The following is a 72,089-nucleotide window of genomic DNA, read 5'->3' as shown; positions in this document are numbered from 1 at the left end:
CTGTGATGACTGACTTGGAATCAGTTTTGATAGATTGCTTTTTTACCCTGAGTATAAGTCAGTTTCCATATCTTTGGATCATATAAAATATTGGAAAATTGGACAATATGGATAAGATGTAGTACTGACTCATATTCTGTTATCCTCTTCAAAGGATTCTCAGTTTTTTGTTCTGACAGTCTTTGACATCCTAGCTTCAACCTATAAACTATTTTTCTTCCACTGTGTGTAGTAGTTGATATCTGGTCAGTTCTCATCTGTTCTTGCTCTAGCCTCTTGCAGTTTCACTGTGGACTTCTAGAATTCTCCTCTGTAGCTGCAGAGTTTGGTGTTCAACTAAGTATTTGGATAGAGTCAATGCACAGTCTTTGGGGCTTATCCTTTCTTTGGTCTCTTTGTTTCTATGCAATGCCTCATAAAGTCTTATCTACTTGTCTTCTCGGTATGTCATCTCATACATCAAAGAATAAAAGACTAGCTTCCTGCTGCTAAAGATCTGCATAGACTGGAAGTACATTCACTTAAAAAACAAACAAATTACAACAGACTCAAAAATCTCAAAGTGAAGCTTTGTCTAGCTGGTATACATTCTTCTCTAATTCCTGATTATGGAAGTAGGTCTTCGTAGTTGGTAATGAAAATACTTCAAGCCTATAGTTACATGACAGGGTGATCTCTCTATCAAATATAAAGTTAGCTAAATAACATGTTCAGACATTGTATTTCTTAAAAAATGTCCTTCATATGCACCATACCTTAGAAAGCTATTGGAAGAAAAGCTCTCTGCAAATGAGGAAGAAAAATCAGGAAAAACATAAAAACAGGATCTATTTCAAGAAAGTGGCAGGATAACTGCCACCCCATTCGGATGATAATGAAGGAAGAGACTACACTATTTGTTGTGGCCAAGAAGGTATATCTTTAAAATAGAAATAATCATGGAGTGCTTGAGGCATGTGAAAAAATTGAGATTTAGGCTAATAAGGAAAGTTTGGCTGTAAATTAGGTTTAAAATCTACACAAAGTTACAAAGAAAAAAATAAAAGAAAACAAAATAGTGTGCAAGAGAGTTTACAATAAACTTTGCAAATATGTCTCTTTTTTTTTCAAATATATGTCATTTGCAAATACACTTTTCAAGTTGTATCCTCAATAAATGATGATCTCATTAAATTTTTATATACTGATAATTGAAAAGATTTTGGAGGGACAGGACTACTAAATAAAATAAGGATACACAGTTAAATATGAATTTTTAGTAAACAATTTTGTTTAATGTTTAAGTAACACAATGGGGTTGCGGATTTGGAGATGACTTACTTTTTTTTTTCAACAGCGTTTTTTTTTTTTTAATTTAAATTTATTTATTTTAATTGGAGGCTAATTACTTTACAATATTGTATTGGTTTTGCCATACATCAACATGAATCTGCCACGGGTGTACACGTGTTCCCCATCCTGAGCCCTGCTTCCACCTCCCTTCTCGTACCACCCTTCTGGTTCATCCCAGTGTGTCAGCCCCAAGCATCCTGTATCGAACCTGGACTGGTGATTCGTTTCTTGTATGATATTATACATGTTTCAATGCCATTCTCCCAAATCATCCCATCCTCTCCCTTTCCCACAGAGTCCAAAAGACTGTTCTATACATCTGTGTCTCTTTTGTTCTCTTGCATACAGGGTTATCGTTACCATCTTTCTAAATTCCATATATATGCATTAGTATACTGCATTGGTGTTTTTCTTTCTTGCTTACTTCAGTCTGCATAATAGGCTCCAGTTTCATCCACCTCATTAGAACTGATTCAAATGTATTCTTTTTAATGGCCGAGTAATACTCCATTATTATATATGTACCACTGCTTTCTTATCCATTCATTTGCTGATGGACCTCTAGGTTGCTTCCATGTCCTGGCTATTATAAACAGTGCTGCGATGAACATTGGGGTACATGTGTCTCTTTCAACTCTGGTTTCCTCTGTGTGTATGCCCAGCAGTGGAACTGCTGGGTCATAAGGCAGTTTTATTTCCAGTTTTCTAAGGAATCTCCACACTGTTCTCCATAGTGGCTGTACTAGTTTGCATTCCCACCAACAGTGTAGGAGGGTTCCCTTTTCTCCACACCCTCTCCAGCATTTATTGCTTGTAGACTTTTGGATTGCAGCCATTCTGACTGGCATGAAATGGTACCTCACTGTGGTTTTGATTTGCATTTCTCTAATAATGAGTGATGTTGAGCATCTTTTCATGTGTTTGTTAGCCATCTGTATGTCTTCTTTGGAGAAATGTCTGTTTAATTCTTTGGCCCATGTTTTTATTGGGCCGTTTATTTGTCTGGAATTGAGCTGCAGGAGTTGCTTATATATTTTTAAGATTAGTTATTTGTCAGTTGCTTCATTTGCTATTATTTTCTCCCATTCTGAAGGATGTCTTTTCACCTTGCTTATAGTTTCCTTTGTTGTGCAGAAGCTTTTAATTTTAATTAGATCCCTTTTTAAATTTTTATTTTTGCTTTTATTTCCAATATTTTGGGAAGTGGGCCATAGAGGATCCTGCTGTGATTTGTGTCAGAGGGTGTTTTGCCTATGTTCTCCTCTAGGAGTTTTATAGTTTCTGGTCTTACATTTAGATCTTTAATCCATTTTGAGTTTATTTTTGTGTATGGTGTTAGAAAGTGTTCCAGTTTCATTCTTTTACAAGCGGTTGACCAGTTTTCCCAGCACCACTTGTTAAAGAGATTTTTTTCTCCATTATATATTCTTGCCACCTTTGTCAAAGATAAGGTGTCCATAGGTGCGTGGATTTATCTCTGGGCTTTCTATTTTGTTCCATTGATCTATATTTCTGTCTTTGTGCCAGTACCATACTGTCTTGATGACTGTGGCTTTGTAGTAGAGCTTGAAGTCAGGCAGGTTGATTCCTCCAGTTCCATTCTTATTTCTCAAGATTGCTTTGGCTATTCGAGTTTCTTTTTAATTTCCATACAAATTGTGAAATTATTTCTTCTAGCTCTGTGAAAAATACCGTTGGTAGCTTGATAGGGATTGCACTGAATCTATAGATAGCTTTGGGTAGTATACTCATTTTCACTATATTGATTCTTCTGATCCTTGAACATGGTATATTTCTCCATCTATAAGTATCCTCTTTGATTTCTTTCATCAGTGTTTTATAATTTTCTATATATAGGTCTTTAGTCTCTTTAGGTAGATATGTTCCTAGGTATTTTATTCTGTTCATTGCAATGGTGAATGGAATTGTTTCCTTAATTTCTCTTTCTATTTTCTCATTATTAGTGTATAGGAATGCAAGGGATTTCTGTGTGTTGATTTTATATCTTGAAACTTTACTATATTCACTGATTAGTTCAGTTCAGTACAGTTCAGTCACTGAGTCATGTCCGACTCTTTGCAGCCCATGAATTGCAGCATGCCAGGCCTCCCTGTCCATCACCAACTCCCGGAGTTCACTCAGACTCATGTCCATCGAGTTGGTGATGCCATCCAGCCATCTCATCCTCGGTCACCCCCTTCTCCTCCTGCCCCCAATCCTTCCCAGCATCAGAGTCTTTTCCAATGAGTCAACTCTTCGCATGAGGTGGCCAAAGTACTGGAGTTTCAGCTTTAGCATCAGTCCTTCCAAAGAAATCCCAGGGTTGATCTCCTTCAGAATGGACTCGTTGGATCTCCTTGCAGTCCAAGGGACTCTCAAGAGTCTTCTCCAACACCACAGTTCAAAAGCATCAATTCTTTGGCACTCAGCCTTCTTCACAGTCCAACTCTCACATGCATACGTGACCACTGGAAAACCATAGCCTTGACTAGATGGACCTTAGTTGGCAAAGTAATGTCTGTGCTTTGAATATGCTGTCTAGGTTGGTCATAACCTTTCTTCCAAGGAGTAAGCGTCTTTTAGTTTCATGGCTTCAATCACCATCTGCAGTGATTTTGGGGCCCCCCAAAATAAAGTCTGACACTGTTTCCACTGTTTCCAGTCTATTTCCCATGAAGTGATGGGACCAGATGCCATGACCTTCGTTTTCTGAATGTTGATATTTAAGCCAACTTTTTCACTCTCCTCTTTCACTTTCATCAAGAGGCTCTTTAGTTCTTCACTTTCTGTCATAAGGGTGGTGTCATCTGCATATCTGAGGTTATTGATATTTCACCCGGCAATCTTGATTCCAGCTTGTGTTTCTTCCAGTCCAGTGTTTTTCATGATGTACTGTGCATAGAAGTTAAATAAGCAGGGTGACAATATACAGCCTTGACGTACTCCTTTTCCTATTTGGAACCAGTCTGTTGTTCCATGTCCAGTTCTAACCGTTGCTTCCTGACCTGCATGTAGATTTCTCAAGAGGCAGGTCAGGTGGTCTGGTATTCCCATCTCTTGAAGAATTTTCCACAGTTTATTGTGATCCACACAGTCAAAGTCTTTGGCATAGTCAAGAAAGCAGTAATAGATGTTTTTCTGGAACTCTCTTGCTTCTTCGATGATCCAGCAGATGTTGGCAATTTGATCTCTGGTTCCTCTGCCTTTTCTAAAACCAGCTCGAACATCTGGAAGTTAATGGTTCACATATTGTTGAAGCCTGGCTTGGAGAATTTTGAACATTACTTTATTAGCATGTGAGATGAGTGCAATTGTGCGGTAGTTTGAGCATTCTTTGGCATTGCCTTTTTGGGGATTGGAATGAAAACTGACCTTTTCCAATCCTGTGGCCACTGCTGAGTTTTCCAAATTGGCTGGCATATTGAGTGCAGAACTTTCACAGCATCACCTTTCAGGATTTGAAATAGCTCGACTGGAATGCCATCACCTCCACTAGCTTTGTTCGTAGTGATGCTTTCTAAGGCCCACTTGACTTCACATTCCAGGATGTCTGGCTCTAGATGAGTGATCACACCATCGTGTTTATCCAGGTCTTGAAGATCTTTGCTGTACAGTTCTTCTGTGTATTCTTGCCATCTCTTCTTAATATCTTCTGCTTCTGTTAGGTCCATACCACTTCCGTCCTTTATCGAGCCCATTTTTGCATGAAATATTCCCTTGGTATCTCTAATTTTCTTGAAGAGATCTCTAGTCTTTCCCATTCTGCTTTCTTCTATTTCTTTGCATTGATCGCTGAAGAAGGCTTTCTTATCTCTTCTTGCTATTCTTTGGAACTCTGCATTCAGATGCTTGTATCTTTCCTTTTCTAGGGTTTTCTATGTAGAGGATCATATCATCTGCAAACAGTGAGAGTTTTACTTCTTTTCCTGTTTGGATTCCTTTTATTTATTTTTCTGCTCTGATTGCTGTTGCCAAAACTTCCAAAACTATGTTGAATAGTAGTGGTGAAAGTGGGCACCCTTGTCTTGTTCCTGATTTTAGGGGAAATACTTTCAATTTTTCACCATTGAGGATAATGTTTGCTATGGGTTTGTCATATATAGCTTTTATTATGTTGAGGTATGTTTCTTCTATTCCTGCTTTCTGGAGAGTTTTTATCATAAATTGATGTTGACTTTTGTCAAATGTTTTCTCTGCATCTATTGAGATAATCTTATGGCTCTTGTTTTTCAGTTTGTTAATGTGGTGTATTACATTGACTGATTTGCGGATATTGAAGAATCCTTGCATCCCTGGGATAAAGCCCACTTGGTTGTGGTGTATAAGCTTTTTAATGTGTTGTTGGATTCTGACTGCTAGAATTTTGTTAAGGATTTTTGCATCTATGTTCTTCAGTGATATTGGCCTGTAATTTTCTTTTTTTGTGGCATCTTTGTCAGGTTTTGGTATTAGGGTGATGGTGGCCTCATAGAATGAGTTTGGAAGTTTACCTTCCTCTGCAATTTTCTGGAAGAGTTTGAGTAGGATAGGTGTTAGCTCTTCTCGAAATTTTTGGTAGAATTCAGCTGTGAAGCCATCTGAACCTGGGCTTTTGTTTGCTGGAAGATTTCTGATTTCAGTTTCAATTTCCATGCTTGTGATGTGTCTGTTAAGATTTTCTATTTCTTCCTGGTTCAGTTTCGGAAAGTTGTACTTTTCTAAGAATTTGTCCATTTCTTCCATGTTGTCCATTTTATTGGCATATAACTGCTGATAGTAGTCTCTTATGATCCTTTGTATTTCTGTGTTGTCTGTTGTGATCTCTCCATTTTCATTCCTAATTTTATTAATTTGATTTTTCTCCCTTTGTTTCTTGATGAGTCTGGCTAATGGTTTGTCGATTTTATTTATCCTTTCAAAGAACCAACCTTTGGCTTTGTTGATTTTTGCTATGGTCTCTTTTGTTTCTTTTGCATTTATTTCTGCCCTAATTTTTAAGATTTCTTTCCTCTACTAACCCTGCGGTTCTTCATTTTTTCCTTTTCTAGTGGCTTTAGGTGTAGAGTTAGGTTATTTATTTGACTTTTTTTCTTGTTTCTTGAGGTATGCCTGTATTGCTATGAACTTTCCCCTTAGCACTGCTTTTACAGTGTCCCACAGGTTTTGGGTTGTTGCATTTTCATTTTCATTCATTTCTATGCATATTTTAATTTCTTTTTTGATTTTTTCTGTGATTTGTTGGTTATTCAGCAGTGTGTTGTTCAGCCTCCATATGTTGGAATTTTTAATAGTTTTTCTCCTGTAATTGAGACCTAATCTTACTGCATTGTGGTCAGAAAAGATGCTTGGGACGATTTCAAGTTTTTTTGAATTTACCAAGGCTAGATTTATGGCCCAGGGTGTGATCTATCCTGGAGAAGCTTCCATGAGCCCTTGAAAAAGGTGAAATTCATTGTTTTGGGATAAAATGTCCTATAGATATCAGTTAGGTCTAACTGGTCTATTGTATCATTTAAAGTTTGTGTTTCCTTGTTAATTTTCTGTTTAGTTGATCTATCCAAGGGTGTGAGTGGGGTGTTAAAGTCTCCCACTATTATTGTGTTATTGTTAATTTCCCCTTTCATACTTGTTAGCATTTGTCTTACATATTGCAGTGCTCCTATGTTGGGTGCATATATATTTATAATTGTTATATCTTCTTCTTGGATTGATCCTTGGATCATTATATAGTGTCCTTCTATGTCTCTTTTCACAGCCTTTGTTTGAAAGTCTATTTTATCTGATATGAGTATTGCTACTCCTGCTTTCTTTTGGTCTCTATTTGCATGAAATAACTTTTCTAGCCCTTCACTTTCAGTCTGTGTGTGTCCCCTGTTTTGAAGAGGGTCTCTTGTAGACAACATATGTAGGGGTCTTGTTTTTGTATCCAATTAGCCAGTTGGTCTTTTGGTTGGGGCATTCAACCCATTTACATTTAAGGTAATTATGGATAAGTATGATACCATTGCCATTTACTTTATTGTTTTGGGTTCGAGTTTATACACCCTTTTGTGTTTCCTGTCTAGAGAATATCCTTTAGCATTTGTTGGAGAACTGGTTTGGTGGTGCTGAATTCTCTCAGCTTTTGCTTGTCTGTAAAGCTTTTGATTTCTCCTTCATATTTGAATGAGATCCTTGCTGGGTACAGTAATCTGTGCTATAGGTTATTTTCTTTCATCACTCTAAGTATATCTTGCCATTCCCTCCTGGCCTGAAGAGTTTCTATTGAAAGATCAACTGTTATCCTTATGGGAATCCCCTTGTGTATTGTTTGTTGTTTTTCCCTTGCTGCTTTTAATATTTGTTTTTTGTGTTTGATCTTTGTTAATTTGATTAATGTGTATCTTGGGATGTTTTTCCTTGGGTTTATCCTGTTTGGGACTCTCTGGGTTTCTTGGAGTTGGGTGATTATTTCCTTCTGCATTTTAGGGAAGTTTTCAACTCCTCAAGTATTTTCTCATGGTCTTTCTTTTTGTCTTCTTCTTCTGAGACTCCTATGATTTGAATGCTGAGGCATTTAGTATTGTCCTGGAGATCTCTGAGATTGTCCTCATTTCTTTTAATTTGTTTTTCTTTTTTCCTCTCTGATTCATTTATTTCTACCATTCTATGTTCTATTTCACTAATCTTATCTTCTTCCTCCATTATTCTACTATTTGTTGCCTCCAGGGTGTTTTTTATCTCATTTATTGCATTATTCATTATATATTGACTCTTTTTTATTTCTTCTAGGTCCTTGTTAAACCTTTCTTGTATCTTCTCCATCCTTGTCTCCAGGCTATTTATCTGTGATTCCATTCTGATTTCAAGATTTTGGATCATTTTCACTATCATTATTTGGAATTCTTTATCAAGTAGGTTCCCTATCGCTTCCTCTTTTGTCTGGTTTGGTGGACATTAATCCTGTTCCTTTACCTGCTGGGTATTCCTCTGTCTCTTCATCTTGTTTATATTCCTGAGTTTGGGGTGGCCTTTCTGTATTCTGACAGTTTGTGGAGTTCTCTTTATTGTGGGGTTTCCTTGCTGTGGATGGGGTTGTACAGGTGGCTTGTCAAGGTTTCTTGGTTAGGGAAGCTTGTGTCAATGTTCTGGTGGGTGGAGCTGGATTTCTTCTCTCTGGAGTGCAATGAAGTGTCCAGTAATGAGTTATGATGTCAATAGGTTTGGAGTAACTTTGGGCAGCCTGTATGTTGTAGCTCAGGGCTGTGTTCCTGTGTTGTTGGAGAATTTGCATGCTCTGGAACTTGTTGGCCCTTGGGTGGTGCTTGCTCTGGAACTTGTTGGCCCTTGGGTGGTGCTTGGTTTTAGTGTAGGTATGGAGGCATTTGATGAGCTCCTGTTGATTAATGTTCCCTGGAGTCAGGAGTTCTCTGGTGTTCTCAGGATTTGGACTTAAGCCCCCTGCTTCTGGTTTTCAGTCTTATTTTTACAGTAGTCTCAAGACATTTCCTTCTATACAGCACCATTGATAGAACATCTAGGTTAAAGATAAAAGGTTTCTCCACAGTGAGGGACACCCATTGAGGTTCACAGAGTTACATACAAAGAGAAGAGGGAGGAGGGAATTAGAGGTGACCCGAATGAGATGAGGTGGAATCAAAAGAGGAGAGAGCAAGCTAGCCAGTAATCACTTCCTTATGTGCTCTCCACAGTCTGGACCACTCAGAGATGTTCACGGAGTTATACAGAGAAGAGAAGAGGGAGGAAGGAGACAAAAGTGGCCAGGAGGATAAAAGGGGGGAATCAAAAGGAGAGAGACATTTCCAGCCAGTAATCAGTTCCCTAAGTGTTCTCCACCGTCTGAAACACACAGAAATTCACAGAGTTGGGTAGAGAAGAGAAGGGGGAGGGAGGAGACAGAGGCGACCTGGTGGAGAAAAAGGTGAGTCCAAAGGGGGAGAGAACAGTCAATCCAGTATCTCACTCCCAAGTAAAAATTGGTACTGAAGATTGGGTTCTTAAAGGTACAAAATTGATAACAACAACCAAAAAGCAAAGATTGAAAATCTAGAGTAGAGGTTGGATTTTCAAAAATACAATACTAAAGAAGAAAAAAAAAGTCACAAAATTATATACATATATATATATATAAAGTTTGCTTTAAAAAAGATAGAGTCTTTTTTTTTTTTTTTGCAAAGTAATAGTAGATGGTGACTGCAGTCATGAAATTAAAAGACACTTTCTACTTGGAAGAAAAGTTATGACCAACCTAGATAGCATATTCAAAAGCAGAGGCATTACTTTGCCAACAAAGGTTCGTCTAGTCAAGGCTATGGTTTTTCCAGTGGTCACGTATGGGTGTGAGAGTTGGACTGTGAAGAAGGCTGAGCGCCGAAGAATTGATGCTTTTGAACTGTGGTGTTGGAGAAGACTCTTGAGAGTCCCTTGGACTGCAAGGAGATCCAACGAGTCCATTCTGAAGGAGATCAACCCTGGGATTTCTTTGGAAGGACTGATGCTAAAGCTGAAACTCCAGTACTTTGGCCACCTCATGCGAAGAGTTGACTCATTGGAAAAGACTCTGATGCTGGGAGGGATTGGGGGCAGGAGGAGAAGGGGATGACAGAAGATGAGATGGCTGGATGGCATGACTGACTCGATGGACGTGAGTCTGAGTGTACTCCGGGGGTTGGTGATGGACAGGGAGGCCTGGTATGCTGCAATTCATGGGGTCGCAAAGAGTCGGACACGACTGAGTGACTGAACTAAACTGACTGAATTGTAGGTTATAAAAATGAAAATTAAAAGAGTAATAGAGGGCTTAAAATTAAAAAAAAGAAAAAGGAAAAAAAGAAAACAATGATTATAAAAACAGTAAAAATATATCTAGGACTTTCTCTGGTGGTGTTGTGGGCAGTGTGGTGTCAGTTCATTTTCATGTTCCTTGGTCCGGCTTATATTTCTCAAGATCTCTAGGCCCCTTCCTATGTAGTCAATACTAACCATAGGGTTTTAATCTATTGCACCTGTCATCCAAGGTGGTTCCCTCTGTTTCAGCTTCTTCTGTTTGCTGGTCTTTTCAGTGTCTGATTTCTGCCCTAACACAAGAGGGGCGGTGGTAAACCCTTTTTTTAGGCTCACTTGTTCAGTTGCATTGTGGGGAGGGAGGGACGCTGCAAACAAATAACACTGGCATGTGCTTGCAGTGTCTCAGCCATAGTGGGCCTGCCCCCGCTCACGGTGCATGTGCCCTCCCTGCACTGCTCAGGTTCTAGGTTGCTCGCAGGGAACCGTCCAAGGCCGGCCCTAGGCTGCCGGCACCTCCCAGGTCTAAGCTACTCAGGTTCAGGCACTCGGGTAGTCCTCAGATGTGCAGACTCAGTTGGGCCTGCGTTTTGTGCACTTCCCAGATCCGAGCAGCTCAGGTGATGAGGTGTTTGGCCAGCGCGGTTGCTGCAACTTCTCGCCTCCCCGAGCCCTGCCGCTCGGTTTTCTGGGTGTACAACCAGCGCACCTTCTGAGGCAGGTTCTGTCCAGAACCTGAAGAAGTCTTAGTTAGCAAAGAAGCCTGCTTGCAGTTTGGTAGATAATGTCTCTCTGCGGGTGGGATTGCCCCCTTCCAGCTCTGGCTGCCTGTCACCAGAGGGGGATTGTCTGCAGCCGGCTGTCTCAGTTCAGTCATTTGTTCTGTGCATGGGCAGGGCAGTGTCTTAGGTTAGGGCAGGCTTTTCGTGTGGTAGCTATCCCACAGTGTAGTTTGCTAGCCCAAGTTAGTTCGCTCAGATTGTCCTCAGGGCATTCAGGCCTGGTCCTTACTCTAAGCAATGCAGCCCATGCCTCCCTGCCCAGCCCTCGCTTGCTAGTGGCCCGTACAGGCATCTATGCTGCTTCTCCGCTGAGGGAGTTACCACTGGGCTTGTAATCTGTGGGTTTTAATTATTTATTTATTTTTCCTCCCTGTTATGTTGCCCTCTGTGCTTCCAAGGCTCGCCACAGACTCGGCAGTGAGAGTGTTTCCTGGTGTTTGGAAACTTCTCTCTCTTTAAGACTCCCTTTCCAGGATGAAGCTCCGTCCCTACCTCTTTTGTCTCCTTTTTCATCTTTTATATTTTTTCCTACCTCCTTTTGAAGACAATGGTCTGCTTTTCTGGGTGCCTGATGTCCTGTGCCAACAATCAGAAGTTGTTTTGCGGAATTCACTCAGTGTTTAAGTGTTCTTTTGATGAATTTGTTGGGGAGAAAGTGGTCTCCCCATCCTATTCCTCCGCCATCTTAGGACCACCCCTGGGGATGACTTACTGACTGAACAAAATCAACAATGAAAAAAATCAAGATTTTTTAGACTTATAGAATTCTCACACAAATTCTATTAAATAGGTTTCATTTTGCTCCTTTAATAGATTGAAAAACAAAGTCAAAGGATTTAAGTATCCCTAAGTTAAGCAACAGAAGCAGAAGATATTAAGAAGAGGTGGCAAGAATACACAGAAGAACTGTACAAAAAAGAGCTTCATGACCCAGATAATCATGATGGTGTGATCACTCACCTAGAGCCAGACATCCTTGAATGTGAAGTCAATTGGGCCTTAGAAAGCATCACTACGAACAAAGCTAGTGGAGGTGATGGAATTCCAGTTGAGCTATTTCAATCCTAAAAGATGATGCTGTGAAAGTGCTGCACTCAATATGCCAGCAAGTTTGGAAAACTCAGCAGTGGCCACAGGACTGGAAAAGGTCAGTTTTCATTCCAATCCCAAAGAAAAGCAAGGCCAAAGAATGATCAAACTACTGCACAATTGCACTCATCTCACACACTAGTAAAGTAATGCTCAAAATTCTCAAGCCAGGCTTCAGCAATATATGAACCGTGAACTTCCAGATGTTCAAGCTCATTTTAAGAAAGGCAGAAGAACCAGAGATCAAATTGCCAACATCTACTGGATCATCAAAAAAGCAAGAGAGCTCCAGAAAAATATTTATTTCTGCTTTATTGACTATGCCAAAGCCTTTGACTGTGTGGATCACAATAAACTATGGAAGATTCTGAAGGAGACGGAAATACCAGATCATCTGACCTGCATCTTAAGAAATCTGTGTGCAGGTCAGGAAGCAACAGTTAGAATTGGACGTGGAAAAACAGACTGGTTCCAAATAGGAAAAGGAGTGTGTCAAGTCTGTATATTGTCACCCTGCTTATTTAACTTCTATGCAGAGTACATCATGAGAAACGCTGGGCTGGAAGAAGCACAAGCTGGAATCAAGATTACCGGGAGAAATATCAATAACCACAGATAGGCAGATGACATCACTCATGGCAGAAAGTGAAGAGGAACTAAAAAGCCCCTTGGTGAAAGTGAAAGAGGAGAGTGAAAAAGTTGGCTTAAAGATCAACATTCATAAAACGAAGATCATGGCATCTTATCCCATCACTTCATGGGAAATAGATGGGAAACAGTGGAAACAGTGTCAGACTTTATTTTTGGGGGCTCCAAAATCACTGCAGATGGTGATTGAAGCCATGAAATTAAAAGACGCTTACTCCTTGGAAGAAAAGTTATGACCAACCTAGATAGCATATTCAAAAGCAGAGACATTATTTTGCCAACTAAGGTCCGTCTAGTCAAGGCTATGGTTTTTCCAGTGGTCACATATGTATGTGAGAGTTAGACTGTGAAGAAGGCTGAGCACCGAAGAATTCATGCTTTTGAGCTGTGGTGTTGGAGAAGACTCTTGAAAGTCCCTTGGACTGTAAGGAGATCCAAGATGTCCATCCTAAAGGAGATCAGTCCTGGGTGTTCACTGGAATGACTGATGCTAAAGCTGAAACTCCAGTACTTTGGCCACCTCATGCGAAGAGTTGACTCATTGGAAAAGACCCTGATGCTGAGAGGGATTGGGGGCAGGAGGAGAAGGGAATGACAGAGGATGAGATGGCTGGATGGCGTCACTGACTCGATGGACGTGAGTTTGAGTGAACCCTGGGACTTGGTGATGGACAGGGAGGCCTGGTGTGCTGCAATTCATGGAGATGAAAGAGTCGGATACGACTGAGCAACTGAACTGAACTGAAGTTAACTAATCTATAAGAATCAAACATCTAGTCAGACAGAAAGTTTCAAAAGTGTCTTTCTTCAACAACCTAATAAAGCTAGGTTGTTCCATCTGTTCTATTAAGGTTGGTTGCTTTCGATTCAATTGCACATCTCTAATGATACTGGGAAAGACTGAAGGCAGAAAAAGGGGATGACAAGGATGAGATTGTTGAATGGCATCATCAACTCGATGGACATGAGTTTGAACAAGCTCCGGGAGTTTGTGATGGACAAGAAAGCCTGGAATGCTGCAGTCCATAGGGTCTCAAAGAGTCAGACACGACTGAGAAACTGAACTGAATTGAATTATTTTTGAATAAAGGTTTATTACTGTGTATCTCCTTTTATTCAGTGTCAATTTGTTAATTTCAATGCATTCAGTAATTGAAGCTTTACCTTATGAAATTTTAAATGAAAGCAAAAGAATATTTTAATGGAAATATATATATACTGAAATGTGTATTTAGTGTTCAATGTTTGATAAGATTATTGCTATCAGTTTAAGGCTTCTAAGGGGGTATGGAGTTTTAGGCCAAATCTCTGTCAATTATGCTTTCTCTGAATCTAGCATGATTCTACAAGTTGTTTCTTAAAGATGAATTTTTTTCTTACCTCCATTGAAATTTCCAAAGCTTTTAGCTTGCATAGGAGAGAATGTAGGATGGTTAACTGCATACACATTTATCATTTTTTAAACAAAATCACCTTCTATAAAAGACACATGGTGAAGTACCCACTCCTACATACCATTAGTTTATCCACTTTGATGATGATAACCAAAAATGAATTAGTGTTGTATGTTTGGTTTACATCTGCCTTTTAAGAATTAGGGAATACTTCTCTCAACCACTCCTATTTACTTCATCTTTTCAAATGGGAAAACACTTTTCTCTGAATTGATGACTACTTATTTTTCAGCTAAAGTAAATACAGGTCTATATCTCTTTTCATTTGTGTGAGTAGCTGACACATTCTGTCACAACATCGCTTGAGTAAATGGGAAAGTGACAGCTTCCTGGCAAAATTTTAAAGAGATAAACATCTATTTTTGTTTAAGCAGCCACTAAAAAATCAGATAGAAGTTTCCCATGTTGAAAGGATGAAGAATGCACAAGTGGTGCAAATTGGTAAATGAATGCATGCTGGATAACTTCTGATGTTTGCCTCTATGTTTTTAACCACAGGTCAGTATTTTCTGGAATTAAAGAATAAGTCTCCAAAGAATAAATCCTATCAAGATGATAGGATAGAATCATCAACAAACTAGACTAACAGAATTTTTAAAAATCAACCAACAATATTCACAGAAGCATTTTCTTCTAAATTAAAATATCAAATATTTTCTTTCCTGTATTTGTGAGGTGTACTCCAGTTTTAGTCAAGTGCTCTATTTCTAAAATTATATTATTTGGTTTAAATTTAATTTCCTAAAATTATTTTTACTTAGATTTGTATACCACCTTTAAAATAACATATTTATAAAATGTTTTTTCTTGACAGCTATTTTATAATTATATAAATGTTACTGCTTTCACCTGGCTTATTTCTCTGAAAATCTATTCACATGTCAAATTATTGCTCAAATTACAAAATTAGTTACAAAATTTGTATTTTTCTCTTGTTTGCCATTAAACCTTTAAAAATAGAATCACATAATTCACTATTAATGTATTTAAGATAAGGCAGGTATGTTAAGTGTGGTCTAAAGTATTTAGTAAACAAGAAAGCTGTGTTAATCATTGAGACATAAGACCACATGAATGTCAGATGTAGGTATTTATGTATCATTTTTAATTTTATGACTCTCATTTATAATTCCTACTGATATTACATTAAGTAATTATAAATATGAGAATGGCTCAGATGGTGAAGAACCCACCTGCAATGCAGGAGACCTGGGTTCGTTCCCTGGGTTGGGAAGATCGCTGGAGGAAGGCATGGCAACCCACTTATTCTTACGTGGAGAATCCCCATGGACAAGGAGACTGTGGTCTTGCAGTCCACGGGGTTGCAAAGGGTCAGACATGACTGAATGACTAAACATGCACTGGTTTTAACCTTTATACCACTGTATGATCTTCTTCAGAATTTCTTTGCAAACAATATGATGTTCAATCTTGTGCATTCCATGCTGTTCAGGTAACACTTTGAGCCTAGCACTGAAACAACCATAATGCAATTCTGTACTTCTTTTCCATCTCTTTCCATACCTCCTCAGCCAAACCGCTTCATGGTTCTTGGAAGGTGAGACTACCAAGGGATTTTAATTTGTTTTTTCAGTTACAAATTAGAGGCCAAACATACTAAATGGTACTTGTAGAGACTAGTACCAATTAAGTAGAATCGTCTACTGATAACTGATCAATACAGTGGTTGAATAATAGGCAAATTAAAAAAGGGTTCAAACTATTCCAACAGTTCAGATGAAAATTGATTTTTTTGTAGGAGAAATTAAAAAAAAGAGTCACAGATTATGAAACAATGTTACTTTACTAATTTTATTGAACTGTCAGGTAATCTTGAAATGCCTTATTCCTGTGTTCAAAAAAAAGAAAAGAAAACATCTATAACATTCGTAAACTTCCTTTGAATCTTACTGTTCAGAATCTTTGGGAACATATGTTGTCACGGTTTGTGTTTGAGAAAAACATTTTTATTCATTTACATGTATATAAGCATCTAAACTTGAACTTCATTTCAGACTTTGTCACTTGCCTCTGCTCTGACAGTCATTGTGATTTACATACACAGGGAGAACTTGAGCATGCAGTCAAGATGTTCAGGAAAAAGCAGAAGTAGAGGAGCTAAAAATACTGTCGTCTTTCTACGGTGACCAGAATCTCCAACACTCCGACTTTAGTTTTGAGCTATTCTGAAGCAAGAAGTGAGAAAGGTGGGCTGGGATTTAAATAAACAGCGTATTCATTTTACATTGATGTCTCTTGATTAACAGTAGACGACATCACTCCTGAAAGCATCTGCAGTGTCAGTAATTCCATTAACAAAGAAGCCACTTTATTATCAACATACTGTAGATTCATTTTAATGTGTCATTTGCACTTCAAAGTCGCATAACTTTTATTATGGTAAATCAATTAAAACTATTTCTCATGATAATTTATCTTCTGTGGAGTTTATCATCTCAGAGAATGCAATATTTCCCAATTTAACTTCCAAGACAAAAGTGATGTAATTTGAATGTCTTTTACTGAGCTTATTAAGCATAAAGATCACAGAAATTTCAAACCCTGAAAGATAACTGTTTCATCTATGTGATAAAATGGAAGCCACATTTTTTTGTAGTGTATTATAGGTAGTGGAGACAGTATGCTAATTAGTAATATAACCTCATTTACTGATTTTCTATGTCTCCCATTTTAAAATATAATCGTGTAAAAGCAGATAGTTTCTCTGATTAGTTTTAAAGAGAATGTAAAGATTTATATAAAAAAGCATGTTATTGAAGATTTGCAAGATGCAGTTATCTATTTTTTTTAGTTTAAATGACTTTGAAAGCACATGCTTCAAAGATTTACATACATATCTTATCCTCAGAAACTGCCGGTATTTTTTGACCTTTTGCTGAATATGTCTAAAACAAGCAGTTTTGATATCTGTTTGCAACCCTAAAATGTTTGCATGGAAATGTGAGATTTCATGCTTTTCTAAATCAAGAGAGTATTTTCAAACATTTTCTTTACTCTCCAACTGAGTTTAACTCAAAACTTCTGTCAATACAGATAGAAGAGAAGATGAAATACATTTAATTATGAATGGTAATCAGAATACAGAAGTACTATATAAAGAACAAGGTAGTTTACTTAATAATGCAGTATTAAGCTTTGATTTATTTTATGATAAAATTAAGAACTTTTAATGAGATTTTTTCTGAGATCATATTTATCGGAAAACCTCATTAAAATGTATACAATATTCATTTTCTTATCAATATCTTTAGGTTCTCAGTTTCTAAGTATGAAGAAATGTATGCCAGCAAACATTTTGTATCTACTAATTTAATTTTTGCAATAAAACTTTTCTACAGTACAGAGAAGGAGTAGGACTTAGAAAAATAAAGTTACTATACACTATCAGAAACTGTACCCTTGATTTCAGCTTTAGTAATGTGGAAATTATGATCTAATATCAAAGAATTATGCTTGTAAAAGTGACCAGAGAGTAAAGTCAAATTAATTGTAATAAACTTACTTTTTCCCATCATCATAGCAGCCTAAAGGATTCCCTGAGGATGCTTGGATTTAGGCAGAATAGTTACAGCACTGGCTGGTGTTGTTAGAAATCATGAAGATTGAAGCCAAAGAGACCTACAGCCTAAAATCCTATGTATGCAATGTATGTGTATTACTTTAGAAATTTTACATATCCCATACCTATTTTGTTGTTGGTGGTGGTAGTGGTCATGGTGATGATAGTGAGGTGACATCCATATTAATTATTGCAAGGATAGTATATGTAAAGCATTGGAATCTGGTAGCATGCAAATCAAATGCTTTTAACTGTGGTTCTGATCCCTTTAATCAGTCTACACCACTAACCCAGAGGCTGTTAGCACCCCTGAACCTCATGGCTATGTCTTCCAAATTGCAATTAGGTTTCCTCACTTAAGTGATCTTTAGTTTGATCACCTCACCGTTGCTTTCTTACTGTTACATAGTGTGACTGTAAAAATAAATCTTTATGGTTCAAAGAAAAATTTACAAATGAGCTAAATTTCAAGATGATGCAGTCACCTTTTTTGATAGTTTCAATGATTTCATAATTAACTACTTCTAAAACTTACACCCATCTCTTATCCTTGAAAACTTCTAGTATTCCAACTTATTTTGAATATTTTGAATATCTCAAATATTTTGAATATTTCTGAAATAAGCAGTTTTATACCCATTTGCCGCCTGAAAATGTTTGTATGGAAATGAGAAATTCTATGCTTTTCTACATTGAATCTAAATATTCTATTTTTAATTTAACATGATAGTATACATGTTAGAATGTCATTCTCCCAAATCATCCCACCCTCTCCTCTCCTCTGAGTCCAAAAGTCCGTTATACACATATCTTGCATACAGGGTCGTCATTGCCATCTTCCTAAATTCCATATATATGTGTTAGTATACTGTGGCTTACTTCACTCTGTATAATCGGCTCCAGTTTCATCCATCTCATCAGGACTGATTCAAATGAATTCTTTTTAACGGCTGAGTAATACTCCATTGTGTATATGTACCACAGCTTTCTTATCCATTCATCTGCTGATGGACATCTAGGTTGTTTCCATGTCCTGGCTATTATAAACAGTGCTGCGATGAACATTGGGGTACATGTTTCGGTGTGTATGCCCAGAAGTGGGATTGCTGGGTCATAAGGTAGTTCTATTTGCAATTTTTTAAGGAATCTCCACACTGTTCTCCATAGTGGCTGTACTAGTTTGCATTCCCACCAACAGTGTAGGAGGTCTCCAGCATTTATTGCTTGCAGATTTTGGATCGCAGCCATTCTGACTGGTGTGAAGTGGTACCTCATTGTGGTTTTGATTTGCATTTCTCTAATAATGAGTGATGTTGAGCATCTTTTCATGTGTTTGTTAGCCATCCGTATGTCTTCTTTGGAGAAATGTCTATTTAGTTCTTTGGCCCATTTTTGATTGGGTCGTTTATTTTCTGGAGTTGAGCTGCATAAGTTGCTTGTATATTTTTGAGATTAGTTGTTTGTCAGTTGCTTCATTTGCTATTATTTTCTCCCATTCAGAAGGCTGTCTTTTCACCTTGCTTATAGTTTCCTTTGTTGTGCAGAAGCTTTTAATTTTAATTAGATCCCATTTGTTTATTTTTGCTTTTATTTCCAGAATTCTGGGAGGTGGATCATAGAGGATCCTGCTGTGATTTATGTCTGAGAGTGTTTTGCCTATGTTCTCCTCTAGGAGTTTTATAGTTTCTGATCTTACATTTAGATCTTTAATCCATTTTGAGTTTATTTTTGAAAGTGATCTAGTTTCATTCTTTTACAAGTGGTTGACCAGTTTTCCCAGCACCACTTGTTAAAGAGATTGTCTTTACTCCATTGTATATTCTTGCCTCCTTTGTCAAAGATAAGGTGTCCATATGTGTGTGGATTTATCTCTGGGCTTTCTATTTTGTTGAATCTAAATATTCTAAATAAGTATATGCACTTTTAGATTACATGCCTCACATATATTCTGTGTGTGTTGCATAAAGTACATATCTGAACATTTATAGTAACATGACATTTCTATAAAAGCACTCTCATGTGTTATGAATTGATGTCTTCCTAATAATAATGGCTTAATATTATCTATGACTAATATTTCAAGGGAAAATATATACTTTGAGCAAGACTATCAATGCCTGTGAATATAGACCTACTTTCTAGTTGGTATTCCAGATAATTTTGAATTATTTTGAACAATTTGTTAGGTATAGTTATGTCACAAATGATTTTTTTCTCAGAATGAGACAGATGAGGAGAGCATTGGGCAGTAAACCGTCAGCTCTCCTGTGACCCCATTGCCTTCTTGTGCTTAAATAATTGAGACTATCATTCATCTTTATCAGGTAGAAATCTTGTTTAGCCCATTTGTCCATTCTCCTTGGGTTAGTTCAGTTAAAACTGGATGATTAAGTAGCAAATCCACTTAATTATGGAAATATCCATGAAATATGTAGCAGTACACCAAACCCATAAGGATAGTTCCTTTAGCTCTTCTGCCTTGCAGAAATCCTGCTCATTTCTCAAACTTTTCATTATAAATGCAACAACTGCTATGCAATAAGGCCTAAGAAAGGTTGTCATGTCAATTAGTACTAAAAAGGTAACACCTTTTTAATGAAAATTTGAAAACGAAAATTTTTAATATGTTCTTTATATATTTCTGTATGTAGTTGGTTGTGTACAGATCCTGGGGTATTTTACATCTGATTTGGAATTAAAGCATCAGATACCGCTATTAAACTGCTATGATTCAGTTATTTTCTTCCAGATACCAGAACATATGCAGGAATTCATCCCTCTGAGAGAATGATCTTACTCCCCCAATATTAAACTTACTCAAGTCTTAAGATTTCAGCTTTCTATGGTCAGCTTTATACATACCTACTGTAACTGTCTTTCAGAGAGTTTCCCAACCAGAAGATGCCTAAATTAAAATGAGTTACTATTTGGAATCTTACAAAGAATCCCTTTGTCCCTTTGAGATTCACATCCAATGCTTTGTACAGTTTTACTTTAAAATAGAGGAAAAGCAGAGTCTTTTAACTTCAGTTCCACATCCATCTAACTGAGTGATGATTAAAATTTAATCATCCAGTTTTAACTGAACTAACCCAAGCACAGTGAACTCCTTAAACCATCAAAATTATGAAAATCATGCTTCCAGTGGGTTCTCCACCTCCTTCCTTTATAAACTCAATGGTTGCTTTCTGTTGTTGTTATTGTTTTGAGGAACATCTGGCAAATCATTTTGAGGTGTCAAACCTATTATATCTAAAGATGAAGTGAAGAATCAGTGGTCATTCTAAGCTTCTTTGTATGCCCTCCCTGAGGGAAGGACTTCCCTGGTGGCTCAGAAAGCATCTGACTACAATGCAGGAGACAGGGTTCAATTCCTGAGTCAGGAAGATATCCTGGAGAAGGAAAGGGCAACCCACTCCAGTATTCTTGCCTGGAAAATTCCATCGACAGAGAAGTGCCTTCAGTGAGCACAAAGTCATGTTTAGCATATCCTTAATAATCAAAGGCAAATGCAGTTTCTAGGGAGAATAGTATTTCAAACCAAAATAAACAACAAAATGTCTTTCAACACCTCTAATCATTTTGCTTCTGGTTCTTTCCTCCCTATTGTGAAAATAGAAAATATTTGAAAAATTCTTGAAAATATTATGCCCTTTCTTGACATATTTGTAAATTCTTGTTATCATCCTACAAAAATGATTCTTTAGAATGTTACCAATGATTTCTCTTTCTTGTGAAATGATACAAACAACACATCTTAAACACATGAAGGATCAAGAGAGTATCTTCATTATATGATTTTAATATTCAATTGACTTAATTATTGGTATGATTTTGATATGACTTTTGCAGGAAGCACAATTATATTTGTAAATTACAGATAACTTTACTGTTTAGGAAATTTCTGAAAATTCACTTATCTAATAATAGAACTAGTTCTCATCAAGGATCCTTACCAGAGTAATAGATTGTTCAAAGGAGTTCAAAGACTAAATGTCCCAAGAGTTCTTCAAGACATTTATCAAAACCTCCTTACTTCATTCTGTGTGTAATTTTACCATTATCTAAAAAATATTTCCCAATCTTGATCAAATCCTAGTTAAAATATCTACTTTATGCTAAACCCTAAATACTTTCCCCTTATCTTCCCACTTTCAGAGAGGCATTGAAACTAAGTTAGCAGTTTCTTCTGCTCTAGGAAGCAATGACTTCAGCTTTGCTTTATTGACAGATTATTTGATTAGCTTTGTTTTTCAGGATGTGTATATTTTAATTGCTCATATGCTATATATTTATTTAATTTGTCATTATGTTCATAAACAAGAGTATATATAATGTGTCTGTACATTCTAAGAATATAATTAATAATTAAATGTGCTTGTGTTTCCTGATTTTTTATAGTAGGATGTGGCAGCCCAATGTTCCTGCTTAAAACAATTAGAAAAATTACTATGAATTACAAGGATTGTAAAAGCATCACAGAGAAATGAGGTTTGAGAACTAGATGGACTAGCATTCCACAGAGGGGAGACCCATTCCAAAGTAAACACACAGTTGTCTCTCCTGGTTTGAAATAAAAATTAAGCCTGACTTGGTCCAGGTGGAATCTCTTTCGGGGAAAGCAAAACTGACAATTTTTTGGTGGTCACGTGGGACTAGAGTGACAAACTACACAGCTGAGTGTCCTAAAATGTCTGGTCCTTTCTTCCACAAGATGTACTCTATTTTGAGGCAATGCAGTGGATTAAAATGCTAGACTGAAAGTAAACTTCTGAAAATTAGAGCAAAATCTTGTAAATTTCACTGTCATTTAAAAAACAAAGATCCATGTTGAGGGATAAGGTTGAGGTAGGTGGAGACCTTCATAAAAACAGAGATGAAAGTCCTAGGAGAATTGAATGGACTCTGAGTTTCTTCATAATAGAATTAAAAACATTTTTTTTTAAGCCAACATTTTTTTTCTGTAGTTAAATGCAGTGGAGCTTTTCCCTATCATTCCCTCCTTTTACACAGTAGGTAAAGCTCACTGGCCTTGGAATAGCCTCTATCTGCAACTTTGGGCAGTGAAGACGATTCAGAGAAAATAATACAATCATCAATCATAAAAAGGAAGGATGACAAAGCAAAGTATTGAGTTGGCCAAAAAGTTCCTTCAGAATTGTCTAAGAAGTTATTGAAAAAATCTGAACTAACTTTTTGGCCAACCCAATCATTAAACTGTGGCCTCTGTCATTTCCCTAGGTGGAACTTCCTGATTCTGGGTGTAGATGGAGACTAAGTATCTAGGCTTGGTCTCTAACCAAAGACTGATGTTGAAGAACAAAGGAAATCAGCAGATATTTTGCATTCTTTGTATTTACTTTCTGCTTAAATGTTTCCTTTAGAATTTCCTTATTCTTTTTTTTTTTCCTTGATGATAATATCTTCACTTAACCCTCATTCTTAATATTTTTCTGGGTATAAAATTCCAAGTTGATAACTAACTTCTTTATAAATACGGATTTTCTTTCTTTTCTTGTTGATGAGATTTCAGCAACTGTGTATAATCACCATTCGTTTCAAGAGGTTTACTTTTTATTCTGTATATTTGTAAACAATCCTATTTTTCTTCAGTGTCTTCACTATATTTCATCTAGAAATGGACTTCATTTTACCTTTCCTCCTTTGGACTAGCTAGAGTTTCCAGGATTGATATCTTTTAACAATAGAAAGTTATCATCCGTTGTCTTTGGATACTACAACTTTTATTCTTCTCTGTGTTAAATGCTTTGGAATTTTTTATGGACATTTTGATGTGCTGGTAAATGTTTGATAATTGGCTTTTCAATGTAAAAACCCTGATTGTAACTTTTGAAAATTTCCATGTATGAATACCCTCATCATGGTCACTTTCAAAATACCACGGTGAGGTTCATGAATCCAGAGTTTGGAAAAATATATGCACAATCAGCTTTTGTAGGCTAGTCAGAGCTGGTTCTGTTGTGTGGACTTCTCTTTTACCTGTCTTCCATGTTACATATTTTCCATTTATTCTTCCAGGTTTCTAACACTCTCCTTCAGTTCAGTTCAGTTCAGTTCAGTTGCTCAGTCATGTCCGACTCTTTGCGACCCCATGAATTGCATCATGCCAGGCCTCCCTGTCCATCACCAACTCCCGGAGTTCACTCAGACTCACGTCCATCAAGTCAGTGATGCCATCCAGCCATCTCATCCTCTGTAGTCCAATCCTCCTCCTGCCCCCAATCCCTCCCAGAATCAGAGTCTTTTCCAATGAGTCAACTCTTCGCATGAGGTGGCCAAAGTACTGGAGTTTCAGCTTTAGCATCATTCCTTCCAAAGAAATCCCAGGGTTGATCTCCTTCAGAGTGGACTGGTTGGGTCTCCTTGCAGTCCAAGGGACTCTCAAGAGTCTTCTCCAAAACCACAGTTCAAAAGAATCAGCCTTCTTCACAGTCCAACTCTGACATCCATATGTGACCACTGGAAAACCATAGCCTTGACTAGACGGACCTTAGTTGGCAAAGTAATGTCTCTGCTTTTGAATATGCTATCTAGGTTGGTCATAACTTTTCTTCCAAGGAGTAAGCATCTTTTAATTTCATGGCTGCAGTCACCATATGAAGTGATTTTGGAGCCCCCCAAAATAAAGTCAGCCACTGTTTCTGCTGTTTCCCCATCTATTTCCCATGAAGTGATGGGACAAGATGCCATGATCTTCGTTTTATGAATGTTGAGCTTTAGGCCAACTTTTTCACTCTCCTCTTTCACTTTCATCAAGAGGCTTTTTAGTTCCTCTTCACGTTCTGCCATAAGGGTGGTGTCATCTGCATATCTGAGGTTATTGATATTTCTCCTGGCAATCTTGATTCCAGCTTGTGCTTCTTCCAGTCCAGCATTTCTCATGATGTACTTTGTATATAAGCTAAATAAGCAGGGTGACAATATACAGCCTTGATGTACTCCTTTTCCTATTTGGAACCACTCTGTTGTTCCATGTCCAGTTGTAACTGTTGCTTCCTGACCTGCATACAGATTTCTCAAGAGGCAGGTCAGGTGGTTTGGTATTCCCATCTCTTTCAGGTATGGTTAATTTGCTTGCTAATGCAAACATAGAGCTTTACATTTGAATTTTTAAAAAATATTCATTTTGGGGATATATTGAATGATTTTTAATATGCTAGTTTTCTGTTCTTATTTTCAAGTCTTTATTATAATTTCAACAAATACATATATATGCTACATGCAACTGATATATAAATTTGTAACATTTTGGGTTTTGTCTAATAATTTCAGTCATAATGGAAATCTATTTATAATTGTTTTGACTCCAAGAGCCTTACCTTCTCTCAAGTTTTGTAATTATTTTTTTTTTACTGTGAATTGATCATTTTCTGTGAAACATTATTTTTAGAAACTTGAATTTCCCCAAAAGGGCATTATTTACTTATACCAGTCACATTTCTAAATTCTTTCAAGGTTTTAGACACATATTGTCAGTATAACTTCCTAAAACAAATATGTATAAAAGCCAGCTTGTGGCTACAAATTTTCCAGAGATTTGTTCTTTTCCATTTTGTTCCAGAAGTGAAAAAGGTGCATTTTCTTGCTGTTGTTTTTAGCAAAAAGAGTTTTTATCTTTCATTAATGATTATTTAAGGCATCTGGTCTTTTGATGTTCTAGTTTTATATAGAGGTTTCCTGTTAAGTGTGTCTATGCTATGCTAGAATTTTTTTCCCTGTCCCTTACAGTCTTTAAAATAGTCTTCAAAAACACAAGCTCAAGATCTCTAGCAATCAGCAGATACACTAAAGGTGAATCTTCAAGATGAAAAGTAAATTTGGTTCTTTTTTTTTTACTTTCAGGATTCCAGATTCTACTTTTGGGGATTCAGAATAGATCTCACTTTTTTGTATATGTGTGGAAAATTAGCAATGAATTGTATTTATATTTCATTTTATATTTAATTATTTCTTCCTACTTTTTCAGCATTTCATTTCAGTATGAAAAGTGACACTCATGTCTAATCTTTCAATTTAGATTTCAAAACCTAAAGCCAGGTTTTGTATCCAATGAAAACCTAAAGAACAAAATATAACAGACTGCATCAACATAGTGAGGAAAAAAAAAATGTCCTTTTAATATCAATCAATGCCTTTTAATTTTACTCCCTAATTACTCTTTAAAGGAGTATTTACCATTTCTCCAAAATAATTCAAATTTACCAAAATATCAGATTGTTAAATTCAGCTGAACTTGCCTTATTAAATTGCTTCACTTCGCTTGTCTAACATACAAAGGTTTTTCCAAGTATGTAGTGCAACAAGCCAATCAAATTCCTGTTAGCTACAGATAACTGCATTTAACATGTATCAATCATATCAAAATACATTCCAAAACTGAATTCTACTTTCTAGTTAAAGCATTTAAATAGTATGTTTGTGGTTTCTTTCTCTGGTGTCTAAATTTTATTTCTGTTCTCTATGGTTTGTGGTAAACCTGGATACATATCTGCTGCTACTGCTGCTAAGTCGCTTCAGTCGTGTCCGACTCTGTGCGACCCCTACATATCTACTTAATTGTCCTCATTCATAAACAGATTTGGATTTTAAGACATTTAAAATTGGTCACATTTTAAACATTTTACTATTTGTGTGCTTCCAATATTATCTACCAAAAAACTGGTAATCTTCTTTCTCGAGATATACATTATAAGAATGAGAAGAAAACTGTTAATCATCAGCGATACTCACCAGACATCTTCAACTCTCAGCCCTCAGGGGTACGTAGTTGGGATTGCATTTCCTTGTCTCCTTCCATGGGTGGAGAATTTTGAATAGTTTTGATGAGTAAATTTTGAGCAGACACATGTTTCTTCTAGGACAGAGTATTCATTTCTTGGTGTGAAAACCTCTCACAGCTCCCAAGGACTTTTTTATTCTCCCAGTGGCAGCAAGCAAATAATAACTGCTTTGTCAGACTGAGTCACAGAATTATATAGAATTAGAATGAAATAAGCCTTTATTTTTGGTGTTTCTTTGGGATGGCTGCATAGTCTGACTGAAAGAGTGGCCATCACAGACTTAGACATCAAATTGCAAGTCAAACAAATGATTCTACCATTTTTGTTTGTGGTAGGCAGAACAATGCTCCTGTCTGCCAACCAAAAAAAGTCACATCCAATTTCTTGCAACCTCTAAACCTGGAGAATAAAACGTTTTTGAACACAGCAAAAAGGAACTAAGGTAGCAGATATGAATGATTTTGGTGATCAGCTGACCTTATGAAAATAGAGTAATCTGGATTACCAATGTGGGAGCAGTGTAATCAAAAGCATTCTTAAAAGTGGAAAAGAAGGCAAAGAAGAGAATCACAGAGAGCTGTGACCACAGAAGAGTGTTTAGAGAGATGCAATGTTGGCTTTGAAGATGGAGGAAAGGTACTAACGTCCAAGGAATGGCTGCTAGAAGCTGGAAAGGCAGGAAATGGAATATCCCCTAGTACCCCCAGAAGGGAAAGCAGCTCTGTGGACAGTTTCAGTGTAAGCCCTTGATACCCAAGATACACTTCTGACTTCCAGAAAGGTAAGATGAAACATTTAACTTGATGTTTTAAACCATTTACTTGGTGGTGATTTGCTGTGCTGTGCTTAGTTGTTCAGTTGTGTCTGACTCTTTGTGACTCCATAGACTGCAGCCAACCAGGCTCCTTTGTCCATGAGATTTTCCCAGCAAGAATACTGAAGTGGATTGATATTTCCTCCTCCAAGGAATCCTCTTGATCCAGGGATTGAAACTGCATCTCATGTCTCCTGCAATGGCAGGCAGGTTCTTTACCACCAGTGCCACCTGGGAAACCCAGGTGACGTATGTGTGTCTTTCTTCTTCTTTCCACTTCCAGCTTTACTGATGCATAATGGACATATAACATTGTATATGTTTATTATACATGATAATTTGATGCATCTATATATTACAAGATGCTTAAAGTTCATGGTGATTTGTTACAGAGAACACTCATGCAGTGGTATTTGTCAGTGTATTATGTGAAATGTATACTTTCAATAACTGACATATTTTATTAGTATCATCTGGAAATGTATTAATAAACATTGAAGAACTAGCTGATACTAGATCCAAAACACTTCGCTAGAAATTCCAGGTGCAACAGTAAGACAGAAATACTGATGCTCACTGAATACATAATAACATAGAATTTCCAGCATATTAACTTTATTATTAACCATAAAAGCAAGTTCATCAGATATAATACTTTATATAAAGAAATGAAAGTGAAGTCCTCAAACTGTCATTTAATTTTAAAACTTTTGTTGATATAGAGGAAGATTTAGTGGAGCAAATCTGAGGATATTGGGCAGAAAAAGCTTTCAGTCACACTGTTGCAATTGCAAAATTAATCTATTTGCATATCTTTCCCTTCACAAAGATTTATTCTACATTCAAGCCAGGTTCTCCAGATAAATGATGCTCCTGCATGCCTCTGGGTCTTTACATGTACTGTTCCTTTTGTGTGATGCGTCCTTCCCTATGCTTTTAACTTGGCAAGTTCTTTTTCATTTCCCCTCAGACTTAACTGCATCAAAGAAGTTTCCCTTACCCTCTTATTAGCCTAGTTTATTTAGTTGTGCTTGTGCTACCACCATTTCCGGTACTCATTATTATCACATTTTAAAAATACTAAAATGAAAAATTTCATGAAATTATAATAGAAAACAGATGAAAAAATAAGTATGAGACAGAAACAGATATTTAGAACATAAAAAGAAGTATCTGAGAACTAGTTCATAACTAAGTCAGATATAAATGAATCTTTTTAAAAGTATGTGCTGTGATCAGTCGCTCAGTTTTGTTTGGCTCTTTGCGACCCCAGGGACTCTAGCCTCCCAGCATCCATGGGGATGCTCCAGGCAAGAATATTGGAGTGGGTTGCCATGCTTCCCTCCAGGTTTAAAAGTATAACATAGTATAAAACATATTTGTGTGACTAAAATGGGAGAATTAACTACCAGATTCGCTTGAATGAATGGTTGCCATTCTCTGATTCTCAGAGCATCCCTCATTCCCAGGGAGAAGGATGGAAGTTATTATCTCCCTACCACAAAAATTCTGAGAAGTTTTGTGCCTGTGCCGTGACTGATTCAGTGAATAGATGTTAAGTTTGGCCAGAGTACATTTCTATCAAACGATGAGGGAAGGGGTGAATATTTCCCAAGGGTCAGGAGAGCTGCTCAAAAGCCTTTGCAGGTTCTTCCCATAGTAACAAAATATCTATTGTCTTTTATCTTTGTATCACTCTCTTTTGAATAAAGGATCCTATAGATATTGTATGTTTATACCTCTCACATATGGCTAGCACATTGTGAACATATAATAAATTTGATATTGAATTATGAATGCATATATGAGAAATTGAGAAATAGATATAGATTCCAAAAAATGATTACCTAAAATAAACTAGTGCAAAAATGACAGTTTTTTTTTAACGTCAAGGTTATTTGCAGAGCAGTAATAGATAATACATGTTCCTCTAATTTTCTTAATATTAACCTCATATAGATAAGATATATTCTTAGATCTATCTTTCAGATGAATCAGATGAGCAAGAAAGAATTAAATACATATCCAGTGAGAATAGGATTTGCTTTTCTAATTCTTTGCCTTTTCCTCTCCTTTGTTGTTGTTGAGTTGCTCAGTTGTGTCTATCTCCTTGTGACTCCATGGACTGCAACATATCAGGCTTCCATTTCTTTCACTATTTCTCAGAGTTTCCTCAAATTGCTTGGAAAATCCCATGGACGGAGGAGCCTGGTAGGCAACAGTCCACAAGGTCGCAGAGTCAGACATGACTGAGTGACTCCACTTCATGTGTCCATTGAGTCGGTGTTGCCATCCAACCATCTCATCCTCTATCGTCCCCTTCTCCTCCTGCCCTCAATCTTTCCCAGCATCAGGGTCTTTTCAAGCAAGTCAGTTCTTCACATCAGGTGGCCAAAGTATTGGAGTTTCAGCTTCAGCATCAGTCCTTCCAGTGAATATTCAGGACTGATTTCCTTTAGGATAGACTGATTTGATTTCCTTGCAATCCAAGCGAATCACAAGAGTTTTCTCTAAGATTACAGTTCAAAAGCATCGATTCTTCAGCACTCAGCCTTCTTAATGGTCCAACTCTCACATCCATACATGACTACTAGAAAAACCATAACTTTGACTACAGAAACCTTTGTTGGCAAAGTGATGTCTTTGCTTTTCAATATGCTGTCTAGGTTGGTCATTGCTTTTCTTCCAAGAAGCAAGTGTCTTTTAATTTCATGGCTGCAGGCACTGTCTGCAATGATTTTGGGGCCGAAATGAAGTCTGTCAGTGTTTCCATTTTTTCCTCATCTATATGCCATGAAGTGATGAGACAGAACGCCATGATGTTAATTTTTTGAATGTTGAGTTTTAAGCCAGCTTTTTCGCTTTTGTCAAGAGGCTCTTTAGTTCTTCTTTGTTTTCTGCCATAAAGGTATTGTCATTTGCATATCTGAGATTATTGATATTTTTCCTGGCAATCTTGATTCCAGACAGTGATTCATCCAGCCCTGCATTTTGCATGATGTACTGTGCATGTAAGTTAAATAAGCAGAGTGGCAATACAGCCTTGACATACTCATTTCCCAATTTTGAACCAGTCCATTCTTCCATGTTTATTTCTAACTTCTTGACCTCCATATGGATTTCCTTCTTTAATTATTAATATAATCAACTATTATGTTATAGGGATTCCCAGGTGGTGCAGTGGTAAAGAATCTGCCAGCCAAGGCAGGAGACTCAGCATATGCGGGTTCAATCCCTGAATCAGGAAAATCCCCTGGAGGAGGAAATGGCAACCCACTCTAGTATTCTTGTCTGGGAAATCCCATTGTCAGAGGATCCTAGTGGGCTACAGTCCATGGAGTCACAAAGAGTCGGTTACAACTGAAGACTGAACACATCCCAATAAAATCCAATATGTTATAATTTATTGGTTGAATGTTGAAACCTGTGAGTAAAAAACTGAGAACTGAATCAGTCATCACAAAAATACATGAGTGATAAAATATCCTATTTCATGTATTGTTTCACATTTTTTCATTAGCAACAGTACTAATTTAATAACCACACCTTGACCATGCAGCTCTTTTATAGAATCCACTTTCATTACTAGTCACAGTTTTGCCAAGTAAGCTTCAGGGGGAAGTAATTAAATTTAATAGAAGCCACCTTCATTTTGAATCTGCCGTCAATTTAAAGCCATGGGGAAAGGTAATTACATTTAATAGACACCATAGTTTCTAGACGAAGATGTACGGTATGTGACGTTAATCATTAGTCCAGCGGTCTGAAAAGTAAAATCTTACTCAGAACAAACTCCTTACAAGTAAACTAGACTCTCCGTTTCCCTTTCAACTTAATAGAAGTAAAAAAAATGATGCTTTTTTTGTCCCTTAAATATGTCATTGAAATTTTACTCTGATGATTCAGTTCATTGATTTCAAGCAATGAAATGAAGGTAGATGGCATTTATGAATCCCACTGCAGTATTATTAACTCTTAAGGAAATATATATTGATAATATTCTTTATTAAATATTCCTTAGCCTCAATAACATCTCTCTCTTTTTGTAATTGCTGAGGCTGGTGCAATAAACTACTGCTTTTCAAATTTATTCTTATATTACATTTTTTTATCCTGTGGTTTATGTAAATTAAAAATGTTTACTGAGTCTCAGTATATAAGAGTTTTAAATCAGCGAATGATAATAATAAATATGAAAGCAGAGCATTCCTTTTTGGTAAACACATCTACAAGCCTGACTGCATTTCACTAAGCATTTTATAGGTTCATTATATTATTTGGCTCACATTGAAGTCACCTTAGATTTAATTTTTATTTTTTTTCTTCATGGTGTATGAATAATTTTTGGCTTCTCTTTAGATATTTGATTTTAGAAATAGTTTTTGAATCAGATTTAGATAATGAGTTCATATGCAGTTCCCATAAAATCAAAGGGAATTTCCCAAGGGTTCATGAAATTAAAGGTGAATATAGAATTGGTAAAATTTACACAATATTTTAGGAATCTAGTATTATTACCCTTCAATGATATTTCTGTTCAAAATTTTTTTACTTGTACTTATTCTGTCAAGCATAGTCATATGTAGAGAGAGACAAGGAGGAGACAGGCAAAGAAAGAAGGAGAATATGGATAATAATGTTTTTTAGGATTGAAGAGAACAAAAATTTCTCAATAAAAAAGGAAATTGATCCAAATAGCATTTGACATTTTCCCAAAGAATAGTAATAATGATAAATCTATATCAGTGACTCAAGTAAGACACAAACATTCTTTTGTGAATCTAAAACAATACCAAAAGCATTTTGTAAGAAAATTTTAAGAAATTATGCATTTAACATTTGTGATAAGAAATGAAAGCACAGTGGTCTTTTTGTTTGTTTATTTACAGTGTTACTTTCCAGGGATACCAACAATCTCTTAAGAAATACCAGTGATGAGTTTGTTCATTTTTCAAGCACATTTTTGAGCTCTATTGGCTCATTTTTCTTAGTAATCACATTTGTAATTATCAAGGCATACTTTTGTCTTTCTTCTCAAAGGCTGTAAAAAATACTTATTTACTGGTGGCAGATTTCTTTGTTTGTTGGTTTTTTTTTTTTTTTTTTTGAAGAGTCATCATCATGTTTAGTGAAGTAAAAAGTTAGAATAGTGAAAATTCATCACATCAGGAATGTTGGTTGGATGCCTATTAACATTGTTCACATTTTTTAAGACAATTTGGTTAATATTTTCAAAAACTTTAAATGTTCAGTAATTATATTTTATATGAAAAAAAGACAGAGACAATTGAAAACAAACTCTATAGTTTTCTTTCTTTCTCTTTTTTTTAAAATTTAAACATCACTTGCCTTACATGTTTACAACAGCCCATAGAATAGTTAGAAATTCATACATATCTAATATTAGTAAAATTTTCTGTTCAACAACATTTCTAAAAGCCATCAGATAGCCTATTTATGTAAGTTTAAAAAATTTTACATGACTATCTATAATTTATATAGTTTTTACAGTTAATTAGTACTGGGGGAAAATGTTTTGAATAAATCAAGAATTTTGAAGGGTATTGAAAAGTATATTTGCATAATTTTATCAAATAAATAGTCAAAGCTATGTTTTTTTCTGATAGTCATGTATGTATGTGAGAGTTGAACCATAAAGAAGCTGAGCGCCAAAGAACTGACACTTTCAACCTGTGGTGCTGGAGAAGACTTGAGAGTCTCTTGGACTACAAGGAGATCAAACCAGTTGATCCTAAGGGAAGTTAACCCTGAATATTCATTGGAAGGACAGATGCTAAGTCTAAGCTCCATTATGTTGGCCAACTGATGAGAAGAATTAACTCGTTGGAAAAGACCCAGATGCTGGGGAAGATTGAGGGCAAAAGAAGGGGACAGCAGAGGATAAGATGTTTAGATAGCATCACCAACTCAATGGACATGAGTTTGAACAAACTCCAGGAGATAATGAAGGATAAGGAAGCCTAGTATGCTGAAGTTCATGGAGTCACAAAGAGTTAGACACAACTTAGTGACAACAATAACAGCATTCTTCTTAATCTTGGGTTTTGATCTAAGTAATTTACAATCTAGTGGAAATGGAGCATGAAACAGATTAGTAGTACATGACAATGTGATGAATGCTACTAAAACATAGGAAAAGAGCTTTTTTTTATCAGTCTGCAAAGTCATGGGTGACTTGAGTAGAAGTTATAAGAGGAATAAAGAGTTAACATTAGAGAAATCCAGTTAAGTTCTTTGCCACAGTATTGCAAGGTCCCAATTCCATGTTTCCTCTAGTTTCTAATAGGATGTTCCTAATTTCCATTTCAGGTTGCCACCCACATATCTACCAACATTCCATTCATGAATACTTAGGTATTTTCTCTACAATTCCCCATTTTTCTGTCTGAGCTCTTATCAGAAATTACCCACAGTGGTCCATTCAAGGCAATGCAGCCTTTTAAAAGACGCATCTCAAAATTTTCCAGCCTCTACTCATCACCCAGTTCCAAAGCAGCTCCCATATGTTTAGGTGTTTATTATAGCAACACTCCTACTTCTCAGAATCAATTTATGTCTTATTCCATTCAAGCTGTAATTACAGAGTACCATAGACTGGGTGTCTTGCTGCTAAGTCTCTTCAGTCATGTCCGACTCTACGCCACATAGATGGCAGCCCACCAGACTCCCCCATCCCTGGGATTCTCCAGACAAGAACACTGGAATGGGTTGCCATTTCCTTCTCCAATGTGTGAAAGTGTCTTAGGAACAATAATTTATTTCTCATAGTTCTAGAGATTGGGAAGCCCCAAACAAAGGAGCTAGCAGATTCAGTGTCTGGTGAGAATCTGCTTCTTAGTTCATAGGTTACTGTTTTCTTTCTTAGTTCATAAGTGGCTGTAAAAGAGGTGATAGAAATCTACCTCAGAAAGAGAAACTCTTAGGAAGGAATTTCCTTTCGAAGGCATTAATCCCATTCATTATGACTGATTTAGTTAACCTCCCAAAGGCCCTACTTCAAAATACCATTACACTGGGGATTAGATTTCAATATAAAATTTGAGGGGAACCCAAGCATTGTCTATAGCAATGACAAATTATTTTTGTATTTTAAAAATAAGTTTTTTCATCTATTTTTACTCTTTTCTTCTTTAAAAACTTTCTAGTAACAGTAGGACACAATAAATACAATATTACAATTACATTTTATGGTTGCTATGTATAGAATTAGTAATTGTTGTTGTTCAGGCCCTCAGTCATGTCCAATTCTTTGTGATCCCATGGACTGCAGCATGCCATCATCAATGTAAAATATGGCTTTATGTGGAGACAGATCTTTATTTTTTCTTTCAATTTAAGCTGAAAATATTTATACTTTAAACTATCAATGAAGATTTAGAGCTGATCAACAAACCCTCAGTTAGCTCCAAAGTTAATATTTAATAAGGAAGAACCAAAAATCTATCAATGTTATATCTCTGTTTGGAAAGCTTAAAAAGTATAGAATGTGTTTTCTTTCACTAGTTCACCACTAGTGAAATAGAAACTGTGGCTATGTAAATAGATGTTAATTATATTATTAGTGACTCAGCAACAAAGAATCTGCCTGAAATGCAGAAGACACAAGTTCAATCCCTGGATAGGAAGATCCCCTGGAGAAGGAAATGACTACCCACTCCAGTATTCTTGCCTGGGAAAGTCCACGGACAGAGGTGCCTGGTGGGCTACAGTCGCTGAGGTTGCAAAAGAGACAAACAGGATTTAGCAACTAAACAGCAACATATTACTGAAACTCCTGGATTAGTTGGTGTAACTTTGTTCCTATTTGACACAGTGATATGATATTGGACATTTTTACTAAGAAACCTTTTAACTCAAAAATATATATTGTTTCACTTTGAAAAAAATTCATTTGATGTACATTCTAAAATTTCTTTCAGCAGGGAAGAAAATGGGACTAGAATTCTATACAATCTTAAGATCATTTCATTTATAGAAGGATAAACATGCATGTAATATTTAAACATATGCATTTATTATTCAGACTGAGCAACTAACACACACACATTTATAATTCAAGCATCCTCAGTCTATTGCATATGTAAGATCTCAGAAAATGAGTTTCCTTAGATAAGATAAGGTATGTCTTTATATATGTCACATATGTTTTTATGTAGTTGAATATGTCATTGATTTCTTATAGAGTTTTTATAGAAAGGAAAGTATGTGTTTTATAATTAAAAAGTTCTTAAAAAGAATTACCATGGATCTTGCAAATTTTTGTTAAACAGATGGTATGGGGCAATTCCATTTACACTCGAAGATCATTAAGACTTTATTTAACTGTTTAAAGCTTTAATACTAGTAATAACTGGAGCAGGAAATGGCAACCCACTCCTTGCCTGGGGCTACAGTTAATGGGTTCTCAAAAGAGTTGGATGCAACTTAGTGACTAATCAACAACAACAAAAATAGTAATAAGCAAATAAACAATAGTTTTTACTACTAATTCTGAAGCACAAAATATATAGATTAAAGCTCAACTATTTTCAGGCATACAAATCTCTTATGTAATAATGATTCAAAAAGCAGAACATTTATGAAGTGCCATGAGGACGGTGTGTATATGTAAAAACATGCATACATATATTCAATACACATTTGAAAAAACATAAATTGCATAATTTTGTACATAATTACAAATGTACATAAATTGCATCATTGCAAAGCAAAAACAACACCCAGTTGTGGATGTGACTGGTGATAGAAGCAAAGTCTGATGCTGTACAGAGCAATATTGCATAGGAACCTCGTCCATTAATCAAGGCAAATTGGAAGTGGTCAACAAGAGATGGCAAGATTGAACATCAACATTCCAGGAATCAGTGAACTAAGATGGACTGGAATGGGTGAATTTAACTCAGATGACCAGTATATCTACTACTGTGAGCAGGAATCCCTTAGAAGAAATGGAGTAGCCGTAATAGTCAACAAAAGAGTATGAAATTCAGTACTTGGATGCAATCTCAAAAATGGCAAAATGTTCATTTCCAAGCCAATTCATTCAATATCACAGTAATCCAAGTTTACACTTTGACCAGTAATGTTGAAGAAGCTGAAGTTGAACAGTTCTATGAAGACCTACAAGACCTTTTATAACTAACACCCAAAAAAGATGTCCTTTTCATCATAGGGGACTGGAATGCAAAAGTAGAAAGTCAAAAAACACCTGGAGTAACAGGCAAATTTGGCCTTGGAATACAGAATGAAGCAGGGCAAAGGCTAAAGGAGTTTTGCCAAGAGAACCCATTGGTCATAGCAAACATCCTCTTCCACAACACAAGAGAGGACTCTACACAGGGACACCACCAGATGGTCAACACTGAAATCAGATTGATTATATTCTTTGCAGCCAAAGATGGAGAAACTCTATATAGTTAGCAAAAACAAGACCAGGAGCTGACTGTGGCTCAGATTATGAATACCTTATTGCCAAATTCAGACATAAATTGAAGAAAGTGGGAAAAACCACTAGACCATTCAGGTATGACCTAAATCAAATCCCTTCTGATTATACAGTAGAAGTGAGAAGTAGATTTAAGGGACTAGATCTGAAAGACAGAGTGCCTGATGAACTATGGACAGAGGTTCGTTACATAGCATAGGAGACAGGGATCAAGATTATCCTCAAGAAAAAGAAATGCAAAAAAAACCAAAATGGCTGTGTGAGGAGGCCTTACGAATAGCTGTGAAAAGAAGAGAAGCAAAAAGCAAAGGAGAAAAGGAAAGATATACCCATTTGAATGCAGAGTTCCAAAGAATAGCAATGAGAGATAAAAAGCCTTCTTTAGCAATCAATGCAAAGAAATAGAGAAAAACAATATAACGGGAAGGACTAGAGAACCCTTCAAGAAAATTAGAGATACCAACGGAATATTTTATGGGCTCAATAAAGGACAGAAATGGTATGGACCTAACAGAAGAAGAAGATATTAAGAAGAGATGGCAAGAATACACAGAAGGATTGTACAAAAAAGATCTTTACAACTCAGATATCATGATTGTGTGATAACTCACCAAGAGCCAGACTTCCTGGAATGTGAAGTCAAGTGAGCTTAGGAAGCATCACTACAAACAAGGCAGGTAGAGGTGATGGAACTCTAGTTGAGCTATTTCAAATCCCAAAAGATGATGCTTTTCATGTGCTGTACTCAATATGTCAGCAAATTTGGAAAAGTCAGCAGTGCCCAGAAGACTGGAAAAGGTCAGTTTTCATTCCAATAACAAAGAAGGGCAATGCCAAAGAACGTTGAAATTACCACACAATTGCACTCATCTCACATGCTAGTAAAGTAATGCTCAGAATTCTCCAAGCCAGGCTTCAGAAATACGTGAACCATGAACTTGCAGATGTTCAAGCTGGTTTTAGAAAAGGCAGAGGAACCAGAGATCAAATTGCCAACATTTGCTGAATCATGGAAAAAGCAAGAGAGTTCCAGAAAAACTTCTGTTTCTGCTTTACTGATTATGCCCAAACCTTTGACTGTGTGGATCACAATAAACTGTGTAAAATTCTGAAAGAGATGGGAGTACCAGGCCACCTGATCTCCCTCTTGAGAAATCTGTACGCAGATCAAGAAGCAAGTTAGAACTGGATATGGAACACCAGACTGGTTCCAAATAGGAAAAGGAGTACGTCAAGGCTGTATATTGTCACCCTGCTTATTTAACTTATATGCACAGTACATCATGAGAAATCCTGGACTGGATGAAGCACAAGCTGGAATCAAGATTACCGGGGGAAATATCAATAACTTCAGATATGCAGATGGCATCTCCTTTATGGCAGAAAGTAAAGAACTAAAAAGCCTCTTGATGAAAGTGAAAGAGGGCAGTGAAATAGCTGGCTTAAAGATCAGCATTCAGAAAACAAAGATCATGACATCTGGTCCCATCACTTCATGGCAAATAGATGAGGAAACAGTGGAAACAGCGGGTGACTAAAAAAAAAAAAAAAAACAGTGGGTGACTTTATTTTTTTGAGCTCCAAAATCACAGCAGATGGCTATCGCAGCCATGAAATTAAAGGACGCTTAATCTTTAGAAAGAAAGTTATGACCAACCTAGACAGCATATTAAAAAGCAGAGACATTACTTCACCAACAAAGGTCTGTCTAGTCAAGGGTATATTTTCCCAGTAGTCATGTATGGATGTGAGAATTGGACTATAAAGAAAGCTGAGCATAAAATAATTGATGTTGGAGAAGACTCTTCAGAATTCCTTGGACTGCAAGGAGATCCAACCAGTGCATTCTAAAGGAGATCAGTCCTAGGTATTCATTGGAAGGACTGATGTTGAAGCTGAAACTCCAATATTTTGGCCACCTGACCCGAAGAGCTGACTCATTTGAAAAGACTCTGATCCTGGGAAAGATGAGGGCAGGAGGAGAAGGGGACAACAGAGAATGAGATGGTTGGATGGCATCACTGACTCGATGAACATGAGTTTGGTTAAACTCCAAGATTTGATGATGGACAGGGAGGCCTGGCATGCTGCGGTTCATGGGTTCGCAAAGACTAGGACACAACTGAGTGATTGAACTGAACTGAACTGAACTGAAATTACATAAATGCAAATAAATGAAACAAATATATGTATATTTATACATGCATTCTTACCTATGTTTTTTGTGTCTATTTCTATATAGTTGTTACATAACATGTTCTTTGCATGTGGCCATACATAGCAGTGAAGAGAGTAAGACAAAGGTGATAACACTATCTTTGAAAATAAACTTATAATATTAAAAAACATGTAATTCTTGAAATGGCATGGGAGAGAAACTCAAGTAAAGAAAACGATGTAAGAATGAAAAGTTATCTGAGACAGAATCATAGATAGATATGGACTAAAAATTGTCTGGATATCTAAGCCACTTCTAGAAATGGGCTCAAAAGTATCATGAGTTCAAATCATCTTCTAGAATCTAACTATCTGACTATGAATAGGAGACAAACATTACTGAAACTTAGTTTTGTTATCTGTGTAATGGGGATAATAACATTTTCTGTGTTTCATGCGAGGTATGTATTCTTGATACATACCTTTTATGTATCTAAAATGTCTGTAATAAATCTCTCTAGAAACCAATTAGAAGGTTAGAAGATAGAGATGATAAAGCAGTAAACAGCTGGAAAATGAATTTTGAAATCTGGTGTTTAGAAATCAGATCCATCTCAATTTTCCCTCTTAGTTTTTCATTTACTAGTTAGGCACCACTGGACTATTGGCTTAATTGGTTTAAAGCTGTATCTGTATATGTACAATGGAGCTTTTAATGATACCTGCAACATAGTGACATAGGGAGAATTTAAAAAATATTAATTAGCAGTGTTAGTTTGCCTCTGGATAGTCGTATAATGTACCATTTCCCTTTTCTTAGGTGAGAATAGCCTCAGAAAACAAAGGAAGATGGCCACATACTTAAAAAGGACAACTAGTAACCACTGAGGTTCTCTCAGTAAAAGGATTTACAAAATTTATTTTCTATACCATTTTGTCTCACAGAAAATCCAGGCATATGATTTTTAACAAAGTATTTGCAAACTATTGCACATATGTTGCTTCACTGAAGATATTCTTGACACTTACTTTTAAAGTAATTGGGAGATCTAGAAAGAGACTAAGGGCTTCCTTGGTGGCTCAGCTGATAAATAATCTGCCTGCAATGTGGAAAACCTGGGTTCGGTCCCTAGGTTGGGAAGATCCCCTGGATAAGGGAAAGGCTACACACTCCAATATCATGGGCTGGAGAATTCCATGGACTATTCCATGGGGTTGCAAAGAGTTGGACATGACTGACCAACTTTCACTCATTCATTCACTCACTCAGAAAGAGACTAAAGTTGTTAAGGTCAGATAGTAAATGGCTTAGGGTAGTTCAGTCAAAACAGGGAGCTGTGACAACTGACAAGATATGAGTTTTGTTACTGATAGAGATTTTCAAATTTAGAGGAAAATATGATACTTCCAATATATGCATCATTTTATTACAGACAAAATGAACAAAGTATTTTAAAATGCAATACTTTTCAAGTGACTTATTGTCTTTCTCTTCTCAAATTAGCTTTTTTAGTTTTTGTATCATCTTTTATTTCTTTTTCAATTCTATATGTATAATTTCCTCAATAACCTTGAGTCTAGGTTTTAAACATTATGGAATCTGTCTGTATTTCTCAATGGAAACTTATGCAGAATATATTGACAAAACAATTCTGTTTAAGCTGAAACTCATATGTTTTCTTCTTGAAAAATGAAACATTTTATTTTTATTCATTTTCTTGACAAAATATCCTGAATCAATACGATATATTCATGCATGAATTGTATTAAACATTTTTTTTAGTCTTTATTAGCAGAACACATTTCATTCTTGCAGAATTGAAGGGTGTGTTAACTTCTAAATGAGATTCCTGACATTAGCAGGAATGTACTGAATAGGTCCTGTTCCTCTCCACATTTTAGTGTCAGAATATAATTAAGCAATTAGACATGATAGTGTGTATTTTAATGTAGAAATAACACAGATCCTCAGATGTGTTATGCAGTACAAGACTGAATTCCATTAGGAATCTCCCCCAAAACAACTCATTTACACAAATAAAGCATATCCTTAACTGAGAACTTCAACAAAACAAGTCCTCTGTGGGACACATTTGGTCTAAGATGGTGAAGTTGCAAAACAAAGGCTGTAAGATAGTTTTCTGTTATTGTTTTTATTTTTTTAATACATGAAATATATTTATTTCCTCCAGCTCTTTGAATTTATTTCATACTAAAGTCTGCATTTTCTAAAGTTTCATAGATATCCAAGTTTACTTTTTAAGTACAATAATGTAAATTTCAGTTCTTATCTTAAATCATTGAACACTTTCCTTTGAATGCTTAATTCTTGTCCCAACATAAAAATTATTAAAACATATATCATTGAATATATCTGTTCCAGATATGAATCATAACTAAAATAAAAATGTTTCTTGTTTCCTCATTATACACACATGTCAAAAATTTAAATTTATTAAAATGAATATGTACATTATTTAACTGTGGTAAAAGTAGATATATTTTTAAATATATGAATGCATACATATCCAAATTTTACCATACCCTGAAATATAACAATGTGAAGGCTATATAATATTAAATGGTCAGGAAGAAAGATGACAGAGGCTTAAAGATTTAAATATTTAAAACTTTAAATTTGATCATTATATTATTTAGTTGCAATAGAAACATAGTGCACAAACTATAGACAGACCTAAAATAAAAAGATGTCTTTGAAGGCAAATATACTCTTCTAAATGGCTAACTTTTATTCTCAGTCAATATATTTACAAGAGTGAAATTTACAAATAAGTTGTGAAGGCGTCTAACAAATTCATTACAGGATAATTTCCAGTGTATATGTGTATGCTGCTGCTGCCAAGTCACTTCAGTCGTGTCTGATTCTGTGCGACCCCATACACAGAGGCCAACAGGCTCCCCCATCCCTGGGATTCTCCAGGCAAGAACACTGGAGTGGGATGCCATTTCCTTCTCCAATGCAGGAAAGTGAAAAGTGAAAGTGAAGTCGCTCAATCGTGTCTGACTCCTAGGAACCCCATGAACTGCAGCCTGCCAGGTTCCTCCATCCGTGGTATTTTCTAGGCAAGAGTACTGGAGTGGGGTGCCATTGCCTTCTCCAGTATATGTGTACAAATGTTTGTATATAAAAACACATATGGGCTTCCCTGGTGGCTCAGTGGTAAAGAATCTGCCTGACAATTCAGGGTATACCGGTTTGATTCCTGGGTCAGGAAAGTCCTCTGGAGAAGGAAATGGTAACCTAGTCCAGTACTCTTGCTTAGAAAATCCCATGGAGAGAAGAGCCTGGTGGGCTACAGTCCATGGAGTCACAAAAGAGTCAGACATGACTAAACAACAACACCACTAAACAACAACAGCATATATACATATGTATACTTACTGTGTATTTATAGATTTATATATATTTATAGTTAGAACTGGACATGGAACAACAGACTGGTTCCAAATAGGAAAAGGAGTACGTCAAGGCTGTATATTGTCACCCTGCTTGTTTAACTTCTATGCAGAGTACATCATGAGAAACGCTGGGCTGGAAGAAACAGAAGCTGGAATCAAGATTGCCGGGAGAAATATCAATAACCTCAGATATGCAGATGACACCACCCTTATGACAGAAATTGAAGCGGAACTAAAAAGCTTCTTTATGAAAGTGAAAGAAGAGAGTGAAAAAGTTGGTTTAAAGCTCAAGATTCAGAAAACGAAGATCATGGCATCCAGTCCCATTACTCCATGGGAAATAGATGGGGAAACAATGGAAACAGTGTCAGACTTTATTGTTTGGGGCTCCAGAATCACTGCAGATGGTGATTGCAGCCATGAAATGAAAAGACGTTTACTCCTTGGAAGAAAAGTTATGACCAACCTAGACAGTAATTTCAAAAGCAGAGACATTACTTTGCTGACTAAGGTCCATCTAGTCAAGGCTATGTTTTTTTGAGTAGTCATGTATGGATGTGAGAGTTGGACTGTGAAGAAGGCTGAGCGCCGAAGAATTGATGCTTTTGAACTGTGGTGTTGGAGAAGACTCTTGAGAGTCCCTTGGACTGCAAGGAGATCCAAGGTGTCCACCCTAAAGGAGATCAGTCCTGGGTGTTCACTGGAAGGACTGATGCTAAAGCTGGAACTCCAGTACTTTGGCCACCTCATGCGAAGAGTTGACTCACTGGAAAAGACTTTGATGCTGGGAGGGATTGGGGGCAGGAGCAGAAGAGGACGACCGAGGATGAGATGCCTGGATGGCATCACTGACTCGATGAACATGAGTCTGAGTGAACTCTGGGAGTTGGTGATGGACAGGGAGGCTTGGCATGCTGTGATTCATGGGGTCGCAAAGAGTCAGACACAACTGAGCGACTGAACTGAACTGAACTGATTCAAATTTATGTGCAAATTTGCTTATACTTAAAAAGGAAGCATCTGGTCCCATCACCTCATGGGAAATAGATGGGGAAACAGTGGAAACAGTGTCAGATTTTATTTTGAGGGGCTCCAAAATCACTGCAGATGGTGACTGCAGCCATGAAATTAAAAGACGCTTACTCCTTGCAAGGAAAGTTATGACCAACCTAGACAGCATATTAAAAAGCAGAGACATTACTTTGCCAACAAAGGTCCATCTAGTCAAGGCTATGGTTTTTCCAGTGGTCATGTACGGATATGAGAGTTGGACTGTGAAGAAGGCTGAGTGCCAAAGAATTGATGCTTTTGAACTGTGGTGTTGGAGAAGACTCTTGCGAGTCCCTTGGACTGCAAGGAGATCCAACCAGTCCAACCTAATAGAGATCAGTCCTGGGTGTTCTTTAGAAGGACTAATGCTAAAGCTGAAGCTCCAATACTTTGGCCACCTCATGCGAAGAGTTGACTCATTGGAAAAGACTCTGATGCTGGGAGGGATTGGAGGCCAGAGGAAAAGGGGACGATGGAGGATGAGATGGCTGGATGGCATCAACAACTCGATGGACATGAGTTTGGGTGAATTCCAGGAGTTGATGATGGACAGGGAGGCCTGGCGTGCTGCAATTCGTAGGGTCACAAAGAGTTGGACACGACTGAACAACTGAACTAAACTGAACTGAAAGAGGAGACAGTGGGCATGTGCAATATACTACAAATACAAAAATTTGTCAAAGGTATTTCAGCTAAATCTAATGTAATAATTCATGTACATAGACACTGCTCATATTTGAGATGAAAATAATCCTCTGAGAATATTAGTAACTAGTCTGAGACCTCAGGCCTATTATTAAATCTCACTGTGTCATAATATTTTCCTTTGTTGGAATATTTTCTGTTGGAATGACAGTATCTATGTACTCACTGAGCATAAGAACCAAGGCAACTTCATGGGCCTGCAACCAGAACAGTTGAGTAAAAGGACTTCATGCCTAGGGTTTAATGTTCTGCATTTACATCTTGAAATGTTCAGCAACTTTATCTAGAAATGGTGTTTTTTAAGTTAAGTAAGACAATGGCACATGGGGAAAGGTAGTGGTTGGATCCAGGGGTGGGGAGCATCTCTTTTGCCTTCCAAACCTCTTGCATCTGGCTTGCATCAGTCTCTTGCTCAGCTTGAGATACCTCTGGGAATGAGCCGACATAAAAATTGGGACATTTCAATAATTCCATGTATGAGTGAAATGTTCTGACATTTCCCCTTAAAACTGCCATTGGCCAATATGAAGATGAAAGGTAAAATTCATGTTAATAGCTAAAATTTTTAATTTTCCCTTTCTTAGAACAATATTAAATAGCAAAAAATACCATGACAAGTTAAGGGAGGAAAGGAGAGAGGAAGGGAGAGAGGCAGGAACAGAGACTGTGGAAAAGTGTGGTACTTTCCCCCTGTTTTTTGAACAAAGGCTTGGGCATATGCATTTTTGCCCAGTGGCCCATAAATTGTGTATCTGTCTCTGATATAAACCCTGAAATGTTGTGTTTTTATTATCATGAAAGATTCTTCTCCTTCTTTAAGGTAGAGTATGTGGTAAATTTGTACAATTATTATTACAATATTAACAGTAAAATCAAATACATATTTTTATTGTTTTGGTTAATTTTTCAAATTAAGAAAGCTTCCTTAACATTGTTTATAATTTTTCATTAATAAAGGCATTATTATATACCCAAATGTATGGTTGAGGTAATAGGATTTTCATTAATATTTCTGATGAATGTTGAAAGTTGGTGATGAGAAAGTAGAAGATAAATATGGAATAAAGCCATAAGTATGCTATGCAAATTATGAATAGCAAATTGGACACATTGATTAGATTCTTAGAAGGTGTAATAGATTGAAAAAAGAAGTCTGTCAACTAAATTTTTGACAGGTGTCAAATACACAGAACTATTTTTTAAAATGAGATTAAGTAATTGACAGAGGGTGTTATGTGCACTTTTTATATTAAGTATGATTCAGTTTATTTTTACTAACATGAAGAATACTTTAGCAAATGATAGTTTTGAAAACTAAGTGACCTTAGGAATTCATATACCTGTTGTGGTGCAAATTTAGAACTAGATTCAAAGTTCTTTGTAATGTAATCTATAGTTTGTAAGATCATAATAGCATTTCATTCTTTATATGACTACCATGTTCCTTGTAGGCTGAGAATACAATATCATAATTCAATATCTCAATGTGGCCATTCAAAGGAATCAACTGTTCTGTTGTTTAGAACTTTGCTACTGTAATAGGAAGATTTCTAGATATGGACTCAAAAAAGAGTCATGAGTTCCAGTCATGATCTAGCATTTCACTGCCTGAATGACTGTGGGCAGGAGACTAACATTTCTGAAACTTAGTTTTGTTATCTGTGTAATGGGGATAATAACATTTGCTGTGTCTCATAGGATGTGGGAATTGAAGCAGCGTTAAATACAAAAGTATTCTGTAAATCATGAGGGACTACATAAATGAGAGTTTCATTAACATAAATGGGCTTCCACTATGGGCTGAATTTACTGTTACCCAGAGAATAACATTAGTAACCCATTATACTCATATAACAATTTAGTGGATGCAAATCATTTTACTTCTGTTGGTTATTCTTTTTGCCAATAGTATGAGAATTGCAAAACTGAATTAGATCTATGAGCAAACTGGGACAAAGACTTAAAATAATTGCCTGAGATCATAGAATCAAGTTTTGTAACTGAAAAAAATGTTAATGATTACTTGCTCTATTTTTTTCATTCTCCATATGAGAAAATTGAGGTTCAGATAAAACTGGTGAATTTCCTATGGCATGTATAAAAGAATAATTATATTACTTCATATATTTTACTTTATAGTTCCTTTTTCATTCTTATTAAATTTTGCTATTCCTACAATGGCAATAATTTAATTTCTTCTTTAGTTGAAACAAATTTTGTCATTCAATATACATAAAATTATAATATACCGTGATAGAGCATGATATTAACATTCATAATTTTAAATATTGCATTCATTCACTTATTCATTCAGAAATACAGATGAAGTTATCTAGTGTACCAGGCATTGTCAGTTACTCACAAGAAAATTATTTCCTGTTCTTTTCTTTAAGTCTAGTGTTTAAAGAGTAAGATAGACTCACTCATTCCAAAGCAAATGAAAAAATATAAGATTAATTGTTAGTTATAAATAGTACCACAAAGAAAGCAAACCTATTGTAGAGACATAGAATGAACAGAAGAAAACTGAGCTGTGAATTAAAAGTGAGTGGTCAGATAATGCTGCTTTGATGAGGGGACACTTGAATTGAGTTAACCATGGCTAGTGAACATAAGTCAGGGACACAGCAAATAAAAAGGTGAGGGACTTTAATTGTACGTGAAATGCAGTAGCAAATAGGAAAATACTATGGTGCACTGTCACTTTCAGAGTATCACTTTAGCTTCAGTATAGACAGTGATTGGAGGAACTAATAATGGAAGCAAATGAAATCAGGATTGCAGTAGTACTGATGAGAGAAGATGTTGACTTGGACGCATGGCTGCTGTGCTGTTTTTGTATTGCTCCACCTATAGGTGGCACCATTCTCACAGACTGCAACTTGAATGGGTCTCTATTATAGAATTGTATAAAGAACAGCAAAAATGCATACAACGACCCTTCTTGGAATGGGATGGTAATAGCGGAGAAGGAGAAAATTGGCAGAAAAAATATATAGGGTAAAAAACAAATTAAGCCTTTTAATTATGTGAATAGCAATCAAGAGAAATGGGAGAGGTTTTTTTTTTTTGTTTGTTTGTTTGTTTTTGTTTTTTTACAATTTGAAAGATAATTTACAAACAAGACATTTGTAAATTTACAAATTTGTAAGAGGAGAAGATGTGGAGAAAAAGGAACACGCTGGCACTGTTGGTGGGAATGTGGACTGGTGTGACCTCTATGGAGGACAGTACAAAGATTCCTAAAAAACTAGGAATGAAACTATCATACAACTGAAAAATCCCAGGAATTTCTGGGCATATACCCTGAGGAAAGTAAAAGTGAAAAAACACATGTTTATTGCAGCAGCTTTTACTATATCTGGGACATGGAAGCAGCCTAGATGTCCATTGGCAGAAGAATGGATAAGGAAGTTGTGGTACATACACACAATGGAATATTGCTAAACTATAAAAAGGAATGCATTTGAGTCAGTCCTAGGATTCTGAAATGCAGCACTTGGATCCAATCTCAAAAATGACAGAATGATCTCTGTTCATTTCCAAGGCAGACCATTCACTATCATAATAATCCAAGTTTATGCCCTGAGCAGTAATGCTGAAAAAGCTGAAGTTGAATGGATCTATGCAGACCTACAAGACCTTCTAGAACTAACACCCAAAAAGATGTCCCTTTGTTTATAGGGGACTGGAATGCAAAAGAGAAAATCAAGAAACACCTGGAATAACAGGCAAATTTGGCCTTAGAGTAGAGAATGAAGCAGGGCAAAGGCTAATAGAGTTTTGCCAAGAGAACGCACTGGTCATAGCAAACATACTCTTCCACAACACAAGAGAAGACTCTAAACATGGATATCAGCAGATGGTCAATACCAAAATCAGATTAATTATATTATTTGCAGCCAAAGATAGAGAAGCTCTATATAGTCAGCAAAAATAAGACCTGGAATTGACTGTGGTTCAGATCATGAACTCCTTATTGCCAAATTCAGATTTAAATCAAAGAAAGTGGGGAAAACTACTAGACCATTCAGGTATGACCTAAATCAAATCCCTTCTGATTATACAGTGGAAGTGACAAACAGATTCAGGGGATTAGATATGATAGACAGAGTGCCTGAAGAACTATAGATGGAGGTTCATGACATTGTACAGGAGACAGGAATCAAGACTATCCCTAAGAAAAAGAAATGCAAAAAAGCAAAATGGCTGTCTGAGGAGGCCTTACAAATAGCTGTGAAAAGGAGATAAGTGAAAAGCAAAGAAAAAAGGAAAGGCATACTCATTTGAATGCAGAGTTCCAAAGAGTAGCAAAGAGAGATAAGAAAAATTTCCTCATTGATCAGTGCAAATAAACAGAGGAAAACAATAGAATAGGAAAGACCTGAGATCTCTTCAAGAAAATCAGAGATACAAGGGAAACATTTCATGCAAAGATGGACACAATAAAGGACAGAAATTGCATGGACCTAACAGATGGAGAAGATATTAAGAAGAGTTGGCAAGAATACACAGAAGATCTTCATGACCCAGATAACCGCAATGGTGTGAGTCACTCACCTAGAGCCAGACATCCTGGAATGTGAAGTCAAGTGGGCCTTAGGAGGCATCACTATGAAGAAAGCTAATGGAGGTGATGGAATTCCAGTTGAGCCATTTCAAATTCTAAAGTATTATGCTGTTCAAGTGCTACACTCAGTATGGCAGCAAATTGGAAAACTCAGCAGTGCCACAGGACTGGAAAAGGTTCGTTTTCATCCCAATCCCAAAGAAAGGCATTGCTAAAGAATGCTCAAACTACTGCATAATTGTAAATCTCACATGCTAGTAAAGTAATGCTCAAAATTATCCAAACCAACAGTACATGAACTGTGATCTTCCAGTTGTTCAGCTGGTTTTACAAAAGGCAGAGGAACCAGAGATCAAACTGGGAACATTTGTTGGATCATTGAAAAAGCAAGAGAGTTCCAGGAAAACATTTATTTTTGCATTATTGACTATGCCAAAGCCTTTGACTGTGTGGATCACAATAAACTGTGGAAAATTCTGAGAGAGATGGGAATACGAGACCACCTGACCTGCCTCTTGAGAAATCTGTATGCCGGTCAGGAAGCAACAGTTAGAACTGGACATGGAACAACAGACTGGTCCAAATAGAAAAGGGAATATGTCAAGGCTTATATTGTCACCCTGCTTATTTAACTTATATGCAGAATACATGATGAGAAACGCTGGGCTGGATGAAGCACAAGCTGGAATCAAGATTGCCAGGAGAAATAACAATAACCTCCAATATGCAGATGACACCACCCTTATGGCACAAAGTGAAGAAAAACTGAAGAGCCTCTTGATGAAAGTGAAAGAGGAGAGTGAAAAAGCCTGCTTAAAACTAAACATTCAAAAAGCTAAGATCATGACATCTGGTCCGATCACTTCATAGTAAATAGATAGAGAAACAGTGGATAAAGTGACAGACTTTATTTTTTTGGACTCCAAAATCACTGCAGATGGTGACTGCACCCATGAAATTAAAAGACACTTGCTCCTTGGAAAAAAAATATGACCAACCTAGACAGCATATTAAAAAGCAGAGCTATTACTTTGCCAGCAAATGTCCGTCTAGTCAAAGCTTTGGTTTTTCCAGTAGTCATGTATGGATCTAAGAGTTGGACTATAAAGAAAGCTGAGCACTGAAGAAATGATGTTTTTCAACTGTGATGTTGGAGAAGACTCTTGAGAGTCCATTGGACTGAAAGGAGGTCCAACCAGTTCATCCTAAAGGAAATCAGTCCTGTATATTTATTGGAGGGACTGATGCTGAAGCTGAAACTCCAATACTTTGGCCACCTGATGTGAATTGACTCATTTGAAAAGACCCTGATGCTGGGAAAGATTGAAGGCAGCAGGAGAAGGGGTGACAAAGGATGAGATGGTTGGATGGCATCACCAACTCAGTGGACATGAGTTTGGGTAAAGTCTGGAAGTTGATGATGGACAAGGAGGCCTGGCGTGCTGCAGTCCATGTGGTTGCAAAGAGTCGGACACAACCGAGCAACTGAACTGAACTGAACTGAGTGAGGTGGATGAACCTAGAGCCTGTTATACAGAGTGAAGTCAGAGAGAGAAAGACAGATACCATATATTAACACACATATATGGAATCTAGAAAGATGTTACCAACAATACTAAGTACAGAACAGCAAAGGAGACACAAACATAAAGAACAGACTTTTGAACAAAGAAGGAGAAGGAGAGGGTGGGATAATTTGGGAGAATCGCACTGAAACATATATATTACCATATATATTACCATATGTAAAATAGATAACCACTGCAGGTTTGATGTATGATGCGGTGTACCCAAAGCCAGAGCTCTGGGACAACCTGGAGGGATAGGGTGGGAAGGAGGTGGAAGGGGGTTCAGGACGGAGGGGATACATGTATACCTATGGCCAATTCATATTGATGTATGGCAAAAACTATAACAATATTGTAAAGTAATTATCCTCCAATTAAAATAAACAACAATGCTTTTATTTTTTTTATTTTTATTTTTTTTAGTTTTTTATTTTTTAAATTTTAAAATCTTTAATTCTTACATGCATTCCCACAATGCTTTTAAAAAGAAAGCCAGCCATGTCTGACTCTGGGAACCTTTGGATTGTAGCCCACCAGGCTCCTCTGTCCATGGGATTCTCCAGGCAAGAATGGGAGTGGGTTGCCATGCTCACCTCCAGGGCATCTTCCCCACCCATGGATTATACATGCATTTCCTACAGCTTCTGCCTTGCAGGTAGTTTCTTTACTCCTGAACCACCAGGGAAGCCCACTTAAGTTTTGACTGCTCTATACTCATTTTTGCATTTACTATTAGAAAATGAACAGTTGCATAATTTCTTAAATTCATGTATTAAAATGCCTTTTAAATATTTTAAATCCCCTGTACTAGTATTCGCCCTATGGATATGATTTGACTTTGGTTTGTCAACATGAAAAAATTCTATAAATGATTAGCTTAACAAATCAGAAACAACATGATCTTTCAAAAACTCAAGTTAAACACAGTAAGTTGTCAATAGCTATTTATTGATGGTGATGATATTGTCTGCCTTTGAAGAGCTGTTAATAATACAATACAAACCATGTGCTGTTGAAGTCACTTGAATGGGTATTTAATAATATGATGACTAATTTGCTGCAAGATTGAAATCTTATCTGGCATTAATGCAAAATATAGCATAGGCCTTGTAAAGAGTCACAGTAACACACAGTGCCTTTTTAAAAAGACACACTTCTGTGTATTCAAGTATTTTGACATTAAAATATTGATTTAACCTATTTTTAAATTCCAAATCCTGAAATGTTAGACCTTCTCTACTTTTCCTTCTGCCCAAGAAGGTATAATATGTTGCTACTTCACAGGATTTACCATACATTAACTTGGTCTTAGAGAACTAGCAGTTGAAAAAATAGAAAAATATCTTCCAGCACCACCGTCCCCCACCTTGCAAAAAAAAAAAAAAAAACAGAACAAACAAGCCCTTCCACTGTAAGGAGAACTTTCAAGTCTCTCTTTGAGAGGACTGGCAATTCATTCAGTATTTCAGTGCTGTCACTCTGTAATCTGTTGATTGGTGTTCATAATTCTTCACAGAGATATTGTGAAGATTAATGAAATAGAGTTTGTAGAGTATTTTATCTCTTCAAATGCAAGTTCTGCGAGCTGAACATTTAGAAGCCTCATTATACAGGCTGTAGTGTGCCAGAACTCTTAAACTGTTAGTAAAATCTCTTAAGTGTTGTACTTTATCATTGCTGTCTTGATAATGCAGCTCTGTGCCTATCATATCAGTTTTTGTCTCTTCAGGACTGTTTAAGCCTGTACTATTGATACTTCTCATTTATCAGTGTAGCATTGATCCTTTTATATGTGGAGAGTATAGAATTTTTGCTTGAATTGTCTTAAACTATTACTTTATAGTGCCCAGTGCTATATAAGAACAACCCATAATTACACAGAAAAAAAATGATGCTATTTAAACTCTAGCCTGTGTATAATGAACCTCCTAAAGCTGTGCTCTACATTCTGATATGTTTTTCTCCCAAAAATCTCTAGGAAACTTTATTAAGATACCTAAAATATAGTGCCTCAAATCAACAAAACTTCCTGCATCATTGTCATAAAATAACATCAATTCCAGAATGCAATATCTTCTAGAGAAGACTCTAAATTCTAGAAGAAAATACAGATAAACTTGTTTTGAATTTGATATTAACTCCTACTACCTTGAGGAAGAGAAAGTTGCTGAGACATAGAGATATAAGAGAACTCTAGAGTAGCCAAGGACACTTAGGTGGATGGAGGGAAGTGGTTTGGTCCTCATTCACTGTCCTTGAATCTGGGAACAGTCACGCTCAGGAAGGAAATACAGCTGAGGATTTATCAAAAAGCAAAACTGTTTTCAGTCTCTTTATGATAGCATTCATTTGAGGATAAAACTTAAACCATTCTGTTAGAAACCTAAAATAGTTGTAAAATGTGTGTGTCCTTTCTTCTTTTTCTTTTTTCCACTGTATTTAGGAGTGTCACATTGTACATTCTGGGGAAAATAAAATTTAAATTTTGCTATGGAATTCACACGAATATGCTTTCATTTAATAATGTAAAAAGGAGTCAGACTACTTAGAATACAAGGGCTATGAAAACTTTTTCTTAATTTTCTGACTAGCTATATTTTATAAGTGAGAATTTCTTATTTAAGTATATCAAAAAAATTCACTACTGAATATGTTGCTCATAACTTAAACTAATTGTCACTAGCTGATCATATTTTAAATAACAAAAGTGAAACTATTTTTCTATAATACATTATCTAGCTATTATAAGCCGCTGCTGGTGCTAAGTCGTTTCAGTCATGTTCGACTCTGTGAGACCCCATAGACAGCAGCCCACCAGGCTCCCCCATTCCTGGGATTCTCAAGGCAAGAACACTGGAGTGGGTTGCCACTTCCTTCTCCAATGCATGAAAGTGAAGAGTGGAAGTGAATTAGCTCAGTCGTGTCCGACTCTTAGCGACCTCATGGACTGCAGCCTTCCAGGCTCCTGCATCCGTGGGATTTTCCGGGCAAGAGTACTGGAGTGGGGTGCCATTGCCTTCTCCAATATTATAAGCTAGTTACTGTATATTTATACGTAACTTGATGGTTTATTGAAAAGAAAGCAGTTTAGACACATGATTTTTAGTATAAATTTAGGTAAAAGTTATCTGAAAGAAATACTTTTATAAATTCTTCTTTGCTTCAAATTCCAAAAACTATCAACTACCATTAAAAAAATCTTTAGATGGCAAATAATCTTTAGATTTAATTATATAATACTCAGTGTAAATAAATCAAACTCATAATCTATTAAAATATAAAGATGTGTCTCTTACAGTGTATCTCTTGATGACTTTCTTATGTTTACCATTTTAGCTGTATTTTCAAGATACATTTTATGATAATATAAATTCAGCTTTCATTTTTGGGACAAATGTCCTAAAAATTATAAATACATTTATCATGACAGAGATATTTTAAGAGGCCCTATGTTTCAGATATTCTATATTCTGCTTCGCAGAAATTTTCTTTGTGAATGAGTAGGAAATAATTTAAAGATTAAAGAAGCTGAGTGCACTTTTCTAAATCTCTGAATTGTAAAAATAACAGAGAGCTCTCTCTTAAATACAATTATTGGTAGCAAAACTTGATGATGTATCGAAAGATAACTTTATAAAGCTTGCAATAATGTAAATCCTTGTAAACTTGTAAAGATTAAAAATTAACTTTTGACTCATTGAAGTATTTGGTATTTTATAGGTAGTATTGAAAATTCACAACACTTAATAAAAGGTTGTAGTCTACCAGAATTCAGTATTCAAGCCTATCAGAAAGGGGAAAAGCGCCACCTATTGATCAGAATATGCAAATTGTTGGTCCTTGAACTTTTAGCTTTGTTAACTGAGTTGGAGTAAAAGAATTTGCTAGGTTAAAGACTTTATCTCCTGAATATAAAGTTCTTTAAATCCTTTTTATTCTGAAGAATATGATATTTCCATTTAAGTATATATTAAATATATTTCAAAACCTAATTTCAGCTGTCCTTTTCATCATATTGTCTTTATGAGCAGCAAATCACAATTTTCTCAACAACAGTATGTTTGATGGATTGTCTTTTGAAATAATGAAACACAAACATATGTCCTTTTTATTCAACAGTGAACTTTGTAAGTAGAATAAAATGTGTTTTCATGAGTCTAATATACTGGTATTTAAAAATCATATTTTATTAAAGGAGTCAGATATGGTCAAACAGGAATAGCTTGACATGACATCATGCATGTAGTTTAATAAATGCATTTAATGTATGTAATTACAGTCATTGGTTGCATATTTAACTTTAAATTCTGAGGGCTTGATAATGAATAGTTAATTCACTGAGTGACATTTCAACAAATTGTATTAAAATTCATGGACCATGTAGGCTGAATGAAAAGATAACTGTTATTATTTTGAAATAAGATTTTATGTCTTCATAGATCTGAGAAAGATTGACCTTCGCATGAGATATCTCTGTACTTCTATTACATCCCCAATATCAATAGAAAAATGTTTTAAATCTATACAAGAGTGTTTTTATCCTTTCAATGCATAGAAGATTATCAGGCTCAAATTCTGAACTTATCTGTAGACAGAAACTGCCCTCAACCTCTGGAGTTATAAAGAAGCAATTCTAAATAACATCTAGAATATTTCTTGCTCAGCAAAATATTAACCATGTAAAATCAGCCTTCAAAAAAGAAACAATAGTGTCATGCACTTGAAGGAAATATAACTGTAAATAACATCTAATTAGGTTAAAGTGTGCTTAAATTAGCCCCCTAAACATAGAATATTCATTCAGAAAGAAGAAATCCAATGTTCAGAGGCCTTTATTTTCTGAAGATGATATATCATGTTTCTAATTTGTGTATAGTAAATAATTGTAATGCCTCCATTTTACTAACCTCCCTGTGAAACTTTACAGGTTATCTTTGTTCTTTTCTAGATCAATAAAGTAACAGCAGATAACTATTAATATATTTCTTTGCATCTGCACAATGAAAACTTTAAATATTAAAACGAAATATTGCAGCCCATATATCATCTACTCTTACAAGACAGGAATGACAGTATTAAGATGCACATTCAGGATAGCAGTCTTTCTACTTTGAACGCTGTCAAGAACAAAGTGCTTTACAGACTTAAAATAAATCTAGGTACTAATCCATTGAATTTCTGACAACAGGAGCCCAAGGTTTCCATGCACTTAGCTGAGTACTGCATAAGAGCTTGTGCATTATTTATGGCCACTAATGGTGTTGCAATGCGCTTTGTGTGAAGCAGTGACAGTGCAATCGGCTAAGATAGCTGCTGCTGTGGACAAAGCCATACATTTTCTTGAGCTTGAATTTTTGACAGAATACTCTATTAATGCCAATTCTGCTTAAGTAAATGCTGAGCAGGGGTCAGTTGTTCCTTTTTTCCCCCCCTTCTCTTATTATTTAAGAAAACAGTGCCATAAAATTGAAAATGATGTTCTGAGGTTTGCTGAATTTTACAGTACAACAGTAGCTGATAAAGGTCACTCTACTTTTTAGTCTACTTTTATGATTTCATGTGATGGTCCACAGACTCAATAGGAAAGCTCTTAGCACTAGGAAAGGGAGGTGCTATTAATTCCAGTTTCAGTGCCATTATACTCTTCAGTGGATCAATAGAATTAAATGAGCTGAGATATTAGGAAAATATTGAAAAAGCAGGAGGGTTGTATTGTTTGACCAGGGTTGGGATGAGTTGAAAATAAAAAGCCATCTACAGAAGCTGTCAATAAATCATGAAAACTATACTCTGAACCAAATGGAATACAGCATGAAGACTCACACCTTAAATGAGCATAGTGTCTTATCTTTGTTGTGTTTTTTTTTTTAATTAAGCATTTTATTTGAAATATCCACTGAAGTTATCTTTTGTTAATCAAGTAGTTTTTTAAAAAAGCATTTAAACTCACAAAGAGAATATTTCTGAAATGATATCTAGATGAAGGCAGTTCTATTTACAAATTTCAAAAATATATCTTGATGTATGAAACATATAAAAAAAGAAATGGGATGGTATTTCAGATTTTAAAAATAAAAATCAAGATTCTATCTTATGAATATATATTATATATATATCTGGATGGACAACTTTTTGGATTATAGACATACGGTCAATTTTCCCTTTATTATGTAAGGATTTGTTATTTAATTAAGCTGGGAGAAGTCAATACAGTCTAGTCTTTATAGCAAAAATAATTTGAAAGTTTTCATCTTAAGCAATAAGAGATGCACATTAGATTGAATATTATTAATATAATTGCTTATTCTCTGAATAAGTGAAAGTAGAAAAGACTCACCAATCACTAAAAGGGTGAAATTCTAAGCAAAATAGATGTTGCCACAAATATGCATTTACTTCTTTTGTGATTAAGCCTTACTGGAACTTGCCACATTTAAAAATTATCTCACAGTGATAAATTTAATATATTATAATACTTTTCTTTTCAAAACTAATATCAACAAAAACCTCTACTTGAGAAAAGTATTTTTTAATGTGGGTTTATGGAAAATCCTGCAAAATACTCATCTCAAGATATAGTCATCTTGCTTACTGTAAGGCTGTATGTTCCTTCCACCTTTGTGGTTAGGTGTTTCCCTTGTAGCTCAGTCAGTAAAGAATCTGCCTGCAGTGCAGGAAACTTGGGTTTGATCCCTGGGTTGGGAAGATCCCCTGGAGCAGGAAATGGCAACCCACTCCAGTATCATTGCCTGGAAAATCTCAAGGACAGAGGAGCCTGGTGGGCTGCAGTCCATGGTGTTGTAACGAGTCAGGCATGATGGAGTGACTAACACTTACTTACTTACACTTATGGCAATTTCTAGATAAAGGAATGTGAGAATAAGCGGTTTGTAACATTTCTATGCCATTTAAAGAGTGGCTGTGCCACCTCCTGCATTTTTTCCCTACTTCTAAATGAATGCAGATGACAATAGTAAATCAACAAAACAGAAGAAATAAGGACCCCAGAATTTCTGTAAGGAATCACTACAAATGGGAAAATGTACTTGCACTGCCATGAAAGCAAGAATGATCACCAGTTGTGTTTGAGCCATTATACATATTGAAAACTATACTCTGAACCAAATGGAATACAGCATGAAGACTCACACCTTAAATGAGCATAGTGTCTTATCTTTGTTGTGTTTTTTTAAATTAAGCATTTTATTTGAAATATCCACTGAAGTTATCTTTTATTAATCAAGTAGTTTTTTAAAAAAGCATTTAAACTCACAAAGAGAATATTTCTGAAATGATATCTAGATGAAGGCAGTTCTATTTACAAATTTCAAAAATATATCTTGATGTATGAAACATATAAAAAAGAAATGGGATGGTATTTCAGATTTTAAAAATAAAAATCAAGATTCTATTTTTTGAATATATATTGTATATATATATCTGGATGGACAACTTTTTGGATTATAGACATACGGTCTATTGACTACCACTGCTTAGGCTTTCCAAAATAACAGAGAGAGCATTAAGTAAAGGTTAGTAGTTATTGACACATAATGGCTGTGAAAGATAAAGATATTATAAAACATAGAACTCAAAAATTGCTTTTCACTGTTCTTAGAATTTTTCAAATTGCCATATTTAGTAATATGCTTTATGATAAATTTTTCTTTTCATGACTTTGGAGATAGCATCTCACAAAATGGCAAATTCTATTCAAGGTAGCCCAAATAAAGAGTTTAGTTTGACAGTATCCTCATGCAGACTATGTACATACACATAATGAGTAGAATGAAAGATAATTGGACACTTATTTCATTTGACTATTCTGGATAAAACCTAATACTCTTATTTTAATCAACTATGTTTCTGAAATAGAAATTATGGTTCTGACCCTTGAAGACAAGGGAAATTTTGATTTCTCCGAGAACAAGCTCTGCATATTGAGCAAAAGATTGTACATTGACAAGACTGAACAAGTGTTTGGGGTTTCATTTGATCTGCCAGACTTCATGTGGATGCATTCTAATCTCTATTGATTTTTGATAAAGATTCTTAAGGTTGATAAAGAGAAATTGGTTAGAATAAATGATCTCAGAACTTGGCAATACCTCTCCTAGATCCATCTTATATAGAAGATCAAATTTTAAGATGACAGATTGAACTTAAAAAGAGAATAATGAATTAGAAATCTTAAGGAAAAATTATTGCTTAAAATATTTTTCCCCTTACAGCTTTACATAATCACTGTATGGAAGTAAAATATAGTAATTCCTCTCCTTAGCCTCTTCTCTCAAGCTCTAGTATGTTGATAGAATGTCCACATTCTTGATATGACTCCATATATACTTTTAAACAAATGGTAGAGTACTGTAGCCTGCCAGGCTCCTCTGTCCATAGAATTCTCCAGGCAAGTATACTGGAGGGAGTTGCCATGCCCTCCTCCAGTGGATTGTCTCACTCCAAGGATGGAACCCAGGTTTCCTGAATTGCAGGCAGATTCCTAATGATCTGAGCCACCAGGGAAGTCCCAATCTTTAATATATAACTATATAATTTATTAGATGTTGTAGATTTATAAGTTGTTTAAAGTTTTAGTATATATAATATATATATGTATATGAATCACTTGCTGTACACCTGAAACCAATAAGCATTGAAAATCGAATATATTTCAACTTTTTTAACTTAATTAGCTGAAGTCATATCCTTCTTATATTAAGTAAAATCAATGAAAAATATATGAATTCATGGTCTCTCTTCTGTTTTCTTGAGATGTTTTTTGGAACAAGCTGAAAAAATATCCTTTCACAGACTACCTAAATGTAGTGTCAAAACTTCAGTGTTTTCTCTTTTAAAAATGCGTATGTAGGAAATAAATTGCTATTATTTTCATTGGTCAGTTCAGCTCAGTCGTTCAGTTGTGTCCAACTATTTGCAACCCCTGGACTGCAGCACACCAGGCTTCCCTGTCCATCACCAGCCCCCGGAGCTTGCCCAAACTCATGCCCATCGAGTCAGCAATGCCATAAAACCATCTATTCTCTGTCATCCGCTTTTCCTCCTGCCTTCAAACTTTGCCAGAATCAGGGTCTTTTCCAGTGAGTCAGTTCTTCGCATCAATAAGTACTTGGCCAAAGTAATGGAGTTTCAGCTCAGCATCAGTCATTCCAATGAATATTTAGGACTGATCTTCTTTAGGTTTGCTTGGTTTGATCTCCTTGTAGTCCAGGGATTCTTAAGAGTCTTCTCTGACAGCACAGTTCAAAAGCATCAATTCTTTGACACTCAGCTTTCTTTATGGTCCAACTCTCACATCCATACATGACTGCTGGAAAAACCATAGCTTCAACTAAATGGAGCTTTGTTGGCAAAGTAATGTCTCTGCTTTTTAATATGCTGTCTAGGTTTGTCATTGCTTTTCTTCAAAGGAGCAAGTGTCTTTTAATTTCATGGCTGCAGTCACCATTTGCAGTGATTTTGGAGCCCCAAAAGTAAAGTCTGTCACTGCTTCCATTGTTTCTCCATCTATGTGTCATGAAGTGATGGGACCAGATGCCATGATCTTAGTTTTTTGAATACTGAGCTTTAAGCCAACTCTTTCACTCTCCTCTTTCATCGAAAGGCTCTTTAGTTCTTCTTTACTTTCTGCCATAAGGGTGGTGTCATCTGTGTAGCTGAGGCTATTGGCATTTCTTCTGGCAATCTTGATTCTAGCTTATGCTTCATACAGCTGGGCATTGCTCATGATGTACTTTGCATATAAGTTAAATAAGCAGGGTGACAATACACAGCCTTGGTGTACTCCTTTCCCAATTTGGAACCAGTCTGTTTTTCCATGTCCAGTACTAACTGTTGCTTCTGCATACAGATTTCTCAGGAGGCAGGTCAGGCGATCTGGTACTCCCATCACTTTAAGAATTTTCCACAATTTGTTGTGATCCACACAGTCATAGGCTTTGACATAGTCAATAAAGATGCAATAGATGTTTTTCTGGAACTCTCTTGCTTTTTTGATCCAACAGATGTGGGCAATTTGATCTCTGGTTCTTCTCTTTTTTCCAAATCCAGCTTGAACATCTGGAATTCATGATTCACATACTGTTGAAGTCTGGCTTGGAGAATTTTGAGCATTACTTTGGTAGTATGTGAGTTGAGTGCCATTGTGCGGTAGTTTGTACATTCTTTGGCATTGCCTTTCTTTGAGATTGGAATGAAAACGGATCCTTTCCAGTTCTTTGGCCACTGCTGAGTTTTCAATATTTGCTGGCCTATTGAATGCAGCACTTTGACAGCATCATCTTTTGGAATTTGAAATAGCTCAAATGGAATTCCATCACCTCCAATAGCTTTGCTCATAGTGATGCTTCCTAAGGCCCATTTCATTTCATATTCTAGGATGTCTGACTCTAGGTGAATGATTATCTGGGTCATGAATATCATTTATGTATAGCTCTTCTGTGTATTCTTGACATCTCTTCTTAGTATATTATACTTCTGTTAGGTCCATACCATTTCTGTCCTTTATTGTACCCATCTTTGCATGAAATGCTCCCTTGGTGTCTCTAATTTTCTTGAAGAGATCTCTAGTCTTTCCCATTCTATTGTTTTCCTCTATTTCTTTGCATAGATCACTGAGGAAGGCTTTCTTATCTCCCCTTGCTATTCTTTGGAATTCTGCATATAAATGGGTATATCTTTCCTTTTCTCCTTTGCCTTTCCCTTCTCTTCTTTTCTCAGCTCTTTTTAAGGTCTCCTCAGATAACCATTTGCCCGGGGCCAGCGTGAGGAACTCCGCCCATGGCAAAGGTCATGACGAAGGAGGCTTGGCATACGCAAAGGCGTGATCAAGCCTCAGAAAACCCCCTGTTCCCAAGCACCTAACCCCAAAACCAGAGTCTGTTTTATGCTCTCACCTACACCTCTGACTTTACAGGGGGCTCTCCCCTATAACCGTTTCTCTCGGAGAAGGAGTAAACGTGCAGCTCCAAGGCAATAAAAATTCCTGGGCGTGACAAGAGTGTTTTCAGCTTACGGACTCCTCTGAAGGTTATCTAGCCCACCTGAATAGGTTTGTCTGGCCACATGTGATTGTTTACAGCCTCCCGATCTGAGAGGCATGAGATGTTTTAGACTTACTAAAGGCAAATTCTTTTGGGGAGTTAGAAATTATTAGTATAATGGGTTGGTTAGGAATTACATTGGTGAAGGGTTTTTTTCATTTGTTGTGTCAATAATTGCTGCTAATTCCCTGCTCTGGGTGGGACAAGGATGTCTTAGGTCAAACCTCTCTGCTGACAGACTAGCTTGTGTGACAGGATTATCCATACTCCTGCCACATGATTGTTTACTACCTCTCAACCATAAACAGCACAGAGAGTTTTGGAGTATTTTGAGAGTCTTAATTAGCATAGGGCTTTTTCTTCTTGTTGAGTCAATGATTGACGCTAGGCCTCCATATCCTTAGGCACCTGGGAATATATTAATCAATGTATTTGGAATATAGAAAAGGAAATATAGTAGTTTTTGATGTTAGCAATACTAGACTTTTTGAGTTAATGAATTTTCTCTTTTGTAATAGATCACTGTACTTTGTTATAAATTACTGTGTCCTTGCTATGTAAAAATGTAACTTTATCACTATCTTAAGACTAAATAGATCTTAAGGGGAATATTGGTGAAAGGATTTTCATTTGTTGGGCTGATGTTTGCTGCTAAATCTCCATATTCCCTGCCCTTATAATGAATATAACTAACATATAGGAGAAATAAGTATTAACCTTTGAGATTAGTCATGTTAACCTTGGGTTAAATAAATTCCTTTATTGATTGTAACTCACTACACCCTCATCCTATAGGAATGCAACTTTATTTGGAGGGTGGTGCCTGGTTTAAGAGAAAACACCCTTGGAACAAATAAGTTTTTGGTTATCAGAAAGAAAGGATCATAAAATCCCTAAGACCTTTTTATGTGAAGCACCTGATTTTGATAAAGGTCAGGACTGCTGACCCTCGCGTGACTCTGTATTCATCCCTATATGTAACAAAAGGTATATTAGCAAGCCCCAAAATAAAGAAATTGGATCAGTTTCCGGAAAGACTGATTCCCTCATGTCGTTCTTTTCTGCTCCCCATTTTTCTGGCTGAATTCCCATCTGGAGCGTGGGTGTCCTCCAAGTCTACTTATTTGCCCCAGTTTTCAAGCCCACGAGAGAAGGAGCCCAAGGAGGGGCACCTTCTGATATTCAAGTGGCACCGGTGGCCCAACGTAGATGGTGCAAATTCCTTGTCTTGGAATTTTATTGGTATCCCATGTAAACCAAGTTATTCAGCCCCTTTTTCTCTCCTACTATTTTCTGGCTGAATTCCCATCTGGTGCATGGGTACCCACCAAGCCTATTAATTTTGCCTGGGCTTCTAAGATCGGACCAGGGGGGCCTCAAGTGCCTCCTCTCCTTCAGGAGAACGGGAAGATGCCTGTGGCCTGCGTAGGTGGTGATTGGTATTCCATGTGAACCAAGTTATTCGGCCTCTTTTTCTCTGCTAATCTTCTAATTCCTCTCTATCTGTAATTAAGTAAGTTATTTCCAAAGACACCGACACCGTCCCCACCTTCGAATTCCCTGGATCCGCAGGGGCTGGACCCCGGCAACCATTTGCCTTTTTGCCTTTTTTCTCCCTTGGGAATGGTCTTGATTACTACCTCCTGTAAAATTTCACAAACTTCCACCCATAGTTCTTCAGGCACTCTATCAGATCTAATCCTTTGAATCTATTGGTCACTTCCACTGCATGATTGTAAGGGATCTCAATTAGGTCATATCTGAATGGTCTAGTGGTTTTCCCTTCTTTCTTCAATTTAAGTCTGAATTTTGCAATATGGAGTTCATGATCTGAGCTACAGTCAGATCCTGGTCTTACTTTTGCTGTCTGTACAGAGCTTCTCTATCTTTGGATACAAAGAATATAATCAATCTGATTTTGATATTGACCATCTGGTGCTGTCTATGTGTAGAGTAGTCTCCTATGCTTTTGCAAGAGCCTGTTTGCTATGACTAGTGCATTCTCTTGGCACAACTCTGTTAGCCTTTGACCTGCTTTGTTTTGTATTCAAGGCCAAATTTGCCTTTTACTCTGGGTATCTCTTGATTTCCGACTTTTGCATTCCAGTCCCCTATGATGAGAAGGACATCTTTTTTAGGGGTGTGTTTGTTCTAGAAGGTCTTATAGGTCTTCATAGAACAGTTCACCTTCAGCTTCTTCAAGATTACTGGTTAGGGCATAGGCTTGGATTACTGTGGTATTGAATGATTTGCTTTGGAAAAAAACAAAGATCATTCTGTCATTTTTGAGATGCACCCAAGTACTGCATTGCGGACTCTTTTATTGACTTGAGAGCTACTCCATTTCTTCCAAGGGATTCTTGGCCACAGTAGCAGATATAATGGTCATCTATATTAAGTTTGCCCACTTAGTCCATTTTAGTTCACTGATTCCTAAAATGTCCTTGTTAACTCTTGCCATCTCCTGTTTGACCACTTTCAATTTACCTTGATTCATGAACTTAATGTTCCAGGTTCCTATACAATATTCTTACAGCATTGGACTTTACTTCCAGCACCAGTCACATCCAAAACTGGGCATTGTTTTCACTTTGGCTTCATCTCTTTATTCTTTCTGGAGTTATTTCTCCACTCTTCTCCATATTGGGCACCTATGGACCTGAAGAGTTCATCTTTCAGTGTCATACCTTTTTGCCTTTTCCTACTGTACATGGGGTTCTCAAGGCAAGAATCCTGAAGTAATTCGCCATTCCCTTCTCCAGTCAATCCCATTTTGTCAGAATGCTCTGTTATGACCTTTCCATCTTGTGTGGCCCTACATTGCATGACTATAGTTTCGTTGAGTTAGACAAGGATGTGGTCCATGTTATGAGTTTGATTGGTTTTCTGTGACTGTGGTTTTCATTCTGTCTGCCCTCTGAATGATAAGGATAAGAGGCTTATGGAAGCTTCCTGATGCAAGAGACTGACTGTGGGGAAAACTGGGACTTACTCTGATGGGTGTGGCTATGCTTGAAAGTGAAGTTGGTCAGTTGTGTCCAACTCTTTGTGACCGCATGGACAGTAGCCTGCACCCAGGCTCCTCTGTCCATGGGACTTTCTAGGCAAGAGTACTGGGGTGGGTTGCCATTTCCTTCTCCAAGGAATCTTCCCGACCCAGGGATTGAACCCAGGTCTCCCACATTGTAGACAGATGCTTTACCCTCTGAGCCACCAGGGAGTACTTAGCAAATATTTAATCTAATTTTCTGTTGATGGGTGGGGTTATGTTCCCTCCTTATTGTTTAATCTGAGATCAAACTACAGTGGAGGTAATGAAGATTATGTCGACCTTCTTCAAAAGTTCCTGTGCATGATTACACTGCCACACTCAGTGCCACCAACCTGCAGCTGGCCACTGCTGACCCACGCCTCCACTGGAGACTTCTGGACACTCACAGGCAATCCTGCATCAGTCTCCTGTGGGGTCACTGTTCCTTTCTCCTGAGTCTGGTTGCACACCAGGCTTTGTTTTTTCCCTCCAATAGTCTGTTTCTCCAGTCCTGTATAAGTTCTGTAATCAAATCCAACTCGCCTTCAAAGTCAAATTCCATGGGCATTCTCAGTCCTTTTGCCAGATCCCCAGGTTGGGAAATCTATGTGGGTCCTAGAACTTTCTTAACAGTGCAAGAATTTCTTTAGTGTAATTGTTCTGCGGTTTGTGGGTCATCTGCTCTGCGGCTCCGTGGTGGGGTTAATGGCGACCTCTTCCAAGAGGGCTTATGCCACATGCTGTGTGACCTTGGTCTGCTGCACCCAGAGCTCCTGACCTTGCAGCAGGCCACAGCTGACCTGTACCTCCACAGGAGACACTCAAACATTCAAAGGCAGTTCTGGCTCAGTCTCTGTGGGGTCTCTGGGTCCTTGTGAGCAAAAGATTTTGTTTGAGCCCTCTGAGGGTCTCTGGTGGGTATGGAGTTTGATTCTAAATGTGATTTTGCCCCTCTACAATCTTTCAGGGGCTTTTCCTTTGGTGTGAGGTATCTTTTTTTGGTGGGATCCAACATTCTCCTGTCAACAGTTGTTCTTCAGTAAGTTGTAACCTTGGAGTTATCCCAGGGGTAGATGAGTGCATGTTCTTTTACTCCACCATCTTGTTTCCCGTTTTGATTGGCATGTTACTATTATTTTACAATTGCAAATTTATATTTTAAAATTGGCAATTTCAGATAATTTTGCATGTAGCTACAACAAATTAGTATCATTTATTAATTATATATTCAGTATCTTCATCATAGTACATCCTTTCTAATATCAATTCTTACAAATTCATATAGGATGAAATATTTCAACCTTCTTCCATTTCTTCATAAGTAGAATTTCATGATTTTGTCTTTGGCTACATGTTAATCTCCATACAATCAATGAGAAATTTTGTACTGACTGGAGAATTTTTCATCAATTTCTTAAAGTGGCACCCTCTGAAAGTATTATATAGATTATAACCTGTGAAACTTTAAATAATTATTATGAATCATGAACTATACCTCCTGCTAGTAACATAAAGTGTATCTAAAACAACATATGCAATTCACTTTGTAAAGTTTGGGTGTAAATTCACCTTTTTCTCCTGCAGAGCACACATTCCCATTTTGACCAAAATTGTACAATAAGCACAGTATCTATTGATACATATAAATATTTATCATACGCAAATCTGCTTCTCATTTCTCACCACCTTCTATCCCCTTCCTCTTCAACCCACCATCCACCTTTCCTCCACCATCCCCCAAGAACATGAATATACCTGAGAGACAATAAATTTTGAAACCAGACTCTTGAGTGTCACCAAAAATCTTTTTTGAGTCTCTTAATCTTTTTTTCTCTCTGCAAACTATTTCCCCATACACATAAGAAGGGGAGATATGCATGTCTCAGCTTCACAATTTCTTTTCTGTGATATTCATATAGTCCTTTCTTGGTCCAGAACCCAGTCTACCCAAGAACATATTGTCTCACATTGGGTAAGATATTCAGGATGGGCCAAATGTAGTTAAAGTCAGGATCAGGAAGGTGTTATAACTATTATAATTACTATTTCGGTATGATGTGGCAGAAGATTACTTGGTCTGCTAAACCCACTAAAATAAACTTTGCATAGTGACTTCACTGGTTTATGTTTCTACTGATAGTACACCAGTGTTCGCTATATCCTTGCCAACATTTGTCATGTCTTATTGTTTTTGATAATAAACATCCTGACAGTTGTGAGATAATACCTCATTGAGGTATTTAATTTACATTTCCCTCATGATTAGGAATGCTGAGCCCTTTTTTCAAGTATCTATTGGCCATATAAGACTTTCCTTAGAAAAATGTCTATTTGTATTCTCTGCCTATTTTTTTTTCAAGTAGATTGCTTTTATTCATTTATTTTTTACCTATTGAGTAATACGACTTCTTTATATATTTTGAATATTGATTCCTTTTCAGATAGATGCTATGCAAGTATTCCCTCCCATTTAGTAGGTTGCCTTCAAATTTTCTTGATAATTCCCTTTGTAGTCCTATCTGTTTAGTTTTGCTTCTATTGTCTTTGATTTGGAATCAGATCCTTCCCCCCACCAACTGCTGCTAAGACCCACATCAAGGAGTTTACCCTCTGTTTCCTTCTAGGAGTTTCAGGATTTCACGTCTTACATTCTAATATTTTGTTCATTTTGAGGTAAATTTTGTGAGTGGTATAGGATTCATCTAGTCTCATCATTTTACATATGGCTGTCCAGTTTTTCTAACACCCTTTATTGAAGAGACTGTCCTTTCCTCATTGTATATCATTAATTCCTTTATTATAATAAAACCATAGGTGTATGGATTTATTTCTGGGATTTCCACTTTGTTCCATTAATTTGACTGTTTTGTGTGAGTTCCATGCTGTTTTCATTACTATAGCTTTGTAACATAGTTTGAAATCATGAAGAAGGATGCCTCCAACTTTGTTCTTCCTTCTCAAGGTGACTTGGCTATTCAAGGTGTTTGCGGTTCCATACAAATTTTAGGATTGTTCTACTTCTGTGAAAAATGACATTGATATTTTGATAAATATTACACTGAATCTGAAGACTGCTTTTGATAATATGGGCATTTTAACATTGTTAATTCTTAAAATCCTGGAGCATGAGGTATCTTCCCATTTTTTTGTGTGTTTTCTTCAATTTATTTCATCAGTGCCTTATAGTTTTCAGTGTACAGGTCTTTCACTCAGTTTAATTTATCCCTAGATATTTTATCTTTGCTGATGCAATTGTAAACGTGATTCTTTTTTCTTAATTTCTATTTTGGCTAGTTCACTATGGTTATATAGAGATACAAAAGATTTTTATACACTCTATATTCTGCAACTTTACTAAATTAATTAGTTCTAACAGTTTTGGGTTTTTGTTTTTGTTTTCTTTTTTGGTGGAATCTTTAGGGTTTTCTATGCATAATATATCATCTACAAACTGTGGCAATTTTATTTCCCCTTTTCCAACTTGCTTGCATATTCATTTAATTTTTTTGCTGATTTGTTTTTGCTAAGATTTCCAGTTTTATGTTAAATAATGTGGCAAAAGTGGACACCCTTTTCCTGATCTTAGGGGAAAAGCTTTCAGATTTTCACCATTAAGTATGGTGTTATCTGTGGACTTTTCATATATAGCCCTTATTATGTTGAGGTGTGTTTCCTCTTATATCCATTTTGTTGAGAGTTAGTCATAAACTGATACTGAATTTTGTCAAATGCTGTTTCTGCATCTATTGAGATGATCATGTGGGTTTTACTCTGTATTACTTTAATGTGGTGTATCACATTGATTGATTTGTAGATATTGAACCATTCTTGCTTCCTTAGAATAACTTCCATGTAATCATGTTATATGATTCTTTTAATGTATCATATAATTTATTTTATTATTATTTTGTTGAAGATTTTGACGTCTCTGTTATGGTATATAGACCTGTAATTTTCTTTTCTTATATTGTCCTTTCTTGGTTTTTGTACCAAGGTAATACCAGCCTTGTAAAACAAGTTTGGAAGTGTTCTCTCTCCTCCTATTTTTGGGAGAGATTTAGAAAGATTGGTAGTAATTCTTTGAATGTTTGGTAGAACTGACCAACAAAACTTTCTGGTTCTGGACTTTGGTTTTGTGGGAGGTTTTTGATTAGTGATTCAATCTTCTTGCATGGCAAAACCAATACAGTATTGTAAAGTAAAATAAAGTAAAAATAAAAGTTTTTTTAAAAATTTAAAAAAAATAAATAAATTAATTAATTAATGTATTTTTTGTGCAGAAGTATGACTAAATATACAGGCAATCTTTATTTTAAAGTGTTATTATGATTAAAACTTATTTTGCTTATGTCTATTTGAACCTAATTTTCTGTACTAAACACATTTTTATACTGAGAAAGTTAACTTTAATTAAAATTATATTCAAAAAATAAAATGCAGTTTATACACAAAAGTATGTACATATATATGGAATACATACATGTGTTTTTGTATGTATGTATAAATGCCTAGAGTGGGTCTTGGAAATCAACTAATTCAGAACTCTAGTGGAGAAATTAAAAAACTTTCTCCAGGTCAAACAGCCTAATTATAAAATTCTTTAGATTTGAGTATAGCCTCTTTTCAATTCTATTACATAAATAAAGTACATTTTTAAAATTAATTTTCCTTACATAAATATATATGTTTATGCATATATATATGTGTGTGTATATATATATATATCCTACAAAATTAGGTTGCTTGGTACTTGAAGGTAAGAACTTAAATACTATTTTAAACAAACAGTAAATAAAATAATATTCTACTTTTAAAAACTTATATTTCATTGCAAGTTACTGTCAAGGTTTGCTGTATACCCAATGGCCACAAGTCTAGTTTGTTCACATAGCATTTCTCCTTAAGGTCTGTAAAAACTGATTAGAAAGGTTGTCAGTCAGAGTGATTAGTGTATAGACTCAAACTCAACATGATAACAACATGACAATATTATTCAAAACCATATAATAACATTTTCTATTCTAAATATTCAACTTAAGAATATTGGAATGAATTCACTGATATATCAGATGCCTAGAAAAATTCTCAACGCAGTTAACAGGAATGAATTTATTGCCATAACTCAGATAGTATAACTTCAGTGTACCATACATAGGTCTGGGGGAAAATATAGATTTGGAATCATCTTAATAAAACTTGCTCATATAAACCTATATCTCTAGTAAATACAAAACAGATGTGCTAATGTCTCCTAAGGTAAATGCATAATGGACAAAGATAACATTTTTTCCACAATAACATTTTATTTCTTTCACCTGTTCATCTTTTATGCACCTGTGTCTTGTTGGCAGTTTGCTCAGTTTGAATTTGGGCAACATAAGTATCAACACAGTGTAACTACTATTTTCTCTTGTGTGTTTTATATTGTTCATAAACTGTTTTCATAGATGTTGTGTGCCCTTATAATTATATTGAGAGTCAAGCTTGTAGTTATATATAGCTTTTTCTTGACTTTCTCAATTTTTCATCAAAATGAATAAAGTCAGAACACCCTAAAATGAGCTGATATACTTTTAATAATTTTCAAATACTTTGCTTTTGGTGAATTCGATTTTTTTAAAGATTTGTTTCACATTTTTAATATTGCTTGACCTCTGCAGCTATAAATTCAGTAAGCCTCTTTTGTTCACAGGAAGGGCAAGAAGAAATGTTTTTCTATTGACTTTAAATCTTGTTATTCACTATCACAATCGTTATGCTTATGTATGAGTAACATTTTCTGTCCAATACCCTGGGTTCAAGTTACTGAATTCTTAAAGAAAGGAAAAGGTAGAAAATGTAGAGTATTTTCTCTATAAATATAAATAAATTATGCCATAAATTATGTCCACTTAAGTCCAGATTAAATGTTTCTGCTGAACCCTATTATTTATTTACTATTGTTAATATTTTAACATTAAAAATTAAAATTAAAATTTTAATTTTAATATTTAAAACTGACCTACAAGTGATAATAAAACTGTACACAGAGAAGCTACAGTAGTCATATATTTTCACATGTTATGTCATATGCAATTTGAATTCTAGAAAGTAAATAAAATGTAACTATGAAATTAAACTACTAAAATGCAAGGACATCAAGTAAGCTTCTAAACAGAGAAAAATAATATGTTGTTTGTCATGGAAAAACATGACAGAGTAATTTTATTGTCATTTTCTATTATATAATTATATGTTGATAACATATCCAAAGCCCTTTCACCTAGAATAGGGAAAGAATGAACTTACGTGTTATTACACATGAAGGGACTTATGTTAGCTAATAATAACACATTAAGTAAAGTATATAGAGAAGACAATTTTTATCTTCTTTAAAAATTTCTCTGGACAGCCTAAATGTAGCCTGACCAAAAAATACGGATAATATCTGTATAATTTGTCAAATTTATTGTATCTCCTTTAAAGATAACTATTCTTATAGCCCAAATGTGTCATCATATACTATCTATATATGAACATGTGTACCCACCATGTCATATAAATAATATTCCTTTTATGACTATTATCTCTACTTATTTATAAATCCTCATTATGAAATACAAATTTTAAATTTTATAATTGGAGCTCATTCGTTAAAAAGTACTTTGAAGTGCACTATGTTATTTACATGGAAGTGCTTCAGTGTTTTTAAATTTGGGCATATTTAGCAGGAGAAATGGAGAAGGCAATGGCACCCCACTCCAGTACTCTTGCCCAGAAAATCCCATGGATGGAGAAGCCTGGTAGGCTGTAGTCCATGGGGTCGCTAAGAGTTGGACACAACTGAAAGACTTGGCTTTCACTTTTCACTTTCATGCATTTGAGAAGGAAATGGCAACCCACTCCAGTGTTCTTGCCTGGAGAATCCCAGGGACGGGGGAGCCTGGTGGGTTTGTCTATGGGGTCGCACAGAGTTGGACACTACTGAAGTGACTTAGCAGTGGCAGCAGCAGCAGCAGCAGGAGAAAAATGACAGTATCATAAATGATAATCTTCAGTTTTTTAATGGAAAATTAATACTTTTTTACTCAATAATGCCCTATCATCTTGAAAACTTGAGAATATTTTACTACAATAAATCGTGTGCAATTCCTTTACTCAGTTTTCTATTTTTAAGGTTGCAGTGGCAATGGAATACTTTCACTGTTCCAATAGTTACTTTGTTTATCAGAATAGGTATATAACTTAATTAGCCTAATTTCTTACTGCTATAGATCAGTGTTGTCCAATATAATACATGTGACTATTTGCATTAAAAATTAAACTTTAATAGGATTTAAAAGTAAGTTCTTCAGTCTTACTTGAAATATTTAAAGTTCTCAGTAGTCACATGTGACTAGTGACTACCCTATTAAACAGCACCAAAGTTTTCCATCACTTTCAAAGTTTATTGAACAGCACTGCTCTAGATTATTTATATCCTTCTCTTAAAGGTACGTACTTCAGGACAAGTTCCACACCTTCCATTTCATGCCTCATGTTAAAAAGAAGCAAATATAAAAGTGTGTATGGTACTAAGATTTAACATGAAATAGTGCAACAGATAAGAGTTTCACTCGTTTTTCATTATATGGATAATCTTGGTAATTTACTCTACATAATTCACTTTCAATATCCTACAAAATGAGACTGATAAAAGCAGTATGTTTGGATTATTATTGTTTGTATTATATAATCTATATTAAGTATAAAACATATGGTCAGGCATCTAGTAGCATTTAGTCAATTTTTGTTCTTAAAATATCTACTGTAGTTATTAG

The sequence above is a fragment of the Ovis aries genome, chromosome 10 (genome assembly GCF_016772045.2).
Source record: "Ovis aries strain OAR_USU_Benz2616 breed Rambouillet chromosome 10, ARS-UI_Ramb_v3.0, whole genome shotgun sequence".
Taxonomy (NCBI): Eukaryota; Metazoa; Chordata; class Mammalia; order Artiodactyla; family Bovidae; genus Ovis; species Ovis aries.
The sequence above is the reverse complement of the archived record's forward strand: the minus strand, read 5'-3'. Positions refer to the sequence as shown.